Source organism: Malania oleifera, chromosome 6 (assembly GCF_029873635.1).
Source record: "Malania oleifera isolate guangnan ecotype guangnan chromosome 6, ASM2987363v1, whole genome shotgun sequence".
Classification (NCBI taxonomy): Eukaryota; Viridiplantae; Streptophyta; class Magnoliopsida; order Santalales; family Ximeniaceae; genus Malania; species Malania oleifera.
In genome coordinates this window covers 28,692,674-28,764,762 of record NC_080422.1, presented here as the reverse complement: position 1 = coordinate 28,764,762, position 72,089 = coordinate 28,692,674, and the positions used below count along the sequence as shown (strand labels likewise).

At 34.6% G+C, this 72,089-nt stretch overlaps 1 protein-coding gene across 2 annotated transcripts; it reads left to right on the top strand.

Annotated features, from left to right (window-relative positions):
- Positions 1–38,008: 38,008 nt before the first annotated feature.
- Positions 38,009–50,444, top strand: LOC131157287 (protein TOPLESS). Of its 2 annotated transcripts, none has more exons than XM_058111327.1 (27): positions 38,009–38,199; positions 38,640–38,733; positions 38,837–39,016; positions 39,155–39,268; positions 39,353–39,511; positions 40,080–40,257; positions 40,343–40,466; positions 40,583–40,692; positions 40,799–40,964; positions 41,084–41,193; positions 41,304–41,370; positions 41,456–41,529; positions 41,641–41,736; positions 41,822–41,917; positions 42,039–42,166; positions 42,305–42,539; positions 42,650–42,811; positions 42,895–42,996; positions 43,217–43,363; positions 47,411–47,521; positions 47,631–47,810; positions 47,904–48,032; positions 48,118–48,213; positions 48,453–48,641; positions 48,721–48,887; positions 49,307–49,583; positions 50,183–50,444. In XM_058111327.1, exons 2-26 carry the CDS (start codon positions 38,654–38,656, stop codon positions 49,518–49,520), a joined length of 3,414 nt encoding a protein of 1,137 aa, XP_057967310.1. In that variant the 5' UTR covers positions 38,009–38,199; positions 38,640–38,653; the 3' UTR covers positions 49,521–49,583; positions 50,183–50,444. The 2 variants fall into 2 exon arrangements, with proteins under 2 accessions (XP_057967310.1, XP_057967309.1); XM_058111326.1 differs by having other exon boundaries at positions 38,596–38,733.
- The last annotated feature ends 21,645 nt before the right edge of the window (positions 50,445–72,089 follow it).

The window sequence follows — 72,089 nt, the reverse complement described above, 5'->3', positions numbered from 1 at the left end:
AAAATTGAAGTGTGTTAGAACCGACTTTTGAAAAGTCAGTTCCTGTAAAGTCGCATGCCCCCTGCGCCCCCTGTCCTTTACCCCCCCCTAGCACTCCCTTCTCAAGGCAAAAAAATAAAAATAAAAATAAAAAGTCAAAACTGACTTTCCAAAAGTCAGTTCTGACGTGAACATTTAATTTTCGTGGCTTTTTACCATGCGTCGCCCCCTACACCCCCCCCTGCGCACTCCTTGGCGTGGCCCCCTCGCACCATTTGCCCCCTGCCCCTCGACACTCCCTTCCATAGGTGACAAAAAAAAAAAAAAAAAGTGAAAGTCAGAACTGACTTTTGGATTGCCACCCTGCGTGCCCCCTCTCCCCCTACTCTCCCAACCTATTTCTTCTTCTTCCCTCTCCTTCTTCCTATCTCTTGCCATTCGCCCCATCTCCTTTCTTCTTCCTTTATCCTCCAACCTCCCTCGGCACTTTCATCTTTTACTCTTCCAGTTGCTCTCTTTCAAGGGTCAGTGAGCACGCTATCAGTGAATAGTTTCATTGATTTAAAATTTTTGCTTTCATTTCGTACATTCATTTCATTTGATATTGAGGTGTGTTTATGATAATTGTGTATTTATATTAATATATTTTCATGAGATGATGGTTTATATATATGAAATAAGATTTATTATTATTATTTAATCATAATATTTATTATTATGCTAAAAAATTTTAATATTATTACACAAATTATTTTTTTTAACCTTGAATCTTATTGTGAAAATAATAGCTCGTACTTATTTCAAAATAATTATTTGTTGAAATATTTTTTGAAATAATGTTTATTTAAAGCAAATAAGAATTAATATTTGTTGAGAAATTATTATTTAGATATTTCTTTCAAATTGAAGTTAAGAATTGTGAAAAAAATTTCAATGGTAGTAACCTTTTGCTAAAGAAGTCATTTATATTAAATATTTTTTTAGACAAAAAAAATAATTTAAGGAAAAAAATAGTTCTTATGTCGCAGTTAAAATATATTTTTTCTTAAGAAAATAATAATTACATTAGGTTAATTTAATTTAGTTTTTTTTAAGAAAACAAATATTAGTTTTGTTAGAATTGGTGTCATCCTAAGAAAGAGGGTGAATTGGGTTTTAAAAAAAATTATTAAATTAAACATTTATGCCAATTCACCACATATCATATCTCATTCAATATAATAACGTGTATGAAAAATAATTAAACTATAAGTGTGAACATACACATGCAACATATCTCATTTAAAAAAAAGTGTGCATGCAAATAATTATAACCATAAATGAACAAGCATACACATGCTGAATTTAAAAGACATAAATTAAATGAGTTAAGGAGATGGCGACACATGATATTTGTTCTCAAGGTTCGACGAAACCAGCCTATGTTCCCGCCTTGGGCATACCCCCCAAGGATTCTACTACACCTGCTCACTTAAATGGGCGAAATAGAAGCCATTACAACCTCTCCTTACAGGGCGAGGTAAACCCTAACTCAATTACAAGGCTGAACCCAACTTGTCTCACTTACGGGGCTGAGACTCCCTAGTTTAATTTTCGAGCTGAACCGAACCGGTCTCACTTATGAGGTTGAGACTCCTAAGTTCAATTCTGGGCTGAACCCAACTGATACATAAAAATGATTTTTGTACATAATAGTGCTTCTTGAAAATACAAGCAAAAACGTACACGTTTAAGCTCAAATATATGCACTCTCTTATGATATGATTCATGCTCAGTAGAGAAAGGGTGTTTTTCAAAATAAATATTCTAATCTTTAATGAAAGATATATATGATAATATGCTTCAAATATTTGAAACCTGATAAAATATTCTCCTAAAAATATTTTTCAAATACACCGGAAAACCTAGGGTTCGCTCTAAAAATATTTTTGCAAAAATTAATATATAAGATCTTTGATGTTATATGAAACATGCAATAAGAGCTTCAAATATCAAATGTAAAACAAATATTTTCTCCAATGAATATTTGCAATAATATTGTTTGGAGAAGATAGGATTTATTCTCAAAACATTTTTGCAATAAACACAATCTAAAAATAAATGTCCAATAAAAATACTCTCTTAAAAAAAATGTTTTTGACGAAAGAATCAAAGAGAGTTTGAAGAGTATGAAAAGATTTGTCTCAATGAAAATATTTTTGCAATAAAAATGGTTTGGGAGAACTTTGATTAACAAAGAGTTTAGAGAGAATTTGGAGCTAATCAAAGTTACTAATCTAGAGTTATGATGTGGTATTTATAGATTTTCTGAAAATTATGACCGTTAGGGACACGCTCGACATTTTGAAAAGTTTAATTAAAAGTTAATGACATTTTAGCCATTTAAAAAATTTCCAACCCAAGAGGTTTGGTTGACCATATTCAAGATTCGATCGACCATATTAATAGGTTTGGTCGACCGTGTTAATTTTGAACTACGAATTTGGTCGACCATCTTAGGGCAATTTTGAACCCTTCATAGGTTCGGTCGACCGAAGCTAAGGTTTGGTTGACCACTCATGTGGTTCGTTCGACCGTAGCCAAAATGAACTACACATTTGGCTAGTTGAATAGTTGGGGGTTAGACACGTGTTGGTTCGGTCGACCGAGGGCGGTGTGTTCAAAACAAAATAGTCGACCGAGTGAACTCAACATGTTGACTTCTGACCTATTCAGTCAACCAAGACATTTATACTGCCAAGGATTCAGTCGACCGGGCTTTTAAATTAAGCCCAAAAATTCAACGTCGGTCGACCGAAGTCACCTATGGTGTTCCAAAACCTTTGTTTGATTTTAGTTTTTATGAAAAGGGTTCTTGGTTAAACTCTAGGTGCCCTAAGGTCTGTCTACGGTCATCTGAGTATTCAAGTCATATCATGTAGATGTCTGCATTATTACAAACCAAATAATAAAAATTAAATGTAATTACAATAAGAAATAAACGTTTTCTTCATATTTTTGCTCTTCTAACTTCATGGAATGCGCTTGATCGTATAGGCTTTAAGTCCTGCAAGCTTCCATCGTTATTGCCTTATGTGTATGTTAAATTAATGGACCTATTCACATGCTAAATACACACATAAGAAACATATGCTTTATCGACATCAAAACAAGGATCGAACTCAAAAAGTCAATAAGTTTAGTTGAAAATTGAAATATCTTAATTTGTATTGAAAATTCATAATGGCATCAAGTTCGTCAGTTAACAAAATTACGATTTTATTATACGTTGACAGTGGGATTATATATAGGTCGGCCAGTATTGAGTGTAGTATAGGGCCAACGAAGGCAATTCTAGTTAGAAAAAGAATGAATTTAGAAAGTCTTAAATAGAAAATATATGAAGGATTAGAAGTTGATAAGAAAAATTACATATTAGAATTGAGTTCAAGATATCAGCAATGAGGGGGTGGTGGAAATGTAACATATGTCGAAGTCCCAATAAAGGATGATGTAGATGTGTTGATTAGATTGGACCCACAAAGTTCTTATCCTGATGTGTATATTACTGAATTTTTTGTTAAACGCATCACTTGAAGTAAGAGTATGGGTGGAGCATCAACTGTGCAGAGGGAGACATTTTTTTTATCCTTAATCATATAATGAATTCGATACTGCTGAGACAAATAGACTATTCGATCACCATTCATAGGTGATGACAACTTTGGATTTGAATGATGTGTCAAGTGCATTGTTTCAACCAGAATTTTTGTTAATAGAGTTTGCATATGAGGAGGTTAATTTGCATGGATTCAATGCGGGGCCCAATTTTCATGATAAACCACGACAATCAACTGAATATAGGCATGATCAAAGTTCAATTCGAGTTGTATTTATACCAGACTTTCAAATGGTTCCATCAATTGTTATGAATAAGAGGGGCCATACATGGTCGAGCCACTATGACCTGACATTGAATGTGACCATGAATTAGAGAAAGAAGATAATTTAGGGGAGGATTTTGAAGAGGAATAAGGGGGGTAAATGAGTTGGGTGGACTAGATGGTTATGGGGTTTGGAATGAAGAAATTGTCATGCTCTTGAGAACACAACTATCGGTGAGGAATAGGTACACGTTGTGCCACCATTAGCGTACATGATCGATGCTGAAGTTAGTGATATCATAACCCAATTTGAAAGTTCCCGTAAGGGAACCCAAGGGGATGGTGTTTCAGAATTTTGTAAAGGTATGATTTTTGAAAAAAAAAATGATGATCTGATACACTTTATACAAGTGCATTATGCGCAAACACACCATAACTTCAATGTAGTGCAATCGAGCCCAACAACATGGGTTGTTAGGTGCAATGCAAATGAGAGTTGTATTTGAAGGTTGCATGCATGTTGATGTAGAAAGCATGGATGAAATTACACAGTGTAGAGGCCCCTACACATGCATCAATGAGACTCTTTCACAGGACCATAAACAGTTGAAATCGACCTTAGTTGCGAATGTCACGTATCCTATATAAAGGTATGACTTAGGAAGCAAATGACAGTTACAAGGGTTTTTGGAGACTGGGATCTTTCATTTCAAATGTTGCCAAAGTGGATGCATCCTATGTGTGAATCAAATCTTCATAGAAAGGTGAAGTGGGTATGGAGAGATATTCTTGATGCTAACAACTATGCCATTTTGACATGTGTTTTTTTAGTCATTTTTAGCCTCAATTGAGGGATCTTGTCATTGTCCTCCATTTCTTTGTGTTGATGGAAATATAAAGGGAAATTACTAATTTCAATGGCCCTTGATGTAAACTAGAAAATATTTCCTATAGCTTTTGCAATTGTTGAGGAGGAGAGTCTTCCAACATTGTCTTGATTTTTTCAGTGCATTCGGGATAAAGTGTCTAACCGTGATAATTTGTGTCTTATATCTGATAGACATCCTGATATTATTGGTGTTGTTTGTCATAATGTTAACTAAAATCCGCCTCGTGCACACAATAGGGTTTGCTTGCATCACATTGTTAGTAACTTCAATAAGAGGGTATAGAATACTATGTTGAAGTGGATAGTTAAAATATCTGGTAGGGAACACCTAGTTAGGAAATTCAATTGTCCGATGGAAAGGATCCGAACAGATGGTGGGCCACCTATTAAATCTTTTTTTTTTAAAAGATCCCTCTTCATATGTGGATGCAATGTCATGATGATGGTCAAAGGTATGAAAACATGACTACTAATCTGGTTGAATGCTTTAATGTCGTTATGAAAGGAACTCACAGTTTACCAATAGCTGCCACTGTATAGATGACTTTTTATCGTGTTATGTAGTAATTCAATGCCCGACGGGAAGCATCTTGACAAACGATGGAGTCGGGGAACGGTTACACCCCACATTTGTTGTTGCAAATGCAAAGGAGGGATGGTGTACACTAGACATGAGGTCATAAAATTTAATATTGAAAGGAAATTGTTTAGTATTCTAATTGTACTATGCTAACCAAAGAAGAGTCGGAATATTCAAACCTGTGACATAAAGGGACTACAGTATACATATGGGAAGTGGCAAAATCTACACTACCTTTGTTCTCATTTTTTAGTTGTGTGTGGGTCGAGGAGATTAGGTTACAGTCTTTATGTTGACCTTTGTTTTATGACAATGGAGCATTATGGTGCATATGCAATGGACTTCATCCCTGTCATCCATGAAGAGTATTGGACAGATTTAGTAGCATAAATGTCATATGAAAATTGACAGTTGAGTAGGCAAAAAAGGTCGATCAAAGAGTTTCAGATTACATAATGAAATGGACATACGAGAGAGCAGTAGGGAGATAAGGTACGGTTTCTGCCGCGAAGAGCATTCGGTGTCCAAGGAGGACTGCAAGTAATGATGGAGCTGGACCATCACATTGATGTCTACTTAATGTGTATATTATGCATAATTTTTTGTGTTTATTTGTGAATGTTAGTAGCATACTATTTGTATTTGATTTGTAATTGTTGTAAATGTGATGTATTGATCTCCCTGATGTATTATTTTCTTAATATTGGAACAATAACCCCCTTTCGTGGACGTAGGCTTTATAGCCGAACCACGTAAATTGTTGTGTCTTCTCTAATTGAAATGGTAGACAAAATTTACTACCGGTCCATCACTGTTTATTGAATATATTATTGTTAAAATAAGTTCTTCTTTTTTTGTAATATATATTAGAAATTCTCTAATACTTAGTAAACATCTTCACTAAGGATATGTTTATTTTGCCATATCTTTCTACAGCATGGATCTTAGTTTGATCAATTTTTCACTCCTTATGTTGGGGGCTCTCCATCCCTCTCACTAGGCATGGGAGGAGAATCATTATGATGCCTTTAAAGGGCATCAGTGCACACACACACAAGAGATGCAGTGGTATGCTGATCCTAGGACTATTCTGTGAATCCGTCTACCCGGTTTCTATCTACTATATTAGACTTAGTTCATTTGACTTGATCACCATTTGATTAGTTCATTGTTGGAGTGCTGGAGGCCTAAGACTCACATGTTTTACTTCCCTTGTGGCAAGGCAATAGTAACGCCGCAGGATGTTGTCATCATGGCGATATTACCAATAGACGACGATGCTGTTACGGGCACAACACTGCATGATTGGCCCAACCTTTGTCTTTGACTCCTTAGATGTGACCCCCACTAGTTAAAGCGAATAGTCTGGCTCCTCATTATCGATGATGTAAATGGACAGTGACTACTGAGACTTGATAATGATGCATCAGAGGAGCAAGTAATGCAGTACGCTCGAGTGTACATATTACGCCTCATATGCGGCTTATTGTTTGTCAACAATTTACAGTACTATGCCTTATTGATGTTCTTGCCTCTCCTCAGCGTCTTGTAGAGATAACATCCAGGCATAGCTAGGGTAGTGCTGCACTTGCATAGCTATACAAAGAGATGTGGTAGGTTGGTTATAGGGGGGCACACTCAGTTGAAGGACCAATGTTCCTTTTGCAGGTTTGGGCATGGGAGCGGATGCCCATCATTCCTCCTATTATACTTGGCATACCATGTCTTCCTACTGATGTCGGCAATGGATCATACCCATTGGCCGTCAGGCTAGTATGTGTTTTACTTTGCATACATTGAAAAATTGAAGTGTCTTTTTATATTGTTTAATAAATAAAAGTTATGTCCAAGTTTATGTGAATATAATATATTGCAAGTGGCATGCTTCATTTCATGCTCCACATGTCCCTATGCATACTCTATGGTCATACTGATATGACATTGATGTGATGCATGAGGATCAGGTAATACATCTTTATTACCATTAGAATTGTATAATGTCATTACTTAATGTTGAGTATTGTTCTTACATGTATCGTTTTTTAGCAGTTTATATGGATGTCATATACAACAGATATCTACGCGGGACTACCATGTATCTGCTGTAGTGGAGTGCAAGTTTGGCTTATTTGAACTCTCTTGATCTTCTTTCAGATTATGGAGTGACACCTATCAGACCGAGTCAAGCAACAATTAGGCTGAGGTAGCAGATCCTTTATCAACCTTACACAAGGTATGAACTAGATGGTCATTATAGGGATAAGCATGACTATGATGAGCACGACAATTAGAACACCGACTGGTGTACCTACTACAATCATACCCTCAAGATGTGGCAACGACGACTAGACCATGTCGTACACATATTGACTGAGATTCCACTCCCTAGGCCTACACCTTTGTGGGTCGACGATGGATATAGTTGGTGGTATAGGTCCATCATTGTTCACTGCATCAGCATAACCACCGGTCTGCATATGATAGTGGTAAGTGAATAAATTAGTCTACGCATATGATTAACATACAACTCTTTTGTTATAGGAGAAAATGATGGAAGACATTTAATTATTTGACTACATCCTTGCATGTTCGGCTATACCGAGGGTAGTGGCTTGTATGCAATTCATGGTGGATGAGGCTCACTAGTTAGTTCATAGGATTGCCCTTGTCGACGATGATGGTGCATATGATGTCGTATCTGACAATGACATCGTAGTTGCTAAGTAGGCGCCATATAGGATATGTTGTGCTGGGCCTCGCCATTCTACATGTTTGGTGAGATGCTAGAGGATGATGCTGGCAATAGATCCCAGAGACATCACATATGAACGAGGATGCACATGGATGTGGGAGACAATGACGGGTGCACCATGTACCCACAAAGCAACAACAGTCATGTGAATGGTTGCTGAGACAGAGAAGACCGCGACCTTGTAGGACATGATTGTATTTTTTGGTGCATTGTTGTTTATTTTTTTGTGACATTATAGTATATGTATATGTTCATTTTTATTTTTATTTTACAGTGTATATGTACACTTATTCAATTCCCACCCCTCCTCTCTTTCTTTCTCACTCTTATTAAATTAGTTTGTCTTTTAAGAAAACTCGTTCCATTAAACTTGATAGTTATGTAGAAGTAGTATTTATTTTAGCAACAACTAGAAATTATCACCCCTTTGTTTCATTAAAAATTGTTGAGTTCGTACATTTTCCCTAACTTACAAATATAATATACATCTTTTTCCCAACTTAAAAATTGTTGATTTGGCGCACAATAGAGTTTTATAAATTTAGACACTATAATATAAATATATATATATATATATATATATATATATATATATATACATGAAAGTTGAGAGAGAGGGAGAGAGAAGTGGGAAATTATATATATATAAAATTAGAAATAACGTGGTTTTTTTGTAATTATTTAAAAAATTAAAAACTATTTGTATAAACAAATAGTATGAAAATTGTTTATTATTATTCTTCTCTTTGCTATAAATATTGTAAAAATAAAAAAAAATGAACTCATATTTTGTAATTTCCTTTCAACCCTTTTCGCAAATTTTTATAATTATTCATAAATCCAAAACAAATAAATATTGGGAAAAAAAATTAAAAACAAAAAAATTAAGGAAAATGGAAAAGATTAAAACATAAATTGAAAGGATGTTGTGTGTTTGGAAAAGGCATAATCGACTTTGAAAAGTCAATTTTTCTAATATTCATGAAAATTTATATTTAATTAGAATCGGCAGGGCATAACTAACTTTTGTTGAACCCATAATGCAGCAAGAACCACGTCATCACCCTCTCTCTCTCTCTCTCTCTCTCTCAACTTTCATATATGTGTATGTTTATATGTATATATTTTAAAAAATAAAAGTAAGGTGTCATTTTTTGTAATTATTTAAAAAAATTAAGAACTATTTGCACAAACAAATAGTATAAAACTATTTATTATTATTTTCCTATTTCCTATAAATATTGTTAACATAAAAAATTAATTCAACTTTTATAATTTCCTTTCAACTCTTTTTACAAAATTTTTAACTTTTTTTATTTATTAATAAATAACAACTACAACAAAATTTAAAAGTACATGAGAAGCATGTTGCATGCATGGAGGGGCATAACTGACTTTCCAATAGTCAGTTCTCGTTCCTCTCACTTCTGTGATTTCAATGGCCTCTTACTTTATTAAATGCATATTTTAATAATTTCTTAATAGAGAACCAACTTTTGGAAAGTCTGGTCTCTCTCTTCTGAATCCCCAATGTAGCCTTAAATAATTTTTAAATATATAACCGACTTTCCAAAAGTCTGTTCTCTCTCCTTTGAACCTCCCTAATTTCCATGCACATTTAAATGAGAACTGACTTCCCAAAAGTCAATTCTCTCTCCTCCTTGACATTTAAATGCTTGAAATGACATTTGAACTAAAGCTTACTTTTCAAAAGTATGCTTTGCTTAAAATCAACTTTTCAATAGTCGGTTGAATTCATTTCTATAAGTATTAGCCTACTTGCCCTACAATTGTGTTTATTCTATTTTAAATTAAATATTTATGTTAAAAACTATGTTTTTTTTTTGCTTCTTATTTACTTTTTTTTATTTCCAATTTTTTATGTAGTATTTCAGCAAAACCCCATCCCCTCTCTCTCTCTCTCTCTCTCTCTCTCTCTCTCTCTCTCATATTTTACAACCACTCAGTGGCAAATGACAAAAATATTCATAAATAGTTTGATGACTCGATTTGATAAGAACTTGTTTAACTCGTTAATTTGCATCAATAAATAACTCCCCTTCTTATTTTTAAGATGTTTAGACTCAAACTCAATTAAAATTTTAATAAATAAGTTCCAACATGACAAGTTTCGATTCGATAAATTTCATTTACAACCCTAAATTCAGCACCCTTTCTCATTTAAATCATTCAAACCTTCTAAGAGAATTGTGTATCCCTATGTTTGTAAAAAGTACGGAAGACTTTTACTTCATACACATTAATAACAAATATTCTACACCATAATTTATTTAAGTTCATGTACTCATCCAAAGTGAAATGTTTATTTTGTTATTTTCTTCACTATTAATAATAAACGTATAGTTAATAAACATATAGTTTACTTAAAATATTAATTTTTTTTTTTTTTTGTAGAGACACATTGATTATGTGTAAGAATATGCATGCTAGAACTTAATTAAGATCTCATACCTCTCCCAAGAATTCTCCTTTTATAGATAATTAAGATAACTCATGCATTTAAAGTCATGTGCCCTTTAAATTGGATGGAGTTACATGGTCTTATTTCTAAAGGGTTATATTATTTTATTCTCAGCATTACTTAGGAATTATATGTACCTCTTTATTCACTTCCTTAATTGAATTTTCAGGTTATACCTTTCTATTAAGATGACCCCTTCAATCATTTCCCTTAGTCAAGCTCTTTTTATGGGTATTGTTAGAATTCTAGATCCAATATAAGAGAAAGTTACCGCATAAGATGTATATATATATATTGAATACAATTGAACTAATGAATAAACCTAACCCTAATAATGATATAAAGACTAAATTACCCCTTAACTAAAAATTTATATATATATATATATATATAATATTATCTAACATCCGCACTCAAAATCACGATGGCGCATCGAGAGTTTGTCGAGTAGAAACTAGATGTCGTTGGTGGTTGCGAGTGGCGCTGGGAGTCATCCCTGTGCGATTGCAGTATCGGCGAGTAGACCAAAACATTCACAATTTGCCACCGAGTGCGATTCTAGCGATGGTGTTGCAAAGAGTGCGGCAGAGTTGCAATGAGAGTGCAGCGGCGGATGCGCCGAAATTATAGAGAGTGCAGCGGCAGAGTTGTAGAAAGTGTTAGAGTTGTAGAGAGTGCCAGAGTTGCAGAGAGTTTAAAGAGTGTCGAAGTTGCAAAAATTTGTGGAGAGTACCGGAGTTGCAAAGAGTGTCAAATGTTGCAGAGAGTGCCAGAGTTGAAGAGAGTTGTAAAGAGTGTCGGAGTTGCAGAAAGTTGTGGAGAGTACCGAAGTTGCAGAGAGTTGTAGAGAGTGCTGGAGTTATAGAGAGTTGCAGAGAGTGCTAGAGTTGCAGAGAGTGCCAGAGTTTTAGAGAGTTGCTGATGGGGATCAACATGCTTTGACTATCTCCTTTGTCGATATGGTGACATGTGAACTGTGATACCCCATGGAAGAAAGGCTTAAAAAAGATTTGATGTTACTACCCATATCAATAAGGTGAACTTTTCTTTTTGGGAGTCTTCTCATAACAACTCCACGATTAAGCGTGTTTAGCTTGGAATAATCTTGGGATGGGTGACCTTATGGGAAGTTTTCTCAAGAAGTGTGTGAGTGAGGACAAAACATAATGAAAAGGACACGTGTTGGTCTATGAGACTAGTCATTAGTCCGATAAGGCCCACCCCCTTTGTTTTTTGGTCTAGGTAGAGGAGAAGAAACGCAGTGCTCACTGGCATACCCATGTTGGTGTGTTACAAAATGGTATCAAAGCAATTACCCAACTGAAAGTGTGATGAGATTCACATCGCCTGGGTTTGGAAATGTGGGTTTGCAATGAGGACATTGCGTTCTGTAAGCGAGGGAGAATGTGATACCCTGTGGAAGATTAAAAGGAATTTGATGTTACTACCCATATCAATAAGGTGCACCTTTCTTTTCGGGAGTCTTCTCATAAGAATTTAATAGTTAAGCGTGCTTGGGTTGGAGTAATCTTAGGATGGGTGACCTTTTAAGAAGTTTTCTCAAGAAGTGTGTGAGTGAGGACAAAACATGATATTGGAATAGCCTCCCAAGAGGGGGTGAATTGGGTTTCTAAAAAATTTATTCCCTTTAGTCTTAGTTCTTTTGAGTTATAATAACAATCAAAACTTAGATACAATCACAATTAACATAGCAAGATCAATTACTCAATTTATGTAACAATAACCCTGTATATATGTGAAAATTTACTGAACTCGTTATAAGCCCTGTATCACAATTATTCTACTTCCTAATGTTCAGTTTCTAAATAAACTTTTAGATTAATAGGTCGAGGATAATCAACCAACGTAGTCCCTTTCAGTTTCTGCAATCAATGCTGATTTATCCAAAACGAATTACCTTCCGATCTATTTAACAACCAAACATTCAGAATTGAAATCTAAAGCATCCACACAGATTATGTCTTTTGTAAAAATAAAAATAACGAGTAGAGTAGAGAAAGAACACAAATATTTTTACGAGGTTCAGCTTCAACACAGCCTACATCCTCGCCCTTGGAAAAACTACCAAAGGATTTACTATTACCATTCCTTTATCAGGCGGAACAAGACCAGTTACAAGCACTCCTTGGGTAAGGCTAGAGCCCGCCTTCTCCAAACAATATCCCCTTGTTTGGTCCAACAATTCAATACTCAAACCGTCAACTAATCCTATTATAAAGATAGAAAACAAGACGTACAAGAACTCGCTCCTCAAAGAGCTGATTAGTACAAATTTGAAACACTTATGTACTTTAGAAAATTCAGAACATAAATTTCAGAATGAAGCTCTTAGAAACTTATCACCATAGATATCTTTTAATGGATAAAAGAATCAACAACTTGATGCACAACTCAGTGAGAAACTTCAGCAAACCTTTCATAAAATTTCGTGAGTGATGAGAGTAATAGCACACTTTTAGAATTTCAGTAGGCTTTGAGAGAGAATGAGAACTGAATTAAATTCTTGGTGTCTAAAACAATGATCCTTGAGGTTATTTATAGAGGTAGAAAACTTCCTTGCTTGTTTCCCAAAATACTTAGAGTTGTTTCTAAATATTAAAATTATTTAAGTTTCCAAAAATTTGAATTTCAAAAATTATATCCGTTGGAAGTTTTAAAAAATGCCGTGAGGCAGACGACTGTGAAGTCCTGTCAGTCGTCTGTCCATATGTTATAACTAAAAAAAATTATAGATAGAGAAGTGGCAGTCTTCTGTCCCTTAAGTGGCAGTCTTCTGTCCCTTAAGTGGCAGTCGTCTGTCACCTATATAATGAAGTTATAATACAACTCAGTGAGGTGGCAGTCGTCTGTCCATATGGTGGCAGTTATCTATCCATGAACAGTTTAAATTTTTCAATATACATAGAGTGGTGGATAGTCATCTGGCAGAACACTCACAGACTTCTCACTTGGCCCTGGCAATCGTCTGTCAAAACCTTGACAATCATCTATCAGACTTCTATCTTCAGTTGAGCTTCACTAAATTGGCTAGTCTTCTATCCATTAATAGACAGTCGTCTATAAACTGATATTTTTGCATTTCAACTAGATTTTTAAATTCTATTTTCTTTAATCAATTAATCTTGGAATATGAATTTGTTTGACTTTGAAATATTTGTTCCAAGTTTTATTTTAAGGTCTCTAAGTCTCTTTGCCTAAAGAGCTTCAAAATGAAAACTTCATATTTGAATAAACTTTAGAAGTACTTACAAAGATGTTGACCTTATAGGTCACACCCGGTTTTGATTATGGCAAATACTCATTGTATCTAATAGGTGTTTGAGATTTTGTGCAGGAACTACGATTGCTAAGATCAAGATGGGCACAAAGCAAGTAAAGCCTGAATACCAATTTATATTCAGTATAGCAATATATTTCATTTGTAAAAATTGGTCTATAATAGTAATTAGGGCTCTATTTTGTAATAAGCTCACACACATCACATGCATGTTAATATGTAAGCTCAAAACAAACCATAAACTAAAGTGATCTTAGAATGGCCTTGGGGTTTACCCTTCGGTCGACCGACACCGAATTTTTTCGGTGTCTTCAAAATTGGACCCAAAATGACCTTAAGACACTCACCTTTGCACTTGCATGTATTAAGAACTTGAATAGGGTGAATGTGTATTGAAACGGGACCGAAATGCACACTTTGTGCACTTTCAGTCGACCGGCCAAGGCAGTTCATTCTGCCTCGGTCGACCAAAACAGGCCTAGGTCAACAGTTGACCAAGGCTTTGGTCGACCGAACCAGTATAGTTCAAAACCCCCCCCCCCCCAGTCGACTGAAACCCCCTGAGGTCAACAATTTGACCATCTGGTAGACCGAGCCAAATTTGTATACCAACTACCTGGTCGACCGAGGGTCCTTGGGAAAAATCCCAACGGTCTGGTCGACCGAACCAGTCAGTTCAAAATGGCCCTGTCGATCGAACTTCGAAGAAATGGAAAATCGCCCACTTTTGGTCGACTGAGCCTTCTGTTCAAAAACCTCCTAGTCAACCGAACCATATGAACTCTGGTCGACCGAAACTGTTCTGGTCGACCGGACCTCTCAGGTTGCCCTGATTTTTACTGCAGTTAAACATTTTTAAAATAGGGTTAAAAAATTTGAAATATCATTAAACTTTCCTAATAATACTCAATAGGTCCCTAACGGTCATAACTTGTCCCATGTCTATATATATGAGATCATTTGTGCAAATTAGTTAGAGATTAGGAGATTTGATTAGGAAGAAATTCTATGAAAATCCCAAAACCCATAATACTCATATTTTAGCCTCCAACACTTATTCTTACCAGACCTTACTTCTAAAACATCTTTGTAAGCGTGTTTAAGTGTGGTTGTGCATAAAGGTTTGCTCTCCTTGCTTTAGTTGTTTGATATAATTTTCTTGAGAGCTAAACCTAAGTATTCTTAGGGGACTTTGTTAATAAGTCTCACTTAAGAAGACTTGTATTAAACTTCTGAGTATTGCATATCCATTGCAATATCTTGAAAAGTTCGTATTTGTTTGTGGATTGCAAAATCTCTTCAAAACATTTTCAAATATCCTATGGTATTTATTTTGATATAACTTTGAGAAGATATTTGTTTATGTGATAGTGATCTCTGTTGCAATATTCACTCACTCATATATTATTTGCTGAATACAAAGATTAATGTTTGAGATATCCTGCTGATTGAAATACTTGAGACTTGACATCTTTGTGTGAACTTATTGGCTAAATATCTTGTGATACAAAGATTGCCTGATTGATACTCTCACGCACTCATTACACTGATAGTAGACATATATATCTGAGAGTTCAGATATTGGACCACATTGAGCTTACATATCAAATCATATTGTGGTGTATGTAATTGCGCGTATTTGGGTACATATTTGCTTTACACGAAAGCACAATCACTGTACTGATATCATTTGATTGCAAAATTTGTTGTATTTCTAGGAATGGGCCTCAAGAGGGAGACTAGCCCTGGAATAGTCCCGGTTAGGAAAGTTAGGTGCGCCATCCTGTTGAGGCGTGTAGGTTGAGGTCAGCCCCGCTAATTGACCTAGTTAAGGTTGAGGTTACCTCTGTGCTAATTGACCTAGTTGTAATCGGTGCCACTCCACCCTTAAGTGAGTTATTAGTGGAATCCTTGAGCTTGCGAGCTAAAGGCGGGGATGTAGGCACAGTTGGCCAAACCCTGATAACATTTCGTGTGCCTTATTTATATTTCTGCTCTTTATATTTACTGTACATGTATGTTATAATTGGTGAATGTTGCGCATGATTTTAATTTCCACACGTTATTTCTATTTGCGCATTTGGAACTACATAGACAGATCCTAGGTTGTGAATGTACTACTGCTAGATTAGTTTAACCTAGGCGATAAAGTTTTAAATTCCAATTCACCCCCCCCCCCCGCCCTCTTGGGAATACACCAAAGCTAACAAAATACTTGGACCTAAGTTGTTTTGACATTTTCTTGGCTTTAGGGTCTCTTAATCTTCTTTGCTGAACTTCTGATCTTCCAGACTTCTCTGAGCTTTCAATTTGGATTACTTGCATTTATATAAGACTTTCATGTTCCTTGATGCTTGTGAGCTTTCCAGATATAGTATTTGAAATTTGATCTTCATTTGAACTTTGAGCTTACCATGTTGAATTTTAGCTTTTTATTCTTGAATCCATGCCTCAAGCTTGATTTACTTATCCTTTTCTAAAGTACAAGCTCTCATGAACTCTTTATCCTTGCATTCTTCATTTAGCCCTGAAAATAACAACACTTAACCAAATATGTTAAGTTATACTTGTTTGTTAGCATCAAAATAGGATATTAAGTTTCGTAAAGCCAACAATCTCCCCCTTTTTGATGATGACAAATAAGAAGCAAAAATAAAATTGGAGTGAGCTTTAAATAAGACTCTCCCTTTCAATAAGCATCATTTTAACAACATTCAAGTTCAATACTTCTCTTCCTTTTGATATATATATTGCTAAACACTTCTCCCCCTTTTGACATCGATCAAAAAGAAAAAAAAATAGGATGATCAAGTTCAAATGTCATTTTATATAATCAATCATGTGTACACCTCAATTTATTTTTCAATATAGCATATGTGTGTTAATAGGCATATCTTTACTAACAGCTTTTTCTTCCTTTGTTATTATCCAATTTACTCAATAGTTCAAAAGATTCAAAGTTTAAAATTGAACATTAACGTTAGAACTTATAGTAAATCAAACTGTTTAACAAAACATTACATAGGGTCGGAGCTTTAGAACTAGAAACAAATACATACAAAGATGCATAGACTTTGCTCACACATACTCCCCCTTTTTACATAAAAAAAAAAAAAAAAAAAAGGCAAAATACATCCAGATTTTGAGCATATGTAGCATACAAGGTGGTAAAAAAAACAACATCAAAATTCTATGTATTAGAATTAGTGTCACTATCTTCAGCAATTCATTTTCCTTTGGATTGCTGTGAACCTTCTTCTTCATCTGCAGCTTCATCAGTTGCTTCTTCATCTTTTCCTCTAGCTTCCCCTTCTTCTTCAGCTTCTTCTTCCTCTTCTCCTTCATTTGCAGCTTCTTCTTCATCAGTATTTTCATTACCCTCGTTATCTGAATTAGTGTCATGTTTAATGACATGATGCTCTATCTTAGCAATGCGATTATCTAACAAGGTATACTTGTCATCAATGGTTGAGATTTTATCCTGAAGAGAAGCAAATTTTTCTTACATTTTAAAACTAAAACTAGTATAATTCTGATAAAAAAGGACAAACCAAGGTGGCACATCAGCTTCTTCAGGAGCTGGAATCCTTTCTTCGTGTGCAGGTCTTGTCAGTCTATTGCCCCGAAACATCTAACCCTCAGTATACTTTTTGTAACCCATTCATTTCAGTGTAGTAGATGAGAAAACATGGTAATGGGTTCGTTTCACTATTTTTGAAGCTGGAGAGAGGACTTGAAAATGGACAAAGATCAAGGAAAGAATGCCGCTATACGGAAGCCCAACTCTGGGAGATTCGAGCTTCATCACCATCCATTTCAGTATAATGTTGGATAAGTCTAATTTCTTCCCTTTTAGTAAGCACCACATAATAAATCAATCAAAGAACGATACATGATCAAAGGATCCAGACCTCAAAATTGTATTGTACACAATGATCTTAAGCAGGATTTGTGCTTGAAGATTGAGCTGTTTATATGGTGGAGGATGTCCAAAATAAATAGGTACATCGTTCATCACAAGAAGCAAAAATTCTTATGGTGAGAAACCCTGTTCCATAGTCGATTTTTTTTCAACTGGAGTACACTCAAAATCTCCATTCTTGATGTGAAGAATTTTCTGTAAAGAGTGGGTTAAGAGTTATCTTCTGACCATAAATTTTGGTAGAAATTCCAACTTCTTTCTTCACCAAGTTTGCATAAAAAATCTTAATCTAATCCGGGTAATACCCCTTCACTTGGTGAAGAATAAACTTGTCCCATCCTATAGTTTTGAACATTTTGATAATTTCAAGAAAATCTTTTTCAAAGAAAGTGACATCTAGTACCTTGTAGAACATTGGTTCGATTTCCGAAATGTGATTTTGATATATTACTTTCACGTGCGATGAAACTAGCTATTTTTTTTATATCATCGTTGTTTGTAGGCTTCGAAGAAGACGAAGAGGCTTTTTCTTTTCTTCCCACGGTTTTGGTATGAACCATTTTGAACCAGTTGAAGTTCAAAAACCCTAGATGTGTATGGTATAGGGTTGTGATGGATGATCGTTGGGAGCAGTTTAGGAGAGAAAGAACTTTGAAGAAAAGGAAGAGAAGATGATTTAGAGAAGGGAAGACAAATGGACAGACGTCTGGGGGGTTTAAAAATCGTGTTTTTATGTGAAATGAACACCACTCGCCGCAAGACAATCGTCTGTCACTAATTGGACAGTCGTATGTCCACTATCTTTTACACAGACAGTAGTCTGCCAGTCGCCTGCCAGATCTCTAACAGTCATCTGCCCTGACCAATTGTTCTCCTTCTCTTTTAATTAACTTCTCTTATATGTAACATTCCTAATTCTCGTCGAATAAATACAAATTGATCCTCAGCTAATGATTTGGTAAATATATCAGCTAATTGTTCATGATTATTAACAAATTCAAGTACTATTTCTTTCTTGTCTACATTATCTCTCAAGAAATGATGACGTATATCAATATGTTTAGTTCTTGAATGTCATACCGGATTCTTTGAAATATTTATCGTGCTTGTATTATCACATTTTATGGGGATTGTTTGGTATTGAATTTTGAAGTCCCTTAATTGTTGTTTCATGTATAAAGTTTGAGCACAACAGCTCCCAGCTGCTATGTATTCTGCTTCAGCTATAGATAATGTTACGAAATTTTGTTTCTTTGAAAACCAAGAAACTAGTGAGTGTCCTAAGAAATGGTAAGTCTCGCTTGTGCTTTTTCTATCTATTTTGCATCTCGCATAATCTGCATCTGAATAACTCATCATTTCAAAATCAGTTCCTTTTGGATACCATAACCCTAAATCTAGTGTGCCTAGCAAATATCTAAGGATCTATTTCACTGCTGTTTGATGTGATTCCTTAGGAGTCGATTGGAACCTAGTACACATACACACACTAAACATTATATTTGGTCTACTTGCTATCAAGTAAAGTAAGCTTTCTATCATGCCTCAGTAATGCTTGGTATCAACTTGTTTCCCTTTTTCATCATTGTCTAGACTAGTTAAGGTGCTCATGGGAGTTCTTATAGGTTTACTTTCTTCCATATCAAACTTCTTTAACATGTCTTTAATATACATATTTGATTTATGAAAGTTCCATTTTTAGCTTGTTTGATTTGCAATCGAAGAAAATAATTTAATTCTCCCATCATGCTCATTTCAAACTCTCTCTGCATAGTTATAGCAAATTCATTACACCAGTCTTCATGAGTTGGTCCAAATATAATATCATCAACATAAATTTGTACTATAAGCATATTATTATCTTTGGTTTTTATAAATAAAGTGCTATCTGTCTTTCCTCTTGAAAAATTATTTTGGAGTAGGAATTTGCGTAGTCTATCGTACCAAACTCTGGGAGTTGTTTCAATCCATATAGGGCTTTAGTTAGCTTAAATACATGATTTGGATTTTTAGAGTCTTCAAAACCTGGAGGTTGTTTAACGTAAAATTCTTCATTAATATAGCCATTTAGGAATGCACTTTTTACATCTATTTGGTATAATTTGAAGTCTTTATATGCTACATAGGCAAGAAGCATCCTTATTGCTTCCATTCTTGCTACAGGAGCAAAGGTTTCTTCATAATCAATGTCTTCTTCTTGATTGTAACCTTGTACTACAAGCCTAGCCTTATTTGTTATATCTCAGTTTCATCATGTTTATTTCTAAACACCCATTTAGTTCCTATGATTGACTTATCTTTGGGTTTAGGTATAAGCTCTCATACTTGATTTCTTTCAAATTGATTTGGTTCCTCTTGCATAGCTATGATCCAATAGTCATCTTTTAAGGCTTCTTCTATATTCTTGGATTCATCTTGAGACAAGAAAGCATAATGATTACAAATGTTTTTTAATGAGACTCTAGTGGTTATTCCTTTTGATGGTTCTCCAAGAATTTGGTCTTTTGGGTGACTTTTAGCATATCTCCATTCTTTAGGTAGTTCTAGATTTTCAATTGTGTTTTCTTTTGAGGCTTCATTATTAATTTCTTCTTTTATTTCAATATCTTCTTCTTTTTGTGAAATATCTTCTTTTTCATCAATCTTAATTTTGTTAACATGATCATTTGATTCATCAAAAGTTATGTGTATTGATTCAATAATTGTAAGAGTTCTTTTATTGTAAACCTTATAAGCTTTACTATTTGTTGAGTAACCTAAGAAAGTTCCTTCATCAGATTTTGCATCGAATTTTCCTAGATCATCTTTAGTATTAAGGATAAAGCATTTGCAACTGAATACATGAAAGTAAGAAATATTGGGTTTTCTTCCTTTCCATAATTCATATGGTGTTTTCTCTATACTAGATCGTATGGATACTCTATTTATAATGTAACAGGCTATATTTACTGCTTCTGCCCAAAAATATTTAGGTAAACCATTTTCGTTTAGCATGGTTCTTGCCATTTCTTGTAAGGTTCTATTTTTTCTTTCAACAACTTCATTTTGTTGTAGAGTCCTAGGTGCTGAAAAATTATGGTTTATTTCATATTCATTACAGAATTTTTCAACATTTTTGTTTTTAAATTCCCTACCTTGATTACTTCTAAAGTTTGTTATATTATAACCCTTTTCATTTTGTAATTTCTTACATAATGTGATTATCATGTCACAGGCTTTATCTTTGTTTGCTAAGAATAATACCCAAGTGAATCTTGAATAATCATCAACTATTACAAAAGCATATTGTTTACCTCCTAGGCTTAAGGTTCTAGTTTGACCAAATAAGTCTAGGTGCAACAATTCTAGGGGTCTTTTTGTAAATATGTATTTTTTCTTTTTGAAACTTGTTTTAACTTGTTTTCCCTTTTGGCATGCATCACATATCTTGTCTTTTATGAATTTGGTATTAGGTAGTCCTTTGACAAGATTTTTCTTTGATAATTTGGATAATAGGTCTATGCTAGCATGTCCTAGTTTCCTATGCCATAGCCAACTTATTTCATTCATTGCTGTCAAACAAGTTATGTTCTGATTTACTAAGTTCTCAAAATTTATACAATTAAACATTATTTATCCTATGAGGTATAAACAAGGTTTCATTGTTCTTAGGATTTTGGATAACGAATTTTTCTTTCTTAAAGGTTATTTCAAACCCTTTGTCACTTAATTGGCTAATGCTTAAAAGGTTGTATTTCAATCCTTCTACTAAGAGCACATTGTTAATAGTGAGAGAAGGTTTTTTACCTATTTTTCCAATGCCGATAATTTTACCTTTGGCATTGTCGCCGAAGGTGACATATCCTCCATCCTTTTGTCTTAGAGAAGTAAACTTGGTCTTATCGCCGGTCATGTGTCTTGAACACCCGCTGTCCAAGTACTACTTATCCGTTGATGGTGTTGTCCTAAAACATACCTACAATGGAGGAATTTTTGTGTTAGTCTTTGGAACCCAAATTCTTTTAATTTTCTTTGTTTTGTTGCTAGTTCCATTTTTGACTTTCCATTCTCCTTACACTTTAACATACTTTCTTTTTAGTGGGCAATCGAACATTACGTGACCTTTAGTCTTGCACATATAGCAAATGGTGTGCTTGTTGTTTGAGGAAGTGCTAGCATAGTGCTTGGCTTCCTTGACGAAGTATCCCATGTATAATTTTTTATTTTTTTATTTGTCTTACCATTATAACCTATCCCTTCTTTATTTCCATGTCGCCTATGATGTCCAATCATCTTTTCAAAATTATCTTTACCTTTGGTAAAGTTATATATAATTTTCTCCTTATCCTCTACTAATTTCTTAAGTTCATTTACTTCTAAATCCTTTTTATTCAAACTATCTTTATGATTTTTGCCTAATTCTTGAGTTACTTTATTTACTTCCTCTTCTGACTTCTCAATACAAGTATCTTTTTCTTTTTCAATGATTTTGAATGATTCAAGTTGTTTTAATAGTTCTTTATTTTGATCTTTCAAAGGTATATTTCTCTTGAAAATTTTTATGAATCTCTTATGCAAAGAAAACAACTCAGCTCGCAATGCCTTCTAGGAAGTTATGCTTTCACATGACTCATCACACGACTCATTGTAAGATTCTGTAGAGGAATAGTAGGAGTTTACCTCTTCTTCATTCACCATGAAGCATATATTTGTCATCTCTTGTCCACTTGATTCTTTTTCTATCTCACTGGAGCTTGAATCATCCCACGTAGCTTTCATAGCTTCTTTCTTTTTCTTCTTGTCTTTCTTGAGCAACAAACAGTTTGATTTGATATGCCCTGGTTTCTTGCAGTGATAACATATTGGTGGTTCATTCTTACTTTTATTTTATTTTCTACCCGTCTCTCCTTTTTCAGGTTTATTTTTATTGAACTTCATAGAAAATCTTTTATTTCTTCTATAGAACTTACCTAGTCTTTTAGTGATGAATGCTAATTCATCTTGATCTAAGTCACTTATTTCACTTTCCTCTTCACTAGAGCTGTGGCTAGACGCTTTTAGTGCAATGGATCTTGTATGTTTTGGTTCGGGATTCCTTTCTTTTAAGGCTATTTCATAGGTAAGAAGTGAACCTATGAGTTCATCTAAAGAGGTGGTCTTAATGTTTCTACCTTTAGTGATAGCTGTAGCCTTTGGTTCCCATATTGAGGAAAGGCCTCTTAGGATTTTTTTGATCATTTCGTAGGTAGTATAAGTTTTCCCTAAGGCACTTAAGGAATTTATTATGTGGGTAAATCTAGTGTACATACTTGATATTGTTTCATCAGAATTCATTTTGAATGCTTCATATTCACTTGTTAACATGTCTATCCTATTGCCTCTAACATCAATAGTTCTTTCATATGTCACTTCTAATTTGTCCCATGTTTCTTTAGCCGTCTTGCATGCCATGACCCTATTAAAGTCGTTAGCATCTAAGGCACAGTATAAAGCATTTATAGCGCTTGAATTGATTTGAAGCATTTTATAGTCTGAATTGGTCATATCCTTTTTTTCTTTTGGAATATGTTTTCCATCTACTATTTTAGTGGGAATAAGGTATCCATCCATAACTACTTCCCATGCTTTCCAATCCATGTGTTGGAGATAGATTTGCATTCTCTTTTTCCAAAACATATAATTATGTCCACAAAAAATTGTTGGACGGGTTTAGGATTGGCCTTCAACAAAGGGTGCTACTCATATATTTGTCATTTGATCTTTTTATAGTTTCTTGTTAGGAATTACTATAACTAGGCTCTGATACCAATTAAAATTGGAATTGACTCCCAAGAAGGGGGGGGGGTGAATTGGATTTTAAAAAAAATTATTCCCTTTAGTCTTAGTTCTTTTGAGTTATAATAACAATCAAAACTTAGATAAAATCACAATTAACACAGCAAGATCAATTACTCAATTTATGTAACAATAACCCTATATATATGTGTGAAAATTTGCTGAACTGGTTACAAGCCCTGTATCACAATTATCCTTCTTCCTAATGTTCAATTTCTAAGTAAACTTTCAGATTAATAGGTCAAGGATAATCAACCAACATAGTCCCTTTCGGTTTTCGCAATGAATGTTGATTTATCCAAAACGAATTACCTTCCAGTCTATTTAACAGCCAAACATTTAGAATTGAAATTTAAAGCATCCACACAGATTATATCTTTTGTAAAAAGAAAAATAATGAGTAGAGTAGAAAAAGAACACAGAAATTTTTACGAGGTTCGGCTTCAACACAGCCTACGTCCTTGCCCTTGGAAAAACCACCAAAGGATTTACTATTACCGTTCCTTTACCAGGCATAACAAAACCAGTTACAAGCACTCTTGGGTAAGGCTAGAGCCCGCCTTCTCCAAAAAATATCCCCTTGTTTGGTCCAATGATTCAATACTCGAACCGTTAACTAATCCTGTTACAAAGATAGAAAACAAGACGTACAAAAACTTGCTCCTCAAAGAGCTGATTAGTACAAATTTGAAACACTTATGTACTTTAGTAAATTCAGAACATAAATTTCAGAATGAAGCTCTTAGAAACTTATCACCGTAGATATCTTTTAATGGATAAAAGAATCAACAACTTGATACCCAACTCAGTGAGAAACTTCAGCAAAGTTTTTAGAAAATTTCGTGAGTGATGAGAGTAATAGCACACTTTCAGAATTTGAGTAGGCTTTGAGAGAGAATGAGAGCTGAATTAAATTCTTGGTGTCTAAAACAATGATCCTTGAGGGTATTTATAGAGGTAGAAAACTTCCTTGCTTGTTTCCCAAGAATACTTAGAGTTGTTTCTAAATATTAAAATTATTTAAGTTTCCAAAAATTTGAATTTCAAAAATTATATCCGTTGGAAGTTTTAAAAAATGCCGCGAGGTAGACGACTGTGAATCCTGGAAGTCGTCTGTCCATATGTTATAACTAAAAAAAAATATAGACAAAGAAGTGGCAGTCATCTGTCCCTTAAGTGGAAGTCATCAGTCACCTGTATAATGTAGTTATAATACAACTCAGTGAGGTGACAGTCATCTGTCCATATGGTGACAGTCATCTGTCCTTGAACACTTAAATTTTTCAATATACACAGAGTGGTGGACAATCGTTTGGCAGAACACTCACAGACTTCTCACTTGGCACTAGCAGTCATCTGTCAAAACCTTGACAGTCATCTGTCAAACTTCTGTCTTCAGTTGAACTTCACTAAATCGGCCAGTCGTCTATCCATTAACAGACAGTCATCGTCAATTGATATTTTTGCATTTCAACCAGATTTTTAAATTCTCTTTTCTTTAATTAATTAATCTTGGAATATGAATTTGTTTGACTTTGAAATATTTGTTCCAAGTTTTATTTTAAGGTCTCTAAGTCTATTTGCCTAAAGAGCTTCAAAATGAAAACTTCATATTTGAATAAACTTTAGAAGTACTTACAAAGACTTGGACCTAAGTTGTTTTGACATTTTCTTGGCTTTAAGGTCTCTTAATCTTCTTTGTTTAACTTTTGATCTTCCAGACCTCTCTGAGCTTTCAATTTGGATTACTTGCATTTATATAAGGCTTTCATGTTCCTTGATGCTTGTGAGCTTTCAAGATATAGTATTTGAAATTTGATCTTCATTTGAACTTTGGGCTTACCATGCTGAATTTTGGCTTTTTATTCTTGAATCCATGCCTCAAGCTTGATATAATTATCCTTTTCTGAAGTACTAGCTCTTATAAACTCTTTATCCATGCATTCTTCATTTAGTCTTGAAAATAACAACACTTAACCAAATATGTTAAGTTATACTTGTTTGTTAGTATCAAAATAGGATATTAAGCCTTGTAAGGCCAACAAAACACACTGAAAAGGACATGTGTTGGTCTGTAGGACTAGTCATTAGTCCGATAAGGCCCACCCCCTATTGTGTGGTCCAGGTGGAGCAGGAGAGACGCAATACTCCCTAACAGACCCAGGTTGGAGTGTTACATGGACGACCTCCCGACGTCCACTATTACTCATAATTGTTTTGAAGGTACACATGGAATTACTTGAAGATCATCCACCTTTTGATCGAAGACTTTTGAAGACTTTAGTATTTGTGATTGCATTCATAAAGATAATATTCTATGATTGAACTTTATATTTTGCATGGAAATTTAATTTGGACTTGGACATTTTATGGACTCATGGATTGAAAATTTGAAGAGTTAGATATTTAGTCTTGAAGTATATTAGGTGCATGAAGACCCAAGTGAAGATATTGAAGTAAGATCAAGGCCAAGACCTATGTGGGCTCCACACAATTTTATGCTCCATAGGCCACACAGTTTTGGCCTCCCTTTTGGCACATGTTTAAGTCTCCAATTTGATTTGTAATATTTTAAGACAACTAAGCATGAGTGTATGTCTAGTAAGTTGGAAAGTATTAATTGTATTAGGATTTGGTGAGAGTGTTTAATGTTATGTCTCCCATGCTAGTCTTTATATTCTTCTCATTGTAAGAACTCTAGGGCAACCTATGTTTTGAATATTAAAAGAAAACTCCATTGTTGAAACTTGAAGCTTTGTCCAATCTTGTGATTGCGTAGTGTGAGGCTACATCATTCTTGCCAAAAATCAAGTGGTGAGGGTCTCTATCCAACACCACCATCACACTCTCCTCACTCTCTTACCCACACGGCCTCCCCTCTAAACACCCACACGATCTCCCCCTTATACACCCATATGGCCTCCTCTCTCTTCACCTCATAGCTACTTTCATCTTGGTGTTTCAAAGCTTGTTTGAAGAACTTCTGGCGTGGTCTAAACTCATGTTGAACAACATCAAAGCATCCAACAATTCTCTTGGGTAAATTCTTTACCTATCTTAAATCCTTATTTTATTATGAGAACCATTGGTTGAAGTCTAGAATCCCATATTAGAGGAGCCCACTTGAATTCTGAGATTTCAATATTTTCACTTGCTAATATCAATCTTAAGAATATTGCATTGTTAACGTAGAACTTGCATTCTTGAATTTTGAAATAGCATCTTTCCACAAAAAAAAAAAAAAAAAAAACTTGATTCCTTGATAAAGGAACACTTGAGACTTAATTTTTGGATAAAATCATACACCTTTTAAAAAATCTGACAACATGTGAATCGTAGCATAACTTATGATGTTTACATTTGGTTGATTGAATTATTAAATTAAAGTGTTTGTGTGTATGTGCTTGTTTGAGGGTTGACCGTAGGACTAGGCCAACCATACCCGTCCTACATCATCTTCGTGTCAGAGCTTAGGTCGGATTAGGCGAACCCTCAAAGTCCCATTTCCCTTGGTCAAATTGGCCTCCCCAAAATTCCCCTCAAAACCATGACCCCCCTTTGCCCAAAAATCCCTTGGTCGTGAGCCCTTTTCTCTTGTGTTGTTGTGTTTTAATGGCAACCCGAGTCGGGAATTGTTATCATGGTCGTAAGAATGATATGGACCATAACACACTCTTAGATGACTTGCAAGACCAAATCCATGACTTAACCCAAGATTTGACTAATGCACTTGCAAGAATTGAGAGGCTGGAAGCTAGTTTAGCTCCTAACCCACTATAAGAAAATCAGGGACAACCCCTTGAGGTTGGAAATGAGGTTGCTTCCCATCACTCTAGGGGAAAAAACCACACTCCAATAGAGAGGATCATACCTAAAAGATGACCTCCCATTCCTCCCCCACAAAGAACAAATGCTCCTAGAAGGTTCTAGCGTTATGACTCTTATGTTCCAATCTGGAATGATGAGGATTATGATGAAGAGGATTTTCCAACAAGGAGATCGTATCATAGGGAAAATCATGATCCGGATGTGGATGTGATGAAAAGAGTGAAAATTGAAGTCCCCACATATGATGGTCAAATAGAAAATTTTTTCTTTTCAAGATTGGTTGATTGAAATGGATTCATATTTTGATTGGTATAAAATGAAAGACCCACATCTTGTGAGATTTGCAAAAATGAGGTTGACCGAGCAAAAAAAACTCCATTAAGTGAATGTTGAAGACAAGAAGCTCACCTTGGTTATAGGCCTATAGAGCATTGGGACTTGATGAAAGATAGGTTGAAAGAAAAGCATGTCCCAATATTTTATAGGGAACGCCTGATGTACCAACTTTATAGCCTTAGGCAAGGAAATTTAAGTGTGATTGAATATATGAGAAAATTTGATGAACTTTACACTAGGTGTGGTGTGGAGGAAAGTAATAACCAAAAAAATTTTTATTTTAGGATTGGCTTGAAACTCGAGTTGAGAAAAAAGTTGTTTTCCCATCATATTGATTCACTTGAACATGCATTCAATTTGACACATGACTATGAGCAAATGTGTAAAGCTCAAATGGGAAGAAAATTTGGAAACAGTTCTAATGATACTTACCAAAGAAAAGCCACATCATATGAGAAGGCTAGATCCACCAACACGGGTCTAATGACTTCTAGAGGAAGGGAAAGGCACCCATGAATGGATCCTCAAAATAAAATCTTGGGAATGATGTGTGCTATAAATGTCACAAAAGAGACCACTTTGCTAAACAATGTCCAACTAGAAATTTGGCTATTGAAAGAGAGGATGATGAGGAAGATTCAGGAGAAGAACAACCTTATATCCTCGAGGAAGTAGCAAGTGAGGATGAGTTGTCAATTGAGGAAAATGAAACTGCTAATTTGAATGTCATGAGATGCAGAATGGTGACCCCTCGAGAACAAGAGGATTTGCACCGCACTTCTATTTTTCATACTTACATTAAGTGTGAGAATAAAAGTTGCAAAATAATCATTGATGGGGGGAGCTGCATGAATGTAGTTTCAAAATTAGTTTCAGAAAAATTAAATTTGAAAGTTGAACCTCATCTCCATCCTTACAAAGTTGCTTAGGTAAATGCAACGACAATGTCCGTGAGGTATAAATGCTTAGATCCCATCAAAATTGTCAACTATGAAGATGAAACTTGGTGTGATGTCCTTATAATTGTTGCACATATTCTTTTAGGAGACCTTAGCTTTATGACCTTGATGTTTAGCATAATAGGCGTGCCAACACCTATACCTTTAGGTGTAATGGGAAAAAGATAGTCTTAAGTCCCCTTGAGCCAAAAATTGATAAAAATGAAAAACAAGGCAAGAAAAAGAAAGATTTGAAAGGAAAATAAATAGGTTGAGGTCAGTCTCGTTAATTGACTTGGTTGTATTAGGTGTCGCTCCACCTGTGAAGTGAGCTTATAATAGAATCATTGTGCTGATGAGCCAAGGCGGGGACGTAGACACTTTAGTCGAACCTCGATAACATATCGTGTGTGCAATTTACATTTTCACAATTTATTTATCGCACATATATGCTTTATTGTGAATGATTGGATTTATAATTGCATAGACAGACCTTGAGTTGTGTAATACTGTTGTTAGACTGGTTGACCTACGAAAGAATTTTTAAATATTCAATTCACCCCCCCCCCCCCCCCTTCCTCTTGAGATTGTATCAAAGTTAACCTTATTATTCCTCACAATTCCAACCTTTCTCCGGAATGATGCGACAATACCTTATTAACTCTAAGACAACCAATAATCTACCATTGAATTACTCTTGAACTTGTGTTATAATTGGATATGCATTTGCCCTAGCTGATAACTTCACACACACATGAGCACACCCACATGCACTTATTAATTTATTTATAAAAAGAATAATTAAATTAAGAAGCTTGGTAATTCTATTTTCTCACTTAATAAAATGACGTCATTGTCCCCTTTTTCATCCTTTTCACTTGCAAAGTGAAAATCAAAGAAGAAATTTATCATTTAGTACATCAAATAAAAGTAAATAGAAAATCTCAAAGACACCCCATGAGTTTTATAAATATGATATTGCACTTTTAAAATTTCTAAACCAGCTAACACAAATTTTGACAACTACTATAAAACTCCTAAAATTAAAACTCCATTGACAAAAACAACCCTCATGCACCTTTTTTTTTTTTTTTTTTGCCATCTCAAAAATATTATCTCGGGACTTTTTCATAGCTGTAAAATCTCAACTCAATGAATAAAGTAATAAATTCAAAAAATTTAGACTGTGTTTGAGGATATGAACTTTGGATCCTGAATTTAAATAAATTTGAATATGATTTTATATTATATTTTATTTAAATATAATACAATTCAAATATAATACTAGTTCTACTGATTGTATCCAAACATAAATGTGGCCAATTTTTTTTTTGATAAATAGGTATTCTTTAAATTCTAAAATAGAAAAAAAAATAAATAATGAAGTTATAGAAGGGCGGGACTTGAATGAAGGGGAAAAGATTGAAGGGACAATAAAGAAGGCATGGTGTTTGACCCCAAAGGCAAAGCATTCAATTTCTCAGTTACCCGCGACGACAATAATCATAATAATAATAACATTGTGGTTTGGACAGCCTGAAAATGACGTGTGCAAACAGACGCATCTCCCTTTGTTTTGCAGCGGATATTTCCAAGAAAACTCACCACGGCGAATAAAGCTTCTTCTTTTCTTTTCTTTTCTTTTCTTTTTTTTTTTCCCGAGAAAATCACCCTAGAAAATAAAGTAATAGTTATGAAAAGAAAAAAGAAATGGTCTCTTTCTGAGGAGTTTCCTTGAAAGGAGCCCCTATGGCTGGCTGGCTGGTTCCCATTATCAACTCCCCTTATTTCTGCCTTGTCCCTATCACTGAATTTAACCACTTTTTTTTTTAAAAAAAATAATAATAATTGTAATGGTCAAGTTTTGGTGATGGGTATTGCGTCTTTTTGAGACTGATTCAACTTTTTGGACCCTTTTAAATGAGGAATTTTGTTTAATAAAAAATAAATTTTATTGTAATGAGCTAACCTAAATTCAATGTCCTTCCAATAGTGCATAAAATTTGTTATTCTACTAAATTTAAATTCTTAAAAGTAACACAAATCATTACAAGAATAATGTGGCATACTCTTAGGGTGTGGTTCAGGTGGTAGTATGGACTGTGAGAGTGCCTCTCATGAGATCGGGTGTTCAAACCCTCTCGAGTTCGTTTCCACCTCTGAATTCCTAAAATTGACATTCCTTTAGAGTTATGGGGTCAACTTCAAAGGGCGCGGGATTAGTCACGTGGACCGTAAAACGAACACGTGGAAATCCGGTGCGTAATCCAAAAAAAATAAATAATGTAGCATTTTATAGATATTTTTTAGAAAAAAATATTTTTTATTCAACTTATTGTCTATGAATTATTATGTTTCAAGGTAAAATAAATGCTCTAAATAAAGAAATTTTTTTTTATAAAATGATGTTTTTATTTAATAAGTTTTCATGAAGTGGAAACAAGTTCAAAATTGGTAAGTACCACGGCTTCTAAAATTATACATCTAATTTTTTAAAAAAGATAATATGATTTTATGAGATTAGTACATTTGAGATCATAGTTAACCAATACTAAATGAACTTTTGAAATAGAAAGAATTTTTTTATAAAAAAAAAAACCCCCCAATTCATAGTCTAATCTAACCAATAATAACTTTATAATATCCATAATTGCATTAACTCCAACTAAATTCAAAACTATCCTATTGCCTACTCAAATTAAATTAAGTTACTTAGAAAAATGTGATATATCATTCATATAAATTAAAATGTAAGGTTCGAATCTCATACTCTTATATGCAATCAAGAGTTAAATTTTTTTTAAAAAAAAATAACAAAAAATATTTTTAAAAATTTAATTTTCTATGTAGATTAAAAAAACTAGAAGACAATGTGACATTTTTGCATTGTCTGACAAATTAAAAAATAAAAATAAAATTATTTTCACAAATAAATAGCCCAAAATATGTATTATTGTTCATTTATTCCGTAGAAATATTGTTAAAATAAAAAAATTATATTTGATACTTTTTAAAAATTAAATTTAAAAAACAGAATTAAAAGAACCCTTAATTTTTTTTCAAAAAAAAAAAAAATTATAGTCTCATAACATTCCAATTCAGTAATCCCAAATGAAATAATGTCGAAATAGAAATATGGAAAACGTCAATATTTCTCATTAAGGTCACCAATCAATCATTCTTCTGTCGTTTTAATGAAAAGGAAATCTAAATGGAGAGGACCAACGCCCGCATCTACCCAAGAAATTCCCCAAAAAAATAAAAATAAATAAATATGTAGGTGGATGGATGCGTAGGGTAAGCAGCAACCGTGGAGAAAGTAGTCCCCACGGAACCCCACGAGTCCATGTGCGAGGACCCTCCTTGGAAACTACGTCGTTTTATCCATGGTCTTTCAAGCCACCTTCACATCCACAAAAATCTGCCCACGCCATTCTCTCATTCATTCTCGGGACTAATAAATCAACCCATATATACACGTTATATTGTAATATTGAAAATAATTAGTCCTTTTTTTTTTTTTAATAATTTAGGATTTGTCGTGTCACTTTGGATACTATACTGCGCCACGACACTTGTAAGGTGAAAGTCGTCCTTTTATTGACGCATCGTGGTAATTTATCAGGATACACTCTTAAAGGAGAATCAAACCTGTGATCTTGGGTTATAAATTGTCTTTATCACTTGAACCAACTCGATTGGGCAGTAGACATTTATTAAACTTGTTCCTCCTCATGCAACGTCCTTTTTTTTTTTAGTCCAAACTACAAAAAATTAATCACAATATTTTTATATTTTTTAACATTTATTTACATGAAAAATGTTGAAAAAATGTACCAAAAAACATACGTGTTTTTCAAAATTTTTTTATATAAATGTCAGAAAACTAAGAAATAAATGTGTGCTTTTGTGATTTTAAAAATTAAAATGTAAAACTTGAGTTATTTTTGCATTTAAATAGGCTTATATTTGTTTTTAGAAAACAACACTTGCCAAATTTAAAATTTTCAAAAAATACTTTTTAACTCATATGTTTATGAATATGCAACTGTTGATAAATTTTTTGTACTGCAAGACAATTTTTTTTTAAATTGGTAACATTAAATTTAATCTTTACATGTCGGTATAAAAGATAAAAACGACACATTACTTGTACCAATTGTTAAAATTGGATACGAATATTTATTGTTAGAATATTCAATTCTCATATTAAATAAAGATAACTTCAATGCTAAGGGGCTCACTATAAGTTAGTTAATGTGTAAATATTGTTGCATGTGCATAAAAAGTTTAAATTAAATAATAAATATAACTTATTGTACTTTAACAAATAACAATTAGTATTGTGACAATATATAAAACTATACGTCGGAGTTTGGGTCATTCATTTAACCCTAACCCGCACTGTAGAAGCCTATATCACAAGGACGTCACCCCAACCTCACCCTTGTTTTTCTATATTTGTGTGTTAGAAATTTGTCAAAGAATTTTGAATGTTGATAAACTAGTAAAATAATTAGGTGAGACTCCATTATTAATTAGTATTATATACACACCTTGGACTAACTCTACATTTTGTAACATGAAATTCATATATTAAATCTAATACGTATATATTTTATAAGATAATATAATTGGTCGTTTTTTTTTTCAAAAAAAAATCACAAATCTAAGTTTAAATATTAAAATATGTACTCACGAACACTACATTAGTTGTAATTGTTTATTAAAAATTGTTTTATCTCATTTTAATGTTTTATTATTTAACTAATTTTGTTTAACTACAAATACAAATTTAAATACACATAAAATATAAATATCTTCTTCTTATGTAAGAATTGGTTCGTATAAATTTTAAATCTTAAATTTGATTGTGTATGGATTTAGACAATGTTGTTTAAATTTACATAAAGTCAAATCTAAAACCCAAAATCCTCACTTATCTTCAAATATTTTACTTCAAATATTTATATTTCTTTTATATTTATTACAATTACCACAAATGTTTACACATATGAAGTTTACGATCCATTATTATTATTATTATTATTATTATTATTATTATTATTATTATTATTGTGGTGGTGGTGGTTGTAGGCGAAATCCACTTGGAAAAAAAGAGGGGAAAAAAAATCCAATGTACGTAAGTAATCCAAACGAGTTGGAAAGCTTAATTGTGTAGGGCCCACATGACAGTGATATCGTATTTCTCATCTATAATCAAATCTACTGTAACGGGAATTGAGACAGAGCATCATGGGCCTCCGTCTAACATTAGTCACACGATCTCTTAGTTTGTTCTTTCTGTCAATGCCACGTGCGTTCCACGCGATCTGAAAGCGCGTAGGCATGGACTCTCCCTATCGTAATAAATGTCGTCTTTATGTATACGAAAGTCCAATTTGGAGTTCTCTACCGTTGGATTATCCCCCGAGATGGTCCAAAAGACAAGTGTTGGTGTCAATAACATCTTCCTCTAAAAGTACTTCACATTTATTTTTTATATATCGAATGACAATTTTATCCTTAATTTCAATAATATTGATTAATTTGCACTGCCCTTTATTTTCATTTCACTTGCAAAGTGAAAAGTGGAAAAATTATCAATTAATAAATAAAAATAAGTGTAGTGCCGAACGTTGTAAAATTTTAATTTGCGACAAATTACAGTTTGATCAAATTATTTTTTATTTTTTTAAAAAAATTTAAGTTCAATCTTTAAAAATTAATTTTAATTTTGACGAGATCCTCGACAAGGACTTGAGATAAATTAAATATGAAAACTTTCAAAAATTAAATTGTCACACTTTAAAACGTAGAATGCGAAATATAACTTAGTCAAATTTCAAACACTTTGTATAATAAAATTTATAGAGTAATTCAATAGTAAAAGCAAAACCTAAGCAATTTGTATATCAACTTTATGAATTTGATTTCTCGTAAAATCAAACTTGTATTTAAATAAATATTTCTCAATTACTATATATTAGGTGTCTAGAAAGTAGCCAATCAATTTATTATCAGGTTTCTTTTCTAAAAAAAATATTATTGAAAAAAGTATTCCTAAGTAATGATACTTGCATATGTATAATTGTAAGAAAATATTATTTAATTAAAATTATTTTAAAGCATAAATTCTCATTAAATTTAATAAATTTTATTAGATTTTCAACGATGTTCAACCTTGCGGAAAAAGAATGAGAACGCATAAAAGGGTGTGTTTACGAACAACGCTACTAAGACATAATCATGACCCACTCACATGCCATTTAATAGTGTTTACATAATATGTGTTGTACTACTAATATTTTTAGTAATTTTTTTAATGAGGAACAATGTTATTATCATTATTATTATATAATTGTTATTATGTTATACCCTACAAGATGAAATCGAAGAAAATAAAACGGAAAAAGAAGAAGAAGTCAAAAGCACCGTTTGGTGCGTAGCTATGGTTTAATTTAATTATAGGGGAGTGTTTGTGTTCGTCTCTAATACGTATAAGTGGGTTTTTTTTTTTTTTTTAATTTCTGAATTAATTAATATTTATATAACTTAAATAAATACATATTTATGCAATTTAACAATATATTTTACTTTAATTCATATGTACTACATTTTATAATTAGTAGAAAAATAAAATTGTTTTCGTGTCAAAATAACATAGTTTAATTTGATTTTTTTTAATTCACATGCATGACTTGGTGCGACAGATATTAATCTCTTCATTCTTACCTTATTTACTCTTAAACGTGACAATGCCAACTTTTATTATTATTATTATTATTATTATTATTATTATTATTATTATTAGTTATTTGGAGGCCCACATCGAATTTAATTTTTTTTCATTTTTTGAAAGAGAGTATATTCATTTTTGTAGACTTGGGTTACATAAACCTAAGACATTCCATACTATTTAAATTTCTTTATATTTATAATCAAAATTTAAATTTGATACTTCAAACATAGAAGTTTAATAACTAGGCTTAATTTGAACTATTTGACAAAGGAAAACAACGAACTTTTGAAAGAAAAGAAAAAACTAATTAAGATTGTTGGGGGGAAAAGATTGATATCATTGAGTATTTAGACAAAGAAAAAGTTTTAAGCTAGCTAAGCGACAGTTTGCTATTACTGTTAAAAATTAAAGAAACGAAATAAAAAAACTAGAAATAGAAACCAAAAAACTAAAAACCGATAACTTACTTTGTTAACATTTATAAAAGAAAATACAAATTAAAATATAGCTAAAAAATGTTTATTTTCATTTTTAAATCAAATAATATTATAAAAATATGATTAAAATAATAAAATTACAAATAGTGCACATTAAAAAATACTATTGTAAAAATAAATTTTATTATAATTATTTTACTTTCAAATTTTTCTATATAATAAAAATTTTATTGAACATGACAATTAAAAAATAGTAAAAGTATTTTGTAATTGGTTTTATTATTATTTTTTAAAATTTATATATACTTTTCATTTAATTATATTTAAATTTCTATGATCATTTAATTTTGATTTTAATTTAAAAGTGTATAAAATGAATAATTTAATAAAAAAACTATTTATAGATATTAAAATTTTTTGACCAAAACAATTAAAAATCATTAAATTTAGTTTTCAATTTTTTGACAAATAACTGAAAATCGGCAACAAAAAAAAAAAAAAAAAAAAAAACTGACTACATAAACAAACGTGTTTTTATAATCCGTTTCTTTTCGATAATTTCTTTATTTTAGGAGATATAAATAAATGAGAATTTTTTTATAATATTTGAAAAAAAAATTAGAAACACTACAACTCAGATGAATCAATGACTTTTATAAGAAAAGGAGAAAAGTAAAATAAAAAAATAAAATTAATTTAGAATTATATTTTCCTTTTATATTGAATATTATTAAGAATAAACATTTTAAAGCATGATTTAACTTTAAAGAAATAAGAAAACTAGAGATGCGAAAATTAAATCACTTTTTTTTCACTTTTTATTTTTAATCAAATATAAAAAAAATATAAATTATTTCATATGTTTCTTTATTTTTTTTCTTTTTCTAAGCTTTCCAAGCTTAAAACATGACCTAATGAAATAAAGTAATTCTGTAAAAAAAAAAAAAAAGAAAGTCATTTTTTATAACTTTTGTTCTTCAAAAGTTTGGATTTTTAAAAGTTTTTTTATAACTTTATTTTCTGAAAAAATTAAAATAACCATTTTAAAAGCTGAAAAAAGTGGATTAGCAGATAGATTACACTCAATTTATACTTTATAAAATAAAGGAATTATCAAAAAGTATTCTGAATTCACCAAAACCAAGAATGGCTCTATCATTTTCTTTTTAAAGAAAATTCCACATGCTAGTGTTCTCAAAATTAAAAAATAAATAAAAACTAATTAAGTAAAACAAACCAGAAAAGGATTTAAATTTCCCGAGACCTGTCACCTGCGATTCATCTGGATCAAAATGACGTCACATAGACCGGGGCAGAATTACGTGGCGTCTTTTTATTGGACGAAAGGCGTAACCAGCGGGTAAGGTTTTTCCACCAAAAGGTAGGCACACATACACGTGAGAAGCACATTCATGAACTCTCTCACGAGACTGACCAAAGAATCCATTACAAATATTATACCATTTAATTTTTTTGCAATTAATAAAATCACTATTAATGCAATTATTTCAAACAACCCCATTACTCCCGAAAATATGGCGGTAAAATCAATGCCCCCGTGTTCTCGTATTCCCGAGAACCCATCCATCTCGTTAACTCGCCATCTCATACCGAAATCATGAACTCAAATCACGTGATACAATAATACAAACTATAAATACCCAGTGGCACAACCGTAATTCCCTCCCAAATCCGTGTCCAAAATTCACGGGCCTCGTCCGAGAAAACCTTGTCGTTTCTTCGGGGATCTGAGAGGAGTGAAAATCGCTGTCCCAACTATTTCTCCATCCTCGTCGGGTGTTCGTCACCCTTAAACCCAAACCGTCCGATCAAAATCAAACTCTTTCAAGACCTCTGTAGCAAATCAAAAGCGCCCACGCTATGGATTCCGTACGCAATAAAAGTACTAGATCACGCCTCGTCTGTCCAAGCTGACGGACAGCTGGCAGCTGGAGATTCCGCGCCGATAAACTCGACAAAGTGAAGCCGGCTATGTGGGACCCACTTTGAACTGTACACATGCATAAGAACATCAACGTATCGCTCGGTAAGTCACTGCGCTTATGATCCATAAGTCTCTGTACTTATCTTCCGCTATCTGTCGCCTCTTCCTATTTAACTCGCCATTCCTGCAAGTTAAATGTTCGTATTTCTCTAGAGAGAGAAGAGTGTAGAGAGAGGAAGTAGAAAGAGAAAGGGAGACTAGAGAGAGAAAGTAGATAGGGAAAGAGTGTTCCCATCTGAGCTCGTTTCCCCTTCTCTCTCTCTCTCTCGGCGACTTGGTGTCTTCTAAGTTCTAAATTTCTTCTCTGCAATCGATCTCTCTGCTCGTTTTCAAGGTAAGCTTTCCTCGAGCTCTCTTCTTTCTGTCTTCCGGAATCTCTACTTTAACTCCTCTTCTTTCTCTTTCCTATTGACATGCTTTTGCAATTTTCCCCTTTCCTTTGTTTCTTTGATTCCATTGGTTTAAAGCTGCTTTCATGTCTATGATCCTTTAGAAAGAAGCCCTAATTTTTTTATTCTCCACTTTTGAAGATGGTTTTGGTTAATATATGTCGGTATGATGCTCAATCTGTGTGATGGTCATATATATGTTGCGCAAATATAGGGTTATTGTGATCTAGTTTTTGGTTAGTATTTGAAATTAGTCATTTGTGCTGTTTATTTTCAATTTGAATTTTTGTGTTGACCGATGCCCTGTTTTTTATTTTTTAATTTGTTCCCTTTTGGAACAGATCTGCTGATATATTTGGTGATTTTTGTTCATCTGGGTTTGAAGAGGGGGTAGTTACAATGTCATCTCTCAGTAGAGAGCTTGTGTTCCTGATCTTACAGTTTCTCGATGAGGAAAAGTTCAAAGAGACTGTTCACAAGTAGGTTTTGATTTTGATGTTTATTTATTTAATTATTTATTTTTGGGCGTATGTTGATTATGTTCTCATTTTTTTCTTATTGTATGGCTTGTTTTATTTTTAGGCTTGAACAAGAATCTGGCTTTTTCTTTAACATGAAGTATTTTGAGGATGAAGTGCATAATGGGAACTGGGATGAGGTTGAGAAGTATCTCTCTGGTTTCACCAAAGTAGATGACAATCGTTATTCAATGAAGATATTTTTTGAAATAAGGAAACAGAAATATCTTGAAGCATTGGATAAGTATGCTTGAAATTTTTAAAATGTTTCCTTGTCCATTCAACTTTTTTATGGGATTTATTATTATTTTTTCCATGTACAATTATTTTTCATAAATAATCACTTTGTCTGTGAATTTGGTCATTTGTATTTTTTTGATAGACATGACCGGTCCAAGGCCGTAGATATCCTTGTGAAGGACCTTAAAGTGTTTGCCACATTTAATGAAGAGCTTTTCAAAGAAATCACTCAGCTCTTAACACTAGAGAATTTCAGGTATAAATCTTATATGAATGTCCTTAAATGTCACTTTGATGCAGGTTTAGCTAATGTAGTCAATACTGACACGATGTGTGGTAGGGAAAATGAGCAACTGTCCAAATATGGAGATACAAAGTCCGCAAGAGCTATAATGTTGGTTGAACTCAAGAAGCTTATTGAAGCGAATCCCTTATTCCGTGATAAATTGACATTTCCAAACCTAAAAAATTCACGGTTGCGAACTCTTATCAACCAAAGGTAATTTTTAGGCAATGGTTCATTTAGGTTGAATGGTTTGGTTTGTATACTTGAATTTAAAGTGACTCTCGAGTGGCACTCATTTGAACTGAATGATGCCACTGTGTTTGAACAGAATTTATTTCAGCGCCTTTCGTCTCCCATGCCATTTTAAATGAGTAGTTGTTGCATGCTAAGGTTGCTTTTAGAATTTAGGTGCTTACATAATTTCTATTCATTATCAATTCTATTGTAATTCATAAAAGAATGTTTTCGTGATTGAAATGCTATATGAAATAAATCAGATATCTTTCTCGGCTATGTGAAGTAAATCTAGTTGTCTCTTTTGGTGAATAAAATGAAAATCTGAATTTTCGTAGAATTTCCAAAAGTAGCAAAAAAAGTCTTCCAGTTATAGCCCATGGAATATATGCTTCACAGTATGGGACCAGGATAGAATATATGCAATCTTTTAAATCCTAGTTTGGCATTACTACTCGTCATCAGCCTAGTTTAAATGGATACTATTTGCATACTTCTCCTGTGTTTAGTGCACACAGATACTGATTTCTTATATAAAAATGTACAGCTTAAATTGGCAGCACCAGCTTTGTAAAAACCCAAGGCCAAATCCTGATATAAAAACTCTCTTTGTGGATCACTCTTGTGGACAACCAAATGGTGCACGCGCTCCATCCCCTGCTAACAATCCCTTGCTAGGGTCCTTACCTAAGGCTGGAGGGTTTTCTCCCCTAGGTGCACATGGGGTGAGTTATCTGGCCTAGTTGGTGGTGTTATCCATTTTGGTTTACATCTAAATATCTTTTGATATGATGGCCTTTGTGTTCTCAGCCTTTTCAACCTACAGCTGCACCAGTTCCAGCTCCCCTTGCAGGTTGGATGTCCAATCCTCCTACTGTAACCCATCCAGCAGTTTCTGGAGGAGCCATGGGCCTTGGAGCTCCATCAATCCCAGGTATTATTTTCTCTTGATTTTATACAGGCCTCCAAGTTTCATTGTGTGATGTTACCAGATCATGTATCATATCTTTGATTTTTTTTCTTATTTATTCGTTTCATTTCCTCTTGTAGCTGCTTTGAAGCATCCGAGAACTCCTCCAACTAATCCTTCTGTAGACTATCCTTCTGGAGATTCAGAACATGTTTCCAAAAGAACAAGGCCCATGGGGATTTCTGAGGAGGTAATTTGGTTTGGCGTTTGCCACACTATATCTCCCTAGCCGTCTTATGAACTCCTGTCGGACTTTGACTACTATTTTTGTTGATCTTTGTTTGTTTTTCATGCAGGTAAATCTGCCTGTTAATGTGTTGCCAGTATCATTTCCTGGTCATGGTCATAGTCAGGCATATAATGCACCATATGACTTGCCAAAAGCTGTTGCACGAACTTTGAATCAGGGATCATCCCCTATGAGCATGGATTTTCATCCTGTTCAACAAACATTACTTCTAGGTGTGCTTTTTTGGTGCTTATTTTGCTTACGTGATCTTTTAATTTACAGTTGTTTGGTAGCTGGTTTTTTTCTGTTACTGTTTTAACTGGAAATTGACTTCATCAATGTGATGCTTCAGTTGGTACCAATGTGGGGGACATTGGGCTCTGGGAAGTTGGATCTAGGGAAAAATTGGTTTCAAGAAACTTCAAAGTTTGGGATCTTGGTGCTTGTTCAATGCCCCTGCAGGTTTGTCTCCTTTCATATCATTATTTAAAGAAAACACCAATTATTTTGTGCTGGAACATTTAATGCTTGCTCTAGTGCCTGAAAGCTGTACTTGTATTGATGGAATTCAGGCAGCACTTAAAGATCAGGCTGTGTCTGTCAACCGCATAATTTGGAGCCCTGATGGTTCTTTATTTGGTAAGCTAGAACATAAGTTACATTGAGTGCTTAATTTCTGAAGGTTAATAGTAGCATTACTTTACTTGTCCTTCCCAACAAACAGGGGTTGCATACTCAAGGCACATTGTACAAATATATGCTTATCATGGGGCTGATGATGTACGGCAACACCTGGAGGTATGTGTAGCACTAAGTGTTCTGAATTTCCAATTACTTTATTTCTTGTTGCACCACTCTTATCTACTATGTTGCATCTGACATTGCATGATACCGCTTTTTCTTCTTTAGATTGATGCACATGTTGGAGGAGTAAATGATCTTGCATTCTCGCACCCCAATAAACAACTTTGTGTAATAACCTGTGGCGATGACAAGACCATCAAGGTTAGTTTTTCGAGGATGTCTATTTAATCAATTAAGTTGGGAAATGCCACAAGCATTTTCTAATTTTTTTTTTTTTCAAATTTAGGTTTGGGATGCAAGTACAGGTGCAAAACAATATACTTTTGAGGGTCATGATGCTTCTGTTTATTCTGTATGCCCTCATTATAAAGAAAACATCCAGGTAAAAAGTGCATTACTCTTGGCCTAACATTGTATATTTTTATTTTTTGCCTTCATGCAACTTGAATTTTTCCAGTCTTTTCATGTTCCTCTATGTTCTTTTTTCTGTTAATCTGCTTCAGTTCATATTTTCCACTGCACTGGATGGAAAGATAAAAGCATGGTTATATGACAATATGGGATCTCGAGTTGATTATGATGCTCCTGGCCGCTGCTACACGACAATGGCTTACAGTGCTGATGGCACAAGGTTGATTTACTTCACCCAGTGTATTCACACTATCAGTGCTCTGTTGCTTGTTGGGTCATACTAAACATTTTTCTTATTCTCATTTCCTCTTTTCTTTTCTTTTTTTCTTTTTTTTTGGGGGGGTGGGGTTGATTGTAGGCTGTTTTCATGTGGAACTAGTAAAGATGGGGAGTCATATATTGTTGAATGGAATGAAAGTGAAGGTGCAGTTAAAAGAACCTATCAGGGATTCCGAAAACGTTCCTTGGAAGTAGTGCAATTTGATACAACTAAAAACCGGTTTTTAGCTGCTGGTGATGATTTCTCAATTAAATTTTGGGATATGGACAACATTCAACTTTTAACAAGTATTGATGCTGATGGAGGCCTTACAGTAAGTTCTATATGAATGTGTGTTTTCTTTTGGCTACATGAATCAAGCAAACTAAGGGAAGATTTGAAGATGAGTATGAGTTTACTTATTTTCACCTTTCTTATTTCCAGGCAAGTCCACGTATTCGCTTCAACAAGGATGGCACTCTACTGGCTGTTTCTACTAATGATAATGGCATTAAAGTTTTGGCAAATTCTGATGGTCTGCGGTTATTGCGCACATATGAAAATCTTTCTTATGATGCCTCAAGAGCATCAGAAACAGTCGCCAAGGTAGTTTCTCTAGATTGTTGGACATTCTTGGACATCTCTTTTAATGAGAAATAAATTCTTTCTAATATGTGTTACCAATGCAGCCAGCAATAAACACAATTTCAGCTGCTGCCGTGGCCGCTGCTGCCGCTACTAGTGCTGGACTTGTGGACAGAGGTGCCTCTGTGGTTGGTATTGCTGGAATGGTCCGTCTCTCATGCCTTTCTTTCTTTATATATTTATTATTTTTGCACATTTATCCTTCACCATCTGAAGTGTACAGCATGTAAGCTAATTTCGAGGAGCATTTGTTGTATTTTTTTTTTCCATTGTTGCAGTATTTTTATTTCCTTTTCTGTAAAATAGACCTTTATGACTTTATTTCATGATTATTTCCAAGTAACATTTGCCTTTTTTTTTTAAAAGAATGGCGATGCAAGAAGTTTGGCAGATGTGAAACCTAGATTAACTGAAGAAGCCAATGACAAATCAAAGATTTGGAAGCTGACTGAAATTAATGAACCTTCTCAGTGTCGTTCATCAAGGCTTCCAGAAAACTTGAGAATAACCAAGGTACTAACTGTTTTTTCTACCTATAATGCCCTTAATGCATCAATAAATTGATTTTGTTTTCTGAACATGTTTGACCATTAACTTTCCATCAATGACATCTATGACTATTTTTCCTATTTCAGCAATTGCAGACTGTTTTTTTTGGGTATTTTATTGACATTGTAGCTATCATGCTTATAACTGACTATTTTTCATTTTCTCATTATTTGGACATGGATACTTCCAATTAGCTGTTGATGCTTCATGTAAAGAATATTTGGGTTCTGCTATCAATTTTTTTTTTTTTAAAACAAAAAATATTATAGTGCTTTTTCTTTGTCTCTCTAGCTTATTGATATTTTAACTTTGTAACAAAGGAGCTGCCCGACTTTTTAATGATTATCTTTTTATTGAGTAATTGGTAAAACCTTTTGATTGATATGTACTAGTATTGCTGCTGATCCCTCAAATTCCTCATTGAATTCGCAAATAAGTTTGATTTGTGCCCTTCCCGCCAGCCCACCAAAGAAAACACCCAACCAAACAAATGTGTATGTGCAGCTTGGATTATTGCATGTGCATGGGAAGTGTTCCAGTCAATTCCATGAGCTCCAAACAAGTTTTATCATATTAGAATTAAAACAAGCTGAGTTACCATTCTTCATGTGTATGTACACATAAAAAAATTGGTAGTTAACAATTCATCTAGCTTTGTGTGTAACTGGGAGGTGTATTCTCTGTTGCATTTCTTATACCTAACTTCCTGGAGATAACAGTGACAAATATCTTGAAACATATGGCCTATTTTTTATAAGACTCTGTTCCTGGTTCAAGAATGGAAGCTTAGTACTCTTCCTCTCTTAGAATGTGTTTGGATAGGGTATTTTGAAGAGGAATTTCATTTCTAAGAGCTATTTAAGATCTCTCTTTTTCAAGCTCTTTGTTTGGGTAATATTAAGAGAGAATTCATAAGTTCCAGGAGATTTTTAGAAAGGTATTTGGAGCCCCCTCCAAATTACTTCAACAAATAACACAAGGTGGATGTCATTTAACAATTTCATTCCTATAGAGGGGTTTTAGAAATATTTAGACACTTCACCTCCCTTGATTCATCTACACTAGAGTCCCACATTGACAGCCATAGCTATTAGCTAAAGCTTCGGGTATGAGTAGCCTGCGCCTCTCTCTCTCTCTCTCTCTCACGCGCACACACACACACACACATAAAAATCTCAACCTCAATCTTGATCTCTTGTCTCTCTCATCCATTATCTTTCTTCTGTTGAGGTCACCAGCACCTCCATAAGCATGTGTCTCCCCAGACATCCCATCCATTTGGAGTACCAGCCTACTTGACCTTGCTCATTCAAGATTTTGTTCTTCAGTAGTCCGATTGAGACCTATTTAATTACAGGCTCAATCGTCATTGACAAAAGGATGATGAATGTGTCAAGAGGCAATGTGCCGAATCCCTTTGTTTGCTTTTTAAAGATTTGTGAGATGATTTTTGTGTGTGTTTGTGTGTGGTATTAATACGGAGTATTATTACGGTGCTCGAATTTGATTCATTAAAATACTCTAGTAGTTCAAACTTGACTCGAACTTGAGTAGAATAGAATTGAGTCAAGTTAGGGGATGAGTCAAATCCAAGTAGCTCGTGAATAAGCTGGACTCACTTACACTTGAATACCTTATTTTTACCTGCAATTTAAAAAAAAAATAATAATAATACTGGGAAAGACTTGAAGTGTTAAAAGCTGTTATTCTGTCATGGGATGCTATTCTGGTGTTAGTATGCAATTTTTCAAACACTTGATGCAAAACTTATAACTCATTCTCTTCTTCTTCTTCTTCTTTTTTGCATTATGAAATGAGTCAAATTTAAAATCAACCGAACACTTTTATTATAATCGTGGGTTTGTCATATGAAGTACAGACACATGTTCTTTATAAATCCTCTGTTAAAACCTCATTTTCAGAATTATTATTATTTATTATTTTTTTGTATTACAAGGCAGCACTTTGAGAATATTTACCCAAACAAAATTTGTAATGGTTGGCTTTGTAAATAATGAGACTTGAAGTCGCATCATTTTGAAAGTTTCAATCATTTGAAGATACTGTGCGACCTTTTTCTAGAGATTGCCTCTTCTGTTACATTTTTTTTTCCCCCCTGATTTTCTCATAGTGGTATTAGCATAATCCTCCAACATGTGATGGGAAACAGAAACTTAACAAATGTTGATCCGCTGTGTTGCTTGGAAAGGTTTGGAATCCTGTTCCATAAAAGGTCAATCTGAAATGTACATGTTTTCATTAACTTTTATTTATTTTTCTGGTGGCACCATTGGGCCACTTGACAGTAAATACCCATTCCCCAACACCCCAACCCCTTACCACTAGGCTTAGGGTTGCTCTCATTTTTGAATATTAAGCTGGTTTGTATTTAAAATTAGTAGTAAAAAGCAATTGAAATGAAGTTATAAAAAATAAAAAATAAGAATGGTTGAATGACTTAGTGGAATTCAACTGAGGCGTGAAAAGTTATGTTGATGCCATTTCTCAATTAATGAAAAATGCATCCAAATTGATTGAGTTCTTGAGCAAAGGCCCCAAACCATTTGACAAGATCTAAGTTCACTTGAGCACAATGTTGAATGCAACTGGATTATGACATTCTAGATAGTGAACTATGCAACGAGGAAAAAATTGAGGGAAGAGGGAAATATAAAGCATGGAAGCATAAGAAAAGGGCATGGGAGTAGGTGAGCTTTAATTAAATAATTTGAAGATATTGCTAAAGTGACCCTATTTGCCATGTGTGGCACTAGGATGAACTAGTTCAAGAGCATAAATGCAATAAGGATTTATTTATTTATTTATTTATTTATTTATTTTTTAAAATATCTACTAGCTATCCCTGGAGGAAGTTGGCCTTCATGGGCTTGTCTATGGCAGATACTGCATTAGACAGTTAAGTTGCTATTGAAGTCACATCTTGTGCATTGTCGATATAATGGACCTTAGCTGTTGCTACCCCCAATTATGGTAACTGGCAAAGAGTTTTATGGTCTTGACTTCTGCTCTGATGCCTAGTATTCTGCTAGGATGATTGCTGTACTAAATGGTCTAGGGACGAATTAGTTTGAAGACATTACTTAATTGGTAAATCATGGTCTGGAAACTGCTAAATTTTTTTTAGTAGTGATGAGGAAGTCAAATGCAGTGGGTGTAGCAGAAATGGATCCTCTTGTAGCCTGATCTACAATCTTTCTTGTGCAACTACTTTATGGATAACTTTTAGGATATGAGAAAGAGTGAGTTCTTCTAATGCTCTTTTCCCTCTTTGGCAGCAGCTTTCACTATATTTTATTAGTGAGAATAGAAAAAGATGATAGATTTTTGAAAATGTAATTTTGCAATTCTTGGCTTGCAAATTAATTAGAATGAGCCGGATCTCATGTTTGGTAAAAAAAATAATTTACAATTATCACAATGCATCTATAATGAAATGTCAACAGAAAGGAAACTAGCTTGGGAAGACAAATGGATGTAACAAAAGGATACTATTAAAAAATATAAATCCATTCTCATACTCCAGGTGGGATGAAATAAAAAAATTATTGTCATTGTTTAGCTTTCCCAGCAATCTGTAAAAGTTGTCTCTCATTCTAGCGAACAGTTATAGGTTGTCGCCGTGTGACCTGGAGGTCATGGATGCGAGGCATGGAAACAGCCTCCTGCAAAAATGCAAGGTAAGGCTGTGTACTATAGACCCATTGTGGTCCACCCCTTCCCCAGACCCCGCATACGCTGGAAGCTTTGTGCACTGGTCTGCCCTTTAATGTATAACACATAATCTTAGACAATAAATAGGAAGACTTCTTTGCCAATCTTATTTGATGATCATGTGAGTGCTGAAAAATATGCCTTATTTTACTGCAGTAAGATTTTATATGTCGAATGAATTTGTGGTTATAACTCCATTTTAATCTACGAGGCCCCTCTATGCCTTCTTTCCTCTGGAAGAAATGATTTCCTAGTTAGTTTCTGTGTTCAATGCCACAGATATCCAGGTTAATCTATACAAATTCAGGTAATGCTATTCTAGCATTAGCCTCAAATGCCATTCATCTGCTTTGGAAATGGCAGCGAAGTGACCGAAACACAAGTGGCAAGGTATGTTGTGAAATGTTGTCTATATCCTGTATTGCTAGGTATTGTTAGTACTTTTATCTTAAATTTGGAGAGTTTGTGACATCCTCACAATTGATGCTTCATTTTGTAGGCAACAGCTAATGTTCCTCCTCTGTTATGGCAACCATCAAGTGGCATTTTGATGACAAATGACATTGCTGACACAAATCCTGAAGAGGCTGTGCCCTGCTTTGCTTTGTCTAAGAATGATTCTTATGTGATGTCAGCATCAGGAGGAAAGATTTCCCTATTCAATATGATGACTTTTAAGGTAATATAGGAAGGAAGAATATTTCTATTTTGGTATAGATGTTTTTGTTCAGTGTTCATATAATTTATCTTAGTTTCATTTGGCCAAGTGCAGACAATGACAACTTTCATGCCTCCACCGCCTGCAGCAACATTTCTTGCTTTTCATCCTCAGGATAACAATATAATTGCTATTGGCATGGATGATTCAACGATCCAAATTTATAATGTGCGAGTAGATGAGGTATGCTTTAGGTCATAATCAACTATCTGTGACCATTGTGATTTAGGAAGCAACACTTTTTATTTGTTGTATTCTCTTGATGCAGGTTAAAAGCAAGCTTAAAGGCCACTCTAAAAGAATTACTGGCCTTGCTTTCTCACATATATTGAATGTGCTGGTTTCATCTGGAGCAGATGCTCAGGTTAATGAACTTTCCTATTTACATTTGTGATCTATTTCGAAATATTTCAAAGATGGATGTGTGGGCTAGTGGACTGCTTGTCTGATATCCATTTCAAAATAATATCATCCGCAAATTATTTCGGTATCCCAGTCTAATCTAATCACTGCACACATGACTAAATTTTCTCTGTTCTGGCCATTTCTGAGAAATCCTGTTATAGCTTGGATATTGATTCCCTGATCACAATGTTACTCTAGCTTTGTGTGTGGAACTCCGATGGATGGGAAAAGCAGAAGAGCCGATTCCTGCAGGTTCCAAGTGGGAGGACACCAGCAGCACAATCAGATACACGTGTACAGTTTCATCAGGACCAGATGCACTTCCTAGTTGTACATGAGACTCAGCTTGCCATATATGAAGCAACAAAACTAGAATGTGTGAAGCAGGTATCTTTTGTCTAAATCAACTGTCTTGTGGAAATATATTTTAATTTCAGTTTCTAATATTGTCCTTTCCTCTTTATAGTGGGTCCCGCGTGAGTCTTCTGCTCCAATCTCCCATGCAACATTCTCATGTGATAGCCACCTGGTGTATGCTAGCTTTTTAGATGCAAGTGTCTATATATTTAATGCTGCAAATCTCCGACTACGATGTCGCATTAATCCTTCTGTTTATCTTCCAGCTAGTGTCAGGTATTTTATTTGCTCCATTGCCTACATGACTTTATTAAGAAGTTACTGGAAAACGACTTCATTGAGAAGATTGAGAAGCATCTCCTGCTTTTCAATAATGGGTTGCGTGTATTAACCTATATTTAAGTTATGTTTTTACCATCAATAGTTATGTTCTCAAAATGTCTGAACACCTGAAATATAGAGATTTCTCTGGAAATTTTCAAATTAACAATTTTTCTAAATTTGTACATGATCATACGGAACTTGTTAGTGGCATACCAAATAGGTCATTTCTACTTGTAGCATATTATGCAATCAATGTATATATATTCCAAATTCACATATTTACAGTCTGATCTGGGTTGGTGGTCATGGTTTTCCTCTTAAATGTATGAGCTGTTTTCATTTTGAACTATTTTCCTATTTCCTTTTGGCAGCAATTCTAATGTATACCCGCTTGTCATTGCGGCACATCCACAAGAAGTAAATCAGTTTGCATTAGGACTGTCAGATGGTGGGGTTCATGTCTTTGAGCCCCTTGAATCTGAAGGCAAATGGGGGGTGCCGCCACCTGTGGAAAATGGGTCAGCAAGTAGTGTGCCAGCTACGCCTTCAGTTGGTGCTCCAGGTTCAGATCAACCACAAAGATAATTAATGGATGCCAGAGCACAAGTTCTTTTACATGCTTTGCTTGCTGGCCCATTTCAAATTTAGGTATAGTTTGCAATAGACTGGTTGCATTTGTTATGAAGAGCAGTATTTGGAAACTCAGACCACCTAACCAGCTGATTTATCACTCTCACCCTACTATTAACTAAAGTGAGTCAGTGATTGAACTGGGTTACCGAACTTTCTGGTAGTGATGATCTAGTTTCCAGAATACTGGTGGTGCAATTTAATGCAAAATTTTTAACACCCAGAACGCAAGGCTCCCAACTTCCAATGCCATTTGGGTTCTGGGGTGGGCAAGATGCAGAGTCTTAACCTCTATGCTTGAAGACTCTTCCCATTATTGAGCCTGTGACCTTCAGATTTAAACGGTTGCACAATTATTTATTTATTTATTTTAAATGAGGGCAAGCCTGGACCCAATGGTAAAGGTGTTGCATTCAACAAAAAAGGTCACAAGTTCAAGTTATAGAAATAGCCTGTTCAATTGTGGAGGTAAGACTGTGTATGTGATGACCCTCCAAAATGGCGTGGGAGCTTTGTGCAATGGGTTTTGCATTTATTTATTTTTTTAATTTTAGAATTTTACTCTCCTGCCTCAAGCCTTTCTTATATATTATGTTGATTTTTTTTTCTTTGTGCAGTTTGAGATAATGTAATTTACTGAAGTCAACATGCAGAGGCTTAAGACCTAACATGTTGGGAAAAAAATTCATGTAAGGTAAATGCTTTAGGAGTTTTCGTATAAAAATATGTTGTTGGCTCACTTCATAGTAATTTCTTTGAGCAGGTTCCAAATTTTTCAGGACATCTTTTGTTGATTACTTGAGTGCTAATGCTGTTATGTGGCATGTTGCATTGTGGTCTGAAATTTCTACTTAAAATATGCTTTTCAACATTGCTTAATTCTTGCAAGTAAGTTCCCACCCCACTAGGCACTGGTTGTGGTGGCTGCAGCAGTTTCTGGCTGTTTGGTCGGCGTGCTTGTTTTAGTGCCCTTCCTCTCTACAAATTAGATCTTCTTCGCAGTTTCAGTAGTCCCCTAGATCCTTTGTAGTGGATTCTACCCTTGTACCCACATGTCTGAAGTTTCCATCAAATCTGCTGCCTTTGGTAACCTTTTCATGAAGGATTAAAATGAGGTGTGCCAATTATTGTCTTGTTGGGAATTTCATTTAGGTTTCGATCCATGGTTCTGGCGAATTTCTGCCACGTGCTTGTATATTTATTTTTTCCCAATTTTTGTTGCCAAATGCTGACCAATCTTCACCTTAATCACTGATCAAGTGAGCTAACCAGGACTCATTTCCCTTCCCAAGTGGTCTACCCCCTCCCATTCCTTAGCCAAGATCTGAAGTTGGAACATATGATCACTATGATGCAGGCAAGGATTAGGGTACCCTGCGGAACCTCAGTTTAGAATTAATGGACTGCTTGTTTGGGTATCTTTTGAGAATGGATTCTATTCTTTTAATGTTTGTTGACATATTCTCCTTTCGCATGGTTTAATAATCTGTTATAAAGCCACGAAACTATGAGAAGTTTAGTTTTGGATTAAAGAACCAACTTGAGAGGAGAATGGTTTGGATTAGATCGACATTAAAGGGTTGGTACTCTGGAAATTTGTTTGATGAGGAAAGCAAGAAGAGAGCGGAAGTTTCAATGCTTTGGTTCAAAGCAAGATGTTGCAAGTTACACAAAAATTCAATATAAAATTTAAAGCCCGTTCTAATTAGGGTTTGGGGATAGGGATGTGAGAATTTTAAAAATAATTTTCAATTTTTTTTTTAATTAGGGCAGTGTATTATACAACCACTCCCACACAAATAGATATACATGCCATGTACATGTGCAATATAATTCATTTAATTTGCTCAAAATTAACATATATATATGTGTGTGTGTGTGTGTGTGTATTATTTTTTCATATTTACCTATTTTGGGTGTTTTGAAATTTTCATTTAAATCAATTGCTTAAGCTTGAGTTCGAGTCTAGTGTGGTTTGTATAATGTTCAGATGGCTCAAATTCAATTGAACTAAGCTAGTTTCATAATAATTAACAAGCTGAATTCAAGTACGACTCACATGGTTCAAAAGCTATAAGGCCCAGCTCACTTTGAGTTCTTCCTTCAAGCGATTATTCGAAAGGAATATGTTTTAAAATATAAGTACAAGAAAATAATATCAATGTAAATAAATAGTTAAGTTTCCAAACAAGCCTTTAAATAAAGCCTAAGCAAAATTATTGAGTTAACACTAACCCTAGTTTACGTACAAACAAGTTATTTAAAGGGTTACTTCACCAGCCTATTACCAATTCATTAAAAACTCAATTCCCAAGTTAACAAGCTAATTTTGCAGTAATCTATTAAATTGGGAGCCGAGTTGGGCATGATTAAGCTTAAGCTCTTGTTTGCAAGCTGCCAAGAGGTAATTGTATAAAATGATAAGAAATGGATGCAAAGAAAAGAGATTTAAATAATTATGATTTATTTATGAGTTGATAATGGTGTTTGTGTTAATACAAATTATGTTTTTTTTTAAAAAAAAAATTAAATACTTCTACCAAAAGTAACGTCTCGAACCCTTAAACCCGGTCCGGTGCATTATAACTGATAAAATCCTAAAAATCCATTAATCCAAACATACGCAACGGAAAATAAAAACATAATCTCCATAAATATAATGTCAGAGTTTACTATTTCTATCTATAATCCATATTAACCATTCATCCACCTGTATTCGCAACTCCATAATCTTCCAAAAACTCAATCCACAACTAGTATTTACAATCATTCATTTCTCAACAGATTTAAAACATAAAGCATAAAAACATAAACTTAAACTTTATACAACTCAACAGTATTATCAAAATATACCATTTCTCTTTATAATCCTCAAAATGCTATGAATCTTCAAGCTCTTTAAGCCTGACCTCGAGGATGTCTTGAAAATAGATTAGGTAAATTGAAAATGGACCCCAAATCGAAAAGGTTGGTTTGTACTAATGATCGAACTCACTTTTTTATCTTTTTATCAAATTCAACTAGTTCTTATAATTTTTATTTATTTTTATACTTCAATTAATTTTAAATGCTTGACTAAATTCTTTTTGTGTCTTATGCTCACTGTGGACGAGAAATGTTATAAGTCTTATAAATTATAACCAAGTTATCTTTTATCTAAATTTAGAATTTGTATACTTATGGTTTATATTTTTAAGATATTTTTAATGATAAATTCCTTCATTACTAAACTACCATTTTGATTAGTAGGCCTTTACTTCTTCCTTTTTTTCTTTTTTCTTTTCTTTTTTTGTCTTACAAGTTTGTTAATTTTTCAATTTAAAATATGTTTAGTAAGGATATTTTTGTCAAATAAGATTTGGAATTTAATAATTACTAGATATTATATTAATGTTTATACTTTAATTTTGAGTCCCTATTTAAAATCTAGATAATGTTTAGAAAAGGAAAATTAAATCAATTTAAATTTTCATGTTTAATTATTAAATAAAAGGAGAGCAGCAATAAAATGTATAGTTAACTAGTTAACACAAATATTGATTGTACACAACAGTTTTCACTTTTCTTAGTTTCTAATCATATTTAATATATTTTTATTTTTAACACCATTCAATATAGAGAAAATATAATAAAAAATACTTTTTTATCTATATTAAACAAAATACTTGATTAAATAAAATAAAGAAATTGATTTTTCAAAAGCAGAGAAAAAAATAAATAAAAGAAGCTCTTCATAGTTTCCAACTAGATGGCCCAAATTAATGATGTCAGGGCGTTTAGTTTGTGATACCTTATATATATATATATATATATATATAGTCTACATGCCAAAGTCAAGCTCAGGAGTATATTTATGTGAGAGGAAGGTACTAACACTTCCTATACACCCAGATTTTTGAATACTACCACGATATATTTGAGATATTCAAACATTAATTAAGCAAAAACTTGGACTCTCCATTTTCTATTAAGTTACCTTTTTTTTTTTTCAAATATCGTTCCACCTTATAATCATCGAGTATCCATTATAATCATCATAAGACTTCTCTCACCTCGAGAACCCGTATCAAAGAATCCTTGAAGCCGGCTTTTCATCAAAACATATCTCGAAGTTTAAGCATATCATATGGCAGATGAAGCAATGGAAAAAAGCCAAATAATGAATCAAATACTATTCCTATTGGAACTAATGAGAGATTCTATTTCATTCAACTTACTCAAAAAAACCAAACACAACTTTACGGACTGAGGGAGAAACTCATATTTGATTTTAAACCCTATTCTTATATTTTATTTATTTTTTAAATATTTTGAAAAGTCAAATCTATGACATAATACTAGTATAATTCAAGAAAAAACTAGAAAAAAAAAAAAAAAAAAAAAGGGGGAAATTTTAATTATTTCATTTACTCTTCTTTTTTTTTTTTTTTTTACTTTTTTTTTTGAATTTTCACAAACCCATAAAAAGGAAAAATAAGCCACGACCTTATTTAACTATAGATAAATAAAATGAAATAGAAAAAAAAAACTAAAAATAGTACTAAGACTTAGATTCTAATAGAGAAACACAAAAGCCTTATTAAAAAGAAAACAATTTATTTATTTAAGACATTGTATTTTTTTTTATCAAAAGAATCAAACATAGAATAATAAATGAAAAATGAAAATGTATAGAAAAATCTATGAAAATTATTTAAGTGGACCGCTCGTGTAACGATCCCAAAAGTAATATGTGTGTAAGTGTAATCCTAATAATAATAATAATATTATTATTATTATTAAATTAATTAAATAAATAAACAAATAAAATGAATAGAATTATAATGATAAAAAAAGCTTATTGGAATAAATATATATATTCAGGAAAGGTTCAATTTCAATCTTGATTCAGGAAAATCCCCCCCCCCCCTCTCAAACGCTCAAAACCTCTCTTTCTCTCTCCTCAAACACTCTCTCTCTCTCTCTGATTTTTCTCTAACGGTAAGTCAAATCGAAAAATGAACACCATATCCGGGTGCCAACTTCACTCCTGAACACTTTAACCAGAGTAGATTCGTCTTTTGGACGTCGTAGGCACCACTCCAAGGTTAAGGTAAAGGAAATAGATTGTCAGTTGTTTTTAGAAAATTTAACCTATTAAATTGTAGTATTTAATTATTAAATTATAGTATTTGATTATCTCAGATTTTTGGAAATATTTTAGAATTATATTAAACAGCAGTGATTTGATTATATCAGATTTTTGGGAATATTTGGGAGTTATATTAAACTGTAAGAATTTGATTATATCAGATTTTTGGGAATATTTTGGAATTAAATTAAATTACAGGGATTTGATTTTATTAGATTATTAGGAATAATATATATATTTCTGAATATCCAGGCTTATGAAAATAGAAATTTTGGAATATTATTATTATTAGCATGTTTTTGGGAAATCATGTATTTTGAGTTAAGAAAATCCTAGAGATGTTGATATGTTTAATTCTCAGCAAAATATATATATTTTCCAGGCAGTTATAATATTAGGAATTATCATTCAAATTGTGTGCCATGAGTATATACTGATTTTAGAAAATATTGTAAAATTATGGAATTATGATATGGTATGATATGATATGGTTGTATGTCGAGATATGATGTGATATCGTTGTGTGCCGAGATATGATATGATATGACTGTGTGCCGAGATATGATATGATATGGTTGTGTGCTGAGATATGATATGAATGACCGTGTGCCGAGATGTGATTTTATACAAAATAAATTGAGAACATGTCAGATTTTATACAGTTATATTATATGAATTGTATTATATGGTAGCAGAACCCTGATGGATTGTTTCAGTTATGTTTGGAGCACGGTACCGTAGCTATGATCATGATAGTCAGTGCAACCACACTACTCGAGCAGGGTGTTGGTAATGGAAGTCGATTGAGCCTGCGGAGAGATGTTGACCGTCCTTGGGTCTGGACCAAGCTGCGGTAGGCCAATCGTACTGCAGACGAGGAAATTTGACTTAGCCTGGTGATAGGCCAACTATGGCTAAGTCCCGCCTTCGGGCCACACAACCCGAACATGTGGGGTTATTACATGATGATATGTGAACATCCATTCAGAGGAAAAATTCCTTATGTATATGTATATATGATGATTTAATTATTGTAGAGAATTATGTAATATGTATTATGATACGACATGTTTTGAAAAGGGAATATGTGTTTTCAAATATATATATATATACACAAAGGTGTGAGTTCAAATTTATATGTTTTGTCAATTAAATTTAATTATTTAATAAATGTGTTTCAAGAATCCAAAAACTCATTTGCCACACTGATAATAATCTATTCTTTCTTACTGAGAGGTGTCTCACCCTATGATTATCCAATATTTTTCAGATGCCCTGTAGAGTATAACTATGATCAGAGTAGCGCAGTGAAACGTGGGTGGGATAAAAGGTCGTGCTTCGAATTGTATTATTTTATTTATATTTTTAATAAGTTCAGATCTTAATTGTGATATTGAAAATGATATTGTTATTTGGGATAATTAGTACTTTGGTAATGTGTATTGGAGGTCTTCCGCTGTATGAAAATATTTATTACAAGTGGTATCAGAGAAATATATATGGAATTTTTCAGGTCGTCATAGTTGGTATTAGAGCTTAGGATATAGATTCTGTAGACTCTAGGGATGATTATTATTAGAGTATAGGTATGAAGTAGGATAAGGATAGGAATGGGTAGGTTGGGTGTTGTAAGAGCGATCGGATATAGGATGCATAGCAATTGAAATGTTGGAGTTTTGTCTTGCAGCCGAAAGCAGAAATTCATCGAGGGTTTTTTTATGTTTTTCTGGAACAGCCGGAAGTTCCGAAAAAGTCACGACAGACCATTGACGTTTTTCTCCCGAAATGCTGCACTATGTTCTTTATCTTGTGTAAACTGTCACTACAAGAAATGAGCTACCATTTGCAATATTGGAATATTTGAAATAGAATTTTGTGCATTTTTGGTATGTGCGCATCTTTGCACATTAGAATATACTCCTAGTTCTCTATGGTTTACTTATGATTAGTGTGCATGGATTTGAGAGCAACTGAAAGAATGTTAGTGGTTACCTTCGGATTGAAATGCTTAGAAATCTCAGGGATTCTTTAATGGTGAAGTTCTTGGGGATACTGGTTATCCTAAGGCTTTATGAAAAGTTATAGTTCTTTGGTGTATGTTATTCTCTCTCGTATTTCTTGTATTTAAGGAAAATATTCAATCTTTCCATAAGTCAGCCATGCGTCCTTGGATCACTTTCTAAGGAAAATATAGGGTCAAAATTCAATTTCAGTCTGCCATAAAAATGTCACTGAAGTAAATGTAGATTCTGTTCAAGCAAAAGAGAAATAGAAGATTTTCTTTTATAGCCCATGAGTCAAGCATCTAATGAATTTAGAATTTGAAAAAGTGAGGATCTTTTTAAAGTGGTTAAAGGAAACGAGGCAACAATAATGGAATAAATTTAAATTAAATGGGGTCACACACACAAGGATATGAAAATAATTAATTCAGGTGAGTGTGAGAAGATCCTGTTATAAGAAATCATATTACTAGCCCATAGAAATGTAGGCAACACCCAAGGGAATATCAACATGTAAAAGAGACTGCGATACATAAGGTGTCTTAAGATTCGTCCCATGATCAGTCGGGCCAGTCATCTCAGATTTGGGAGTTATGATTCTTATATCTGTTTAATAAGATAATCCAGTATATTAAGTTGATGAGTTAAGGAAAAATTTAGTTGGAAACCATCAAAGTTATTTAATGTATGGAATTAGAATCGAAATAAACGAGCGCACATATATAGAATGGAAGCGAAACTTCCACGAAATAGTGTTAGATTGAAAGGGAACTCTTCAATTTGCAAGTGGAAAAGTTTGGATGTGGTGTTTTGGTTGCTTGGAGGAGAAAACTCAGATTTGCAGTTAATGGAATTAGATTCCCTTATTTGGTGGTTAGATGGATTTGGGAATGTTTGCCTTCGCTTTTGAAAATTGAAGCAGAATACTCATGACAAAAGTTAGCGAGATAAAGACTTGGATGGGGACAAAAGAAAATTATAATGGTAAGCTTAGAGAGTTGCGTTTACAAATGAATAGCAAAGATTCTTGCAAGAGTTGTTGGCGATTGTGGGTTTGGAAAAGACAAGTATAGTTGTGTCTCAGTTCGCAAACAGTCATCCCGAGGATGGAAGGAGGTCATATACGATTGTTTAGATTTGGTGAACAGTGGGGGGTAATATGAAAATTTCGGTGGTTCTAAATAAGCATCGTTTTTTAGGCTGAAACATTGTTAGTTAGAAGAGAAGCCTTCCTTTTGGTTTGTTAGCTATACATGATTTTTCAATCTTGTTTTGATGATAACAAATAAAGGATAATCTAATATGAGTTGGTTGAGTGGTGATGTTTCAGGATTGAGTATAAGGCAAAAGGAAAAGAATGGAAAGCTCTGAATCTTCTAGAGCTTGGTTGAATGTATGAATTCGACCCTTGAATCCTCTAAATCCTCCTTAGCTTCTTGTAATGCCTAACTCCATGGTTTTAATATGTTTTTCCTGAAAATACAAATAAACCTTGCATAACTTTGAATAATGATAACTCTGGGTAAATACATTATAAAATAAGGATAAATAAAGTAGATGAGGGTCTAAAATTGTGTATTTTAAGGACTCATCACAACCCCCAACTTACACTTTGCTAGTCCTCGAGCAAAGCAAAATCTAAGAAAACTACCAAATCCTACCTATATCCTCTTTTGCGGGAAATACGATTGCATTTACCATATGCAACAAGACTTTAAACCCCTAGGTTGATCCTAGTGGACGAGTTCTAGTCTCGTGTGGGTTTCCAGGGCAATACCCACAATCACCAATTTAGTAAATAAAATATGGAAACACATACAGCATAATCATACCATTCTACATACAGAAATATAACCTTATTACACAAATTCCTTTATACACAACTCCATTATACACACACTCCGCAACGTTTTAGTCATGCAAAACTTCAACACAACACAACCATCCCAAGACACCACTCACAGGGAATCAACCCATGATTATAATTCAGAGTTAATATTAGCATGTAAATCCAAGTATGGATAAGCCACTTCACAAGGCATGTGTAAGGTGTATGATTTATCACACTCAGAATGCTCGGAGGCACCTACAGAATGGTCGTCTTAACTCAGCCTCACTAGTCTATTCCCTCAAAATTCACTCACGAGAATGGTTTCACTCTCATATGTGAAGAAGAGTGTCATGATCAAACGTCCCACATATTTGACGAACTAATGCTAGAAGTGAGGAGTAGACTAGTCTTATAGGAAAGGAATTCAGCCTTTACTGAGGTGTCGGGTCCTTCACCCTAACATCTTCTCACTCACTTGCCACATTTAATCAAAATTGCCCTAGAGGAACTTATTCCTAGACTTGCGTGAATTCAGAAAATGCATTGGTCGGAAGATCCTTCATACATGCAAATTCGTAGTGTGTGTCCTCAACTTGACCTTTTTATCTTTTCTCAGAGCAGGTGTATATTTTTGTTTTCATTCTTCTCTGCTCAGGTTTCTCTTTCTTTTTCATTTTCCTTCTTTGCATGGTCAGCTGAAACAATCATCACCTTTTATATTGTCTTCATGTTTCCAATAAGAACGTAGTTCTAATAGGAGTCCATGAAAAAAGTCAGTCTCTATGAGAGTTTAACCTTTATGTCTTGAGTAAGCTACAAGACCTAGATTTATATCACCCCACTTGATGTCACCTCTAGGCTAGGAAATACAAGAGCAAAGACTAGTTGTCAAAGGAAATCCAACAAAAGAATGAGAGTTGAGTTTTATAAACTCAGAGTTTGATGCCAAAAACTTGAGCAATGAACGAATGGCTCAACAGTACCTCACAGGGTGTCATAGTCGCCACAGTTGTTCTCTCAATGCTCTCAAAGAACCCTAAGTATTATAAATCACATGTAAGTGTATTCTTAGCCCCGTGAAGTACCATGCAAATACTAGAGTTTACATTGTAGTATTAACCCGAACAAACCACTAGTCAACTACATAGAGTAATATCAAGTTGTCGGCCATGTTATGCAAATTTTACACATCTAATTCACTACATTTTTAGTGAGCATAATGATATCATATAACTGAAAATCTTATGCATGTAACATTAGGTTATATAGGTGTATGTAGAGGGTATAAAATATGTTAACATAGTTCACTGGAAAATTTAAAATTGTGTCATTTTTTTGCATGAATGTGTCATGCAATGTGCCACCCCCTACCCCCAACTTAGAACTTCAGTGTCCTCACTAAAGTGTTGAAAGAAAAAAAAAAACTCGGGCAAGGGATAGGACAGTGCATGGTGCCAGTAAGAACAGACAGTGTACCTGCAAAATATAATAACCAAAATAGCATGCATGCAAAAATACACTGTAGCACAACAGACACGTAGTAGCCAAAAGCACCATGTATATTTCATTAATGTAAAAGGTAGTACAATAAGGTGACAAAATTATAAACAGTTGGACTGCCAAACCAAACATAATGTGAGGAGGGAAAAAAAAAAGGAAAGATAGGAAAAACAAGGCAAGGTGTGTTGTAGAAGCACAAACAAGCAGTATGAACTGAAGCCTAGGTAGCCAGCCCTTGTCCTATGTTAGTCCTCTCCAGAAGAGCTCACAGAGTCATATTCAAAGTTTCCTCCTCCTAAATCACCAAATGCGTCAGATGGAGTACCAGCCGTCGATTGGTGGTCCTCGAACGCATGTACACTCGAAGCGACCTCCTCCTCTTCTGAGACATAAGAAGGGGAAATTGCGGCTGGTGATGGCACTTGAATGGGTGCCTAAGAAGTAGGTTCAAGTGCCACTGGGGGAGCAAAGGAAGTCAATGGTGGAGATACAGTCCTCGATCGACTATAACGCCATATGATGGGGGGAGGTTGGATTTGCAGTGGAACTAGTAGCCGCGGTACGTTGACCGGTACGATGAGAGCAGACCTTATAGCCGGGGCCGGTGGGGTGAGTGCCAACAGAGGTATAGGCAGAGAGTCAGGTGTTGTACTGCTAGTAGTTGCAGGAAACTGAACGGGGGACTGAGCCTCACCTACTGTGATAGCTGATTATGCACTTAAATTGCGTAATTAGGTGGTTTAATTCATGCATTGAGGCTTATATTATTAATTAAATACCTAATTACTCTTAATATTGTAGCATGGTGTCCTATTTATATTATTTTGGTTTTATTGAGTAATTTATGAATTTTTGGTATTTTTTTTTTATCGCAGGGCAATTATCGAGAGTTAAAATCGGCACCACTTCGTAATTCGCACATAATTTTTTCGTCCGAGCTCTAAAGACGATTCAAAATTCTAGAGAAAGATGAAAAAATTATCTACAACTTTTGTGTTTTAAGATTCGAGCGATACGGGTTTTAAGACAGTCAAACTCGGGCTTGTTCTCTGGGAAAAAAAAAAAGAAAAAAAAGAAGAAACAAGAAGAAAAAAAAAAATTAATACCTGATGTGACCCATCCATGCAGCCGGGTTCGAGTCCTTAAAGGTCCTCCGTGTGCTAGGGTTGGCCTCTCCCCCCTCCCTATATATTTTTCTTTCTTTTCTCCTTTCAGTTTAAGCCCCCAGCCCCCTTCTCAACTCTCTCTTCCCTTTCCTTCTCTTCTCCTTCCTCTCCTCTCTCCTCCCTCTCCTCTCTTCCCTCTCCCTCTCGGTTTCCCTTTCCTCTTCCTTTCTTCTTCTTTCCTTCTCCTTTTTCCTTCCTCCTTGCTGTTGTCCTGCCATACTCTTGCTGCAACCGAGAACCTACTCCAGTCGAAGCCTCTTCAAGCTCCTCCTGCACTACTCCATTGTTAATGTGCTGCGTGTGCTACCACAAACCTACAACCAAGAAGCCTCCCAACTCTGCTTCTCCGTTGCTGTTTTCCCAAGCACCCGAGAAAGTCCTCTGCTACCTCAGCTCGAGCTCCCTCCACAAGCCGAAGCCTGCTCTCCCCTGTGTACCCTCGTTGCTACTGCTGGAAGGTCATTATTGCTGTGTTGCTCCTGCTGAAGCCAAATATGTTGTCGTGCAGCTACTGCTACACTCCTTCTTCTCCCCTACTAGTTGCTGCAACCGAGAAATCCTCTTGCTGCTGCTATTCCTTCAGCCACCACAGCCAAGCCCTACTGCTTCCTAAACTCCACAACATGCTCTTCTACTCTCTCTCTCTCTCTCTCTCTCTCTCTCTCTCTCTCTCTCTCTCTCTCTCTCTCTCTCTCTCTCTCTCTCTTCCTCTTTCTCTTCTTTCTTCTCTCTTCTTTTAGTTTTATTTTGTTATTACTTTTAATTAATTGAATAATTGTATTTTGTTTAGTAAAATTTTAATTAAAGTTTTAGTTTTTGAATTGTGTTTGGAAGTTATTATTAAGATTTATTTGTGTTCTTTCGCTTCTTAATTAGTATTATCACTTGAGTTAGTATTTGATTAAGTTATTTTTTTTAGAATTTAAATCTTGTTGTGTTTTATTTAATTTAAAGTTGGTTTAATTAAAATATGATTTTTTTTTCGTGTTTAAGTTTATCGTTTAGTTGTTAAAATTCTGATTTTAGTTTGAATTCTTAAGTGCGTTAGAAATTTGGCTATTGTTGAATTTATGTTTGAATGAGTTTATTTGTTAATTTTGTGCTTAATTATGTAGGAAAGTTATCGTTTTAGTTTTTCTTCTAAAGTTCAACGCGTGTTTTAATTTTTGTTCGGTTGTTAACGTAGGTTTTTCGTTTCTCGTTGTTAAATTCAATGCGTGTTAGGATTTAGAATTTAATTTGCGTCTTTTAATTCATAAAAGGAAATCTTAAGCAATCTAGAAAACCTGAATCTAAACTGTGTTTAGTGCCCTTTTTGTTTCTTATTTCCTGATTAGAATTACGTAAAATTTGAAATTAAACTGCATTCCCCGAGGAGATGATCTGGCCCTTGGGCTAATTATTACACGACTGAACTCCTATACTTGGGATAGCTTCTGAGCTGCTCATTTTTAGAGTGAGCCAAGTTTTTGGTACCATTGCTGGGGAATGTCAGTTTTAGTTTCAAATTAGTGTTTTTCCTGTCATTTTAATTGTTCTCATGAAAAAAAAAAAAATTAAGTTTTGAAAAAAAAATATGGCTACACCTGCACCACGCACGTTTATGAATTTTTTGCGGCCTACATGCACCACTACACCATCTTACATTGTTTTGCCTAATGACAAACTTAACTTCATGATGCAGCGCAGGAGAACGTCATTGATACCTCAGTTCTATATGACGGAATCTGAGTGCCCTTATCGGCACCTGACGGAGTTTGAGTTGACTTGCAATATTTTTTTCTCTCGTGCTAGAACTGATGAATTTACTAGACTTCGTTTATTTCTTGCCTCTTTGAAGGATAGGATGAAGATGTGGTTTAATTCTTTGAGACCTCACTCTATCTCTAATTGGGCGGATATGGAGCGTGAATTTTTGCATAAGTTTTGTCCCTCACAGAGAACTCAATTTTTGCAGGGATAGATCATTCAGTATATGCAGAATAGTGACGAAACTTTTTGGGCTTGCTAGGAGAGGTTCAAGGATCTGCTAAGTACTTGTCCACATCACGGGTTTGAATCATGGAGGTTAGTTAATTATTTCTATACAACTCTTATTCCTAATTGCAAACACTTTATCCAAACCATGTGCAATGGAGAACTCTTCAATAAGGAACCGAACCAGACACTATCATTCTTTGATTACATAACTGAAAGTGTCCAATAATGGAATACACGATACAATCAGGCACCCCTGGCAATACAACCTATCAACGCAATCAGTGGTGGAGATAAATATGAGCCAACATATTATCCAGAAACTCTTTCGCCTCAGTATCAACCACAACAGATCCCTCAGAGCTGTGCGCCATCGAGATTTCAATCTAATGCAGCACCTACTCTACCGAAGATGTCTCTTGAGGATGCTTTCTAGCAGTTCATGCAGATTCAAATCATAACTAACAATCAGTATACTCAGGCCATAAATGAATTTCGGGACACCGCTAATGCGATGAGCACGCAATTGGATATCTTAGAAAAAGGAGAATTTCTAGTAGAACCTCAACCTAGTCCTCGAGAATACTAGTAGTAATAGCAACAAATACATAATGTTTCTCTCGAGATAGCGGAGGCCGTTATTACTTCGAGAAGTGGGAAAGAAGTTTCCCAACCTGAGATGTTCATTAACAAACAACCAGTTGTCCCAACACCTGAAGTTACAGCTAAGATGGATGAAGTCAAAGAAAAAGCAGAGGAAGTAGGTCTAGAAGTGAAGAAGTCAGTTAATGAGGAGACTGAGACTAATAAGAAGTACCAACCTATGGTACCCTATCCTCAGAGCTTGGCAGTCGTGGAACTGTCACTCCTGACTGGAATAAATTTCAAGGAGTCCAATGCCAAAGGAAATCCCCACAGTGGTAAGATGATTGGTACACCCGATAAAGAGGGTGAGCAGAATGGTGAGAATTTAACTTTCAAGGATCCAGGCAAAACTTTTAATGTTAATACTTCTAGCGAACCAAAAGTAACTGTTCTGACAACTGTGCCTCAAAGATCGGTTCTTAAAGAAGTGAAATCACTGGAAAATATACTGAATAACGATCCCTTTTTCTTAAAACAAAGAAGGCAATCTGCACATGTTTTGTCTGGTACCTTAGAACATATTGATTTATTGGATCCTAACTTTTGTGCAGGTAACAAGAAAGATTCATTATGGCGACTCAAATTTGGAGACTCGCCAATTCAATTTATAGTCCTGCACCCACTAGATGAAATTCCTCCAGAACCTCTACCAGACAAATGTGATGTTTTTCTTTCCCTTCTTTTCATTTTGTTTTACCTTATTTTATATTTAGTTAATTTTCAGGTACATTTTTCTGTAGTTTCAATTTTTATTTTCCATTACGTCTCCACCCAGGTACGCTCTACTTCTCCCGTGCAAATCTTCTCTATCTCCCCTATGCTTTCACATTGAGGACAATGTTCCACTTTAGTTGGGGAGGTGACAATTTGCATGTAACACTGTGCACGTCTACTTGCTAGGTTTTGTATCAATTAATAATAAAAAATTTAAAAAATTAAAAAAAGAAAGAAAGAGTATTGAGGAATCACACTGACATATACCCTTCACATACTTGCGTATAACCTAAAAATTACACACTTGAGTCATTTATGTGCAGTTTCTCTTTATATGATTTTGTAACTCCATGAAGAATTGATTGGTATTACACTCATGTTAATTTGGCTATATAAACTCTTGTATTTACATGGTATCTCATAAGGTTGAAAATACACGTTCATGTGACTTGTAGCACATAGGGTTCTTTGTGAGCACTGAGAGAGCGCCTGTGGCGACTATGACACCTTGTGAGGTACTATTGAGTCATTTATTGTTCTTTAAAGTTTTGATGTCAGTTTAGAGTTCATGAAACTCAACTTTCTTTTTTTTTTTTTTTTCTAGATATTCTTTGTACACTAGTCTATGTTTTTGACTTGCTAGCCTAGAGGTGACATCTAGTGGGGAGATAAAAACCAAGGTCTTGTAGCCTACTCAAGATGTGAAAGCTGAGCCACCCCTAGAAATAGACTTAGTTCATGGACTATTGTTCAAGTTTAATTCCCATTGGTGGTATGAAGACAACGAAAGAAGTGTAATAATTGTCCTAATTGACAATGAAAAGACAAAAATTGAAGAATGAGCAGAAGAAAAAATAAAAAAATTAGAAATGCACATGAAATGAAAGATTAATACCTCCTCCATAGAAATGCTTAAAAAGTCATGGACACGACACATATTCTCTGCATATAAAGACTCTTCAACCGCTTAATACCTCAGATGTACTCATGTCTGGTTTGTGAATAAGTTGATCTAGGGTGGTATTGGCTAGATATGACGAGTAGGTGAGAAGATGGTAGGGTGAAGGACCCGACACCTCACAAATAGGGTAGATCATTTTTAGACTAGTCCACTCCATACATTTAGCATTTGTTCCTTGCAATATGTGGGATGTTTGATCACGACACTCCTCCTCACATATGATGAGTAAACCTATCCTTTTTAAGTGTTTTTTAGGGTATACCAGTTAGGCCGAGTCAAAACAACCGTTCTATAAGTGTCCACTAGTATCCTAGGTGTAATGAGTCATACACATTACACATTCTTCGAGATTTCACCTGTTTATACTCGAATTTATATGACCGCATTAACTCTGAATTGTACTGTTGGTTAAATTAATGTGAGTATACTATTCTTAATTGCTATATAATGATGAAACTTGCATGAGTGACGTGCTTCGGAGTTATGTGCATTGAATATGAACGAGCTGGTGCGAAATTTGGTTATATTCCAATATGTGAAATGGTATGATTGTGTCGCATGTGCATTCATTTCATGTTTGTTGGAGTTAGTATTTATGGATACCGCCCTGGAATTCATTCACATTATTTGCTAGAAACTAGCAAAACGTTAGTTGAGGGATGTGATTACGTGCTTAAATTGCGTAATTAGGTGATTTAATTCATGCATTGAAGCTTATATTTTTAATTAAATACCTAATCACTCTCAATATTGTAGAATGGTGTCCTATTTATATTATTTGGGTTTTATTGAGTAATTGATGAATTTTTGGTATTTTTTTATCATAGGACAATTATCAGGAGCTAAAATCAGCACCGCTTCGTAATTTGCGCATAATTTTTTTGTCCAAGCGCCGATTGAGACAATTCAGAATTTTAGAGAAATATGAGAAAATTATCTACAACTTTTGTGTTTTAAGTTTTGAGCGATACGGGTTCTAAGATGGTCAAACTCGGGCTTGTTCGCCGGGAAACAAAAGGAAGAAAAAGAAGAAACAAGAAAAAAAAAATTAATACCTAATATGACCTGGCCATGCAACCGGGTCCAGGTCCTTGAAGGGCCTCCGTGCGCTAGGGCTAGCCTCTCCCCCCTCCCTATATATTTTTCTTTCTTTTCTCCTTTCAGTTTGAGCCCCCAGCTCCCCTCTCAACTCTCTCTTCCCTTTCCTTCTCTTCTCCTTCCTCTCTTCTTCCTTCTTATCCTCCCTCCTCCCTCTCCTCTCTTCTCCTGCCCTCTTGGTTCCCCTTTCCTCTTCCTTCTTCTTCTTTCCTTCTCCTTTTCCCTTCCTCCTTCTGGCAGTCCTGCCATACTTTTTCTGCAACCGAGAACCTGCTCTAGCCGAAGCCTCCTCAAGCTCCTTCTGCACTACTCCATTGTTGTTGTGCTGCATGTGCTACCACAAACCTGCAACCGAGAAGCCTCCCAGCTCTGCTTCTCCGTTGTTGTTTTCCCAGTCACCCGAGAAAGTCCTCTACTACCTCAGCTCCAGCTCCCTCCACAAGTCGAAGCCCTGCTCTCCCCTATGTACCCTCGTTGCTGCTGCTGGAAGGTCCTTTTTGCTGTGTTGCTCCTGCTGAAGCTAAATATGCTACCATGCTACTACTGCTACGCTCCTTCTTCTCCCCTACCAGCTGTTGCAACCGAGAAATCCTCTTGCTGCTGCTATTCCTTCTACCACCACGGCCAGCCCCTGCTACTGCCTGAACTCCACGGGTTGCTCTTCTACTCTCTCTCTCTTTCTTTCTCTCTCTTTTCCTTTTTCTCTTCTTTCTTCTCTCTTCTTTTAGTTTATTCTGTTAGTAGTTTTAATTAATTGAATAATTGTATTTTCTTTAGTAAAATTTTATTTAAAGTTTTAGTTTTTAAATTGTGTTTGGAAGTTATTATTAAGATTTATTTGTGTTCTTTCACTTCTTAATTAGTTTTTAACTTGTTTTCTCAAGCAATCCAGAAAACCTGAATCTAAACTGTGTCTAGTGCCCTTTTTGTTTCTTATTTTCTAATTGGATTTACATAAAATTTGAGATTAAATTGTATTCCCTGAAGAGACGATCTGGCCCTTGAGCTAATTATTACATGATTGAACTCCTATACTTGGGATAGCTTCGGAGCTACTCATTTTTAAAGTGAGTCAATAGCTAGCATAGAAGTCGCCTCGTCCCTCTTGCCAAAGGATTCAATTTCGATCATGATTTCTGCGCTAGCCGAGGTTTTGGCATTGTGAGCAGGAGATTGAAGAGCGAGCAAGTGTCTAATCGGGGATGCTGCTAGAGATGGTGAATGAACTGGAGGTGCAAAAGGAGTAGGAGGGCAGGCCAGAGTGGTAGTCTGGTATGCCGCAGTAACAAATGTAGGAAGGTTAATAGATTCAACCACCTGTGGGGATATGAGATGCAGGATCTCAAACAAAGCATGGAAACCCTAGTGCATCTCCCTCCGAGAATCTACCACTTCAGATCGAACAAGCTCCAGATTATGACTTAAATCGTCTAATTCCTTCCTAATTGTGGGCACATCATGGGATCATTCTGGAGGAGGGGGTGCAGCTGTGGATGTGGAGGGCAGATCTATGACCCTCCTTTTCTTCTTAGGTGCTCGGCGAGGAGGGAGCATTGGAAATCGAGGGGGCTCATCTTCAATGTCATAAATAAATTCTGGAACCAATAGTTTCGACCCTTGGGCGCTTTCAAAGGGGGGCCACTTATGCACCTTTAAGCGTGTCGTGGCTACCAAGCTCAAACTCTGGCCCCATGTCTTTTTCGTAGTCACTTCGCCAAGGTGAATATGTTCATCTGGATTTCCTAAATGGATCTTTTTCCTCATTAAAATAGTCATAATCAGTTGCACATAAGGAATGAGAGGTCGCTTTCATTTTTGCGCTGACTGGCTACTCGCATGTGGTACTCCCGACTTCTTTAAACAAGGGTTCTTCACATGCCGCTCGTAGAAGAAAATCATTTCCTCAAATATTACTTTGGGGATATTGATCTTCATACCCTGATGCACAACATATATGTAACACCCCGAACCCTTAATCTCGGGTCCGGTGCGTTAAACTTGATAAAATCCTGATAATCCATAATTCATAACATTTGCAGAGAAAAACATAAATATAATCTCCATACATATAATACAATAATACCAGAGTTTACTAATTCCTATCTATAATCCATAGTAATCATCCATCACCTGCATTTCCATAAATCTACATAACTCTCAGAACATTTCAGTATTTCACAACCATTTCGTACTCAACAGACTTAAAACATAAAGACATAAAACATAAATATTTACTTTCCCCAAAGTATTATCAACATCTACCAAAAAAATGCTAAAATACCCTTGAGCTCTTAAGCTCGACCTCGAGGATGTCCTGAAAAATAAACATTCATATTTGGGTGAGACACATCTCAGTAAGGGAAGAATTATACACATTAAAATAGCGTGTGGCTAACATAAGGTATATAAATATCATTTTAAATACATTTGCAAATCATTATCGTATTACTAAAAACATTCTCTGAACCTAATTAAACACATGCAAAGGTTTAACCCACGAGATTACTTAAGGATAGGGGTGATTACCCGCCCATACAAGTAGCACCCCTCTGCTCTGATACTTAGGCAACCTGAAGATCACTACTGAAGCATAACAAGGCCCTTACCTTACTCAGTAAGCTCTCAAGTGTTAAATTGATCTCGTACTCACACCATTCAACAATAGTTTACAAGCAAAGGTCCTAAGGATAGGAAAATCTACCCACTCATACAAGTAGGTTCCCTCTACCCTTGTATGTTATGCAGCTACTGTCACATCTAAAGTTACTAGTGTACTCGCCTTACTCAGCAAGCCCTCGGGCGAAGAGTATGCCCCGCCCAATCACATCATATTCTACGTACATAGATACTTCTAATATCATAATACTTTATTCCTTTCTGTCATTATTCAATCATACACATCTGTTCATGTTTATAGCTTAAGCATTGTATTTCATTTCCCTTTAAGTGACTCTTTCCCATTTACATCGTTCACATTTGTCATTTCATTTCATTGTCATTTCATTGCATAACGTTTTCATTTCATTCATTTGTACTACAGCTGGTCTTTAGCATCATCAGTTAGTTCACATAGAAATGCGCTAGAATCTGCTAACACAACTCCTTTTAGCTGTCATCATTTAGTCCACATAGAAATGCACTAGAATCTGCTAACATGACTGTCTTTCAGCTGTCTTACATTTACATGGTTGCATTTAACAAACACATGCAACATAGTCCATGTCATATTTTATTTATAATACTTTACTTACTTAACCTACATCTCATACATTTAACATATATTTGCACAGAATCTCATACCACACAGTTTAGCATTAAAATTCATACTTACTCCTGTAAAATAAGTCAACCCATATTTAACATTTATATGCTAAAAATACATTTCATTTCTTATATAATTCCTCAGAAAATTACTTTTCACTTTCATCCGTTTACTTTCACATATACATAGCTATATAAACATTCATAAGCTCAGAAAACATAGTTTTCATAGTTGGCATTTTAAACCCACATAAAAACATATATAGATAAATAACACATAATCCATTTTAATTCATGAAAACCTGATTTAATACATAAATTTCCCCCTTACCTGAATTCTCGAACTATACCGATAGGAATCCCACACAAATGCCCGCGGTGCTCACCCAGACCCTGGTTTAGAAACCCTAGTTCCATTAAATTATTCCTAAATAAAATACTATTTAAATATTTCCTAGGGTCATAATTCCCAAATATAACAAATTTTTCAAATCTTGCTTTTGCTTTGGAGTGGGACCTAAATAAAACCCTAATTGGAAGTTTACCCACACCAAAATGACGATAATCGCGACTAGGACCACGTGGCAGTACTCGATCGTCGAGTTAACGACAAAATTAAAGCATAATTGAGAAATTAGGAAAAATTTTGCTTACCCTAGGAATGGTGCCTACGTTACTCCCACGACAAATCCACTCCAGTAGAAATGTCGGTGGTGGCGAGCAGAGCACAACGGTATTTTCAGATTTCCGATCGACCGAATATCCATCAAGAAATGAGGGGAGAGAGAGATGAAAACGGAGCGAGCAGCGGGGGGTGATGCCCTTCTCTGTTTTGAAATTAAGGAACTTAATCTGGATGCTTCTCAACATCCAGATTGATATATCATATTATATTATAATATTATATCTTATTATATAAACATATATATATATATATATATATATATATATATTTCATCCTTACATACACACACACACACACACACACACACACACACACACACACACATATATATATATATATATATATATTTAAACATCTAAATATCATATACTTAATTTAATTAATTCAATTAAATAATGTTTAATTAATTTATTAATTCAATTAAATAATAATTAATTAATTAATTAATAATTAATCTAATTTTATTTTATTCTATTATTTTTTTTTTCATACTATTCCTTTTATTTGTTCATTTATTATTTTATTTATTATTTTTTTCCTAATTATTTTAATTTTCTTGGTCTTTACAATATTGGACTTGTAAATGTACGTCGCGTCTCTCAGAATGATGACCAAAAGCATAGATGTTGTGCTACAGAATGAGGTCAAGGAGTAGCAAATAGTCAGGCAGGCGGTTCCTTGTTGTAAACGTCCCTCGCTGAGTAAAGGAACTGTCATAATAAAGGTCGTGAAACATATGGTGGATAATGTGGTGCACATTGGAGGAGTCAAAGGGTGCCCACAGGGTAGTGTCCACTTCATCATTGCCCTATGCTTGATCAATTAGGGTTGGTGTCAACTCGAATGAACTGCCCTGCATGGTGGTGAGCCATACCCTCGTAGTAGGGTTATGTGCCATATTGGTATAAAATTCCCTCACCAATCGGGGATGACAAGTCATGGTAAGCAGGGTCATTTAATGGTTGAACCTTCTTGTCCGGAGGATTTCAACACAACATTTCTAGCATTGGTGATCACAAGTTTCCCCTAGTTGGAATACGTACATGGGTTTTAGATCATAGTCATTGAGGGTCATCTTCTAGGTTCCTCGTCGTCTCTTCTCTAGTGCCAACTGAGCCATGCGGCCACTCACTGTCGCTGAAGTGAGTGGCGTGTGGTCGGATCCTGACGACGAAGGATCATCTCTTAGCTGAAGGGGAGCACGGCGTCGTGTGGCATAGGACGACTGAGTTTTCTTAAAGACATCTTCAAATACTAGGAGACGAGGCATTTTTTTTCGAATACTAAAGAATGAAGAGTAGAAAGTATGGCTTACCAGAAAACCCTAGAAGTGACCTAGAGCGGAAGGCTACAAACAAGGATAACGCAACCACATTGAGATTCTCTCAAGTAGCCACCATAATTCCATCAGGGTCCAAGCCTGAGCGTCGTGGGTCGACTGGGTGCGACTCGAAACTATTGTGAGGGCAGGAAGTTTAGGAGTGCAACATCGCGAGGGAAAGAAAGGGCTTTTAACTATCACTGTCCTTGACCAAATCACCCTAGAGTCCGC

What these genes read in the sequence shown, in the direction of transcription:
- LOC131157287 (XM_058111327.1), top strand. Translation starts at nt 38,654, where the DNA reads ATGTCATCTCTCAGTAGAGAGCTTGTGTTCCTGATCTTACAGTTTCTC. An exon ending in TTCAAAGAGACTGTTCACAA is followed by an intron (nt 38,734 to 38,836) that starts GTAGGTTTTGAT and finishes TTTTATTTTTAG; the next exon opens with GCTTGAACAAGAATCTGGCT. An exon ending in TTAACACTAGAGAATTTCAG is followed by an intron (nt 39,269 to 39,352) that starts GTATAAATCTTA and finishes GATGTGTGGTAG; the next exon opens with GGAAAATGAGCAACTGTCCA.